The 72,089-nt window shown below is 34.8% G+C and overlaps 4 protein-coding genes across 7 annotated transcripts; 1 reads left to right on the plus strand and 3 right to left on the minus strand.

Moving 5' to 3' along the window:
- Positions 1 to 13,229: 13,229 nt before the first annotated feature.
- LOC132294916 (transcription factor BHLH089-like) lies at positions 13,230 to 17,821 on the plus strand. Its single transcript, XM_059792933.1, has 6 exons — positions 13,230 to 13,948; positions 14,599 to 14,793; positions 14,944 to 15,009; positions 16,642 to 16,710; positions 16,810 to 16,881; positions 17,320 to 17,821. Exons 1-6 carry the CDS (start codon positions 13,634 to 13,636, stop codon positions 17,458 to 17,460), a joined length of 858 nt encoding a protein of 285 aa, XP_059648916.1. The 5' UTR covers positions 13,230 to 13,633; the 3' UTR covers positions 17,461 to 17,821.
- A 1,339-nt stretch (positions 17,822 to 19,160) lies between these two features.
- On the minus strand, positions 19,161 to 23,429 carry LOC132294917 (protein SHORT HYPOCOTYL IN WHITE LIGHT 1-like). 2 transcript variants are annotated; one of them, XM_059792936.1, is made up of 4 exons: positions 23,217 to 23,429; positions 22,867 to 23,079; positions 20,348 to 20,413; positions 19,161 to 19,358 (listed from the first exon to the last, which is right to left on the minus strand). In XM_059792936.1, exons 1-4 carry the CDS (start codon positions 23,373 to 23,375, stop codon positions 19,323 to 19,325), a joined length of 474 nt encoding a protein of 157 aa, XP_059648919.1. In that variant the 5' UTR covers positions 23,376 to 23,429; the 3' UTR covers positions 19,161 to 19,322. The 2 variants fall into 2 exon arrangements, with proteins under 2 accessions (XP_059648919.1, XP_059648918.1); XM_059792935.1 differs by having other exon boundaries at positions 19,161 to 19,422; positions 23,217 to 23,427.
- Positions 23,430 to 26,467: 3,038 nt separating this feature from the next.
- Positions 26,468 to 28,981, minus strand: LOC132296203 (uncharacterized). Its single transcript, XM_059794420.1, has 5 exons — positions 28,175 to 28,981; positions 27,892 to 28,071; positions 26,730 to 27,806; positions 26,583 to 26,635; positions 26,468 to 26,501 (listed from the first exon to the last, which is right to left on the minus strand). Exons 1-5 carry the CDS (start codon positions 28,979 to 28,981, stop codon positions 26,468 to 26,470), a joined length of 2,151 nt encoding a protein of 716 aa, XP_059650403.1.
- Positions 28,982 to 36,504: 7,523 nt separating this feature from the next.
- Positions 36,505 to 49,867, minus strand: LOC132294918 (disease resistance protein RPV1-like). 3 transcript variants are annotated; one of them, XM_059792938.1, is made up of 6 exons: positions 49,307 to 49,424; positions 45,770 to 45,847; positions 44,258 to 45,356; positions 42,160 to 42,585; positions 37,474 to 39,054; positions 36,505 to 37,299 (listed from the first exon to the last, which is right to left on the minus strand). In XM_059792938.1, exons 3-6 carry the CDS (start codon positions 45,284 to 45,286, stop codon positions 36,619 to 36,621), a joined length of 3,717 nt encoding a protein of 1,238 aa, XP_059648921.1. In that variant the 5' UTR covers positions 45,287 to 45,356; positions 45,770 to 45,847; positions 49,307 to 49,424; the 3' UTR covers positions 36,505 to 36,618. The 3 variants fall into 3 exon arrangements, with proteins under 3 accessions (XP_059648921.1, XP_059648922.1, XP_059648920.1); XM_059792939.1 differs by having other exon boundaries at positions 45,770 to 45,853; positions 49,307 to 49,420; XM_059792937.1 differs by lacking the exon at positions 45,770 to 45,847 and having other exon boundaries at positions 49,307 to 49,867.
- Between the last annotated feature and the right edge of the window lie 22,222 nt (positions 49,868 to 72,089).

Below are 72,089 nucleotides of genomic sequence, written 5' to 3' on the forward strand. Positions count from 1 at the left end.
GTGCCGATGCAAGAATCTGTGTAGTAGATGATGCTAACGCATCAATAGGGAATTCATATATTATTCTCAATCTCTATAATAAGTGTGTTCACATGTGGTACATCTGGTACTCATACCAAATTCTCTAACATTATGCTACTAGGTATGTGATTCATAATATGATTCTCCTATAGATAAACAGTGAGTGAAAACAATCAACTTTTATCTTTGAGATCATAAAATAATCCATCCTAGTGACAGTTAGAGTAGCTATCAAATCTAGCATGCCTATGATCTGATTCCAACTTACTTGTCCATATCAAACGCACATGTGCAAGACTACCCCATATGTGCATATGATTCAAACTAATATTTAGTCAAAAACACAGCTCAACGGTATCCTTGAGACAGACTAAGATAGAATGCAGTTCATAATGCGCATCGATGTCATTAACGCTAAACTCTTAAATGAAGGAGATAATGTGTCATTACTGATCATAGATCTAACCATGTTAAGTGGAATTCTGTTATTCCTATTTGACACCTAAATTAATTTAGCGTCAATTGCGGAAAACTGGTACACAACACCCTCATTGACCATATAGTCTTTGCACTATCCCAAGAAATACTCAAATACTCGATCAGATCGAAGTGTCTTGATAAGTTTACCTAATCTGTGCTCCACATCAGTCTTGACCCTCTCGGAATATAACAAAAGTATAAGACTTGTGTCGCAACAGGTAAATTTATCCAAAACGTGAGTAATCTTGATTGGATGTTCATAAGACTACACGTGTACGTGTGTACCGACTCCAATTGTTCTTTATGTCTATTTCATTTGGCTGATTAAGCCCTTAGAGTTATCTATCATTCAAAACAAGATTCACAAGTTTGGTTTAGGCTCCTCTGCCTCACTAGGTAATAAACCTTCTTTAACCAATCTTTTTGATTGATTACAACCCAAAAATAGACACCAAAAATACAATGAGTCAGGAATAACAAATTTTCTCTTAACATTCAATCTAGAAGATGCAACATTAGTTTCTACATCCTGCAAATCTTAAGAGCTTGTGATTATAGTATATTAACCATCTTTCAATGCACCAGAAGCAATCACATATCTATTCAATTTTATAAAACCAGTTTTACAAAATAACGATCTAGTTTTTATAAGCCAAAAGTGAAATAAGAATGAGATTGCGTTTCACTTCTGTACATAAAGATAGTTCTCTAATACTAATATCCTCATACTCTCTAATTTCATATGTAATACTCCCACTGACTTAATTACAACCTTGGCATCAGGTCAAAAGATAAATATATATCATCAAGGCTTCTGGATTCCTGAAATCCTTACAATAAATTGCAAACATGTTTAGTGGCTCCAGAATCTATCCATCAGGAATCAATAGATACAACCACATAACATGGCTCAATGATTAAATATATATTTTCCTATGCCACGTCATTGCTTAAACAGTTTGTCCTTTAGTGTCTTAGTTAACGGCAAAAGAAACAGTTTCATTCGCCCTCAACATACACTGCCTTATTCCCTTTAACCTTTTAGATACCTATGTTTTGTGCTAGCCTAGTCCTATTATCATCCTTCTTCTTTGCTTTGCCCGTCCACTTGGGCCTAGAAGAAGATGGTATAGACTAGGTTAGATTGATAGGAACGCCCATACTCTTGATTATCCCTTCATCTGTTACCAATTCTATAAGAATATCAACGAGTGTGAACTCAAACTGATTCCTTATTTAGTTCACTATAACAGAATCGAACGAGTTTGGTAACAAGACAATAATCATGTCAACTTGAAACTTACCACCCAAGTCAGCCCTATTGATCTCCAGCTAATTTTAAATAATAAACAATCATTTTCCAAAATTTGATTTCAAACTGGAGTTCATGAGGCTATCTTGATGGTATTTAAATTTGACACAGTACTTAGGCATATGCTCTATCTAATCTCACCAAAATATCTCATTGACATTTAATATAATGCTTAAAGAAAATAAAATAATACAAATGTTAGCTTTGGAGTATATTCGAGCTAAACTCTAGAATATTGCACCAAGTCATATCATTTGCCTTATCTAATTTATTAAAAGCATTAATGTCAAATTTGGTATCTCAAAGTAAAAGAGATAGGTATAGGAGTAATAAACACATTTTGTACCCTTACGTTGTGAATAAAATATCTAAGTTCATTTTCCAGTCATTATAAATAAGGTCCAATATCATAGAATATGTAAGCAAGTAGATAAACTGGATTAGACATAATTAATCTGAATATAAATGCATTCATACAATATGCAAGGTGAACTATTAATAATGTCATGCATATTTAAAATTAAAATGAGCTTGTTAACCACATAATACAATAAATCTCAATCGAACAAGAGATCATTATCATTATTGGTGAACAATCCTTTTTAATTAATGCGGGTCCCTCAACTTTGTAGCATAATAAATCAACCAACCAATATGTCAATAACTTATCCTGTTGGAGGAGTTCATTATTACTATTGTTGAGATTCATTTACTATTAGGTGAGCACTTCCATTAAAATAGTATGTGGGTCCCTTAACCACTGCATGAAAAATCGGATAACCAATACACCAATAACTTATTCGGTTGGCGAAGTTCATTATTGTTATTGGCGGGCAAATCCCATCATCTCCATATCTCTTAAGACAATGCCTTGTCTATCTATATGAAATGATTCCCGATTATGTTTAGCATTTCTAAAATCACCTAGTGTAGACCACTCCGTTGGGGAGCTAACACTATTGATTTTAGATTGAGTGTATAACATTATTAATGCTCTAATGAAAAATAAAACATTAAATATGTTGTCATTATAATCTAGACTCTTTAAATCATGCGTAGGGCATTATTTTTAAAGATCTAATTACAATGAACATTTAATATTTTTATTTTCATAAAACAACCATTCTTGTAATATTAAGACTCTTCAAATCATGCGTGGGGCCTTATTTTTGAAGATCTAATTACAATGGTTTTAATAACGAAGGCCATGTGGTAATGTATAAAAATCCCCGCTCCCACTCAATTTTTAGTCATTCATAATTAGGGTTTTCATTTTATTCATTTACATGATATAATGCATGCAAAACGTCTTGATTTTAATCCCATTAAATTTAGAAAATATTTGGACTTTAAATGATTCACTAATATTTAATTTGAAGCACACTTTAAAAATAATTTACAAAAATAATTTTTCGTTTCCCAATAAGTGCCCTCAAATTAATTAGTAATCAAATCCAATTAATTTTCATAATTTAACTAATATAAATCAAGCCATTTAAATAAATATCATGGATCCAATGCATGAATAATAATTAATTAACAATTATATATTCCATGCATTTCATACATCGCATAAATAAATAAATAACAGATAAAACAAATAAAACGGCCAATGGAATCAGCTTTTAACATTTAATTGCTCTAATCACTGCACGAAGATCTTCCATCAGCTTGCAAACACCTACAGGAAGCTGGTAGGCATCTGGAAAAGCAAAACAGTGCTTGGAACGCGCCCGGAGAGTGTCCAGCATGTCCCCACGCGCTCCCACGCGCTAGGGGAATGGACAAGAATTCTCCACGCGCTACTGGAAAGTTCCAGCGCGTGCCACGCGCTCCCACGCGCCTGCACGCGCTGGAGGGATGATACAGCGCGTGCCACGCGCCGGTACGCGCGCGTGTGATGTACTTGCTTGGCCTGGCGCGTGCTCCTCATGCGCCAGCAAGCAGCTGATCTGGCGCATGTGGAACACGCGCCAGTTACATGTAAGGTGCGCTGCACCTGATTCCTCTCTCCAATCCAACCGTTATGGATCCGTGCGCACGATACTAAGGTGTACCTTACCTCACTTGATCCTCCTCAATCCCTCCGGCTCTACAGTCATTGCCGACGACGCTCCGGTCGCCGGGAAGTTGCCGGAAAACCGCCAAAAATAATAAAAAAATTCCAGAAAAATTAAATTTAAGCCCAAAAAATTTCAGAAAAATTCCAAAAAATTCCAGAAAATTCCTGAAGCCTAATTTAATCCTCTTGAACCTTCTTAAAGTTTCATAACATCCTTTGATGAAAATTACATGGCTTTAAAAATATTTACAATTTGAAATACAACGAAAAAAATTAAATTACATCATTGAACTTTCAAACGGCTAAATCAAAACCTTAATTACATTCATCCAAAGATAAAATTACATTCAATATTCCTATAAACTTCATCCATGGCCCATACATACATCATCATTCATTCACAATTATTCATACATCATCATGTATCAATATATATCAACATATTAAATCATACATCAACTTACATTAATAAAAATATATATGAATATAATTTTGGATCCACGAATGATGGTTTTCATAAAATCATGATCTCTAGTAATGAATCAAACTATACTCTGATACCACTGTTAGGAAACGTGCTAGTTTTAAAAAAAAACTTTTCGAGGGATTTAAATTCATAGATCTTGATTCATTACATAGAGACAAGTTTCATGCAAAAATAAAAATATGATGTATCATTCAATTAATGGATTGAATACTTACATCAAAGGTCTGAGTAAACCTTTAAAACTTTCCTCTAAAGTGAATGTTCTCACTTATTGTAGATCCCTTAGCAAGATGCCTTCTCCTTGGATCTCCATCTTCTTGGTAATTATTTTGCCTTTAGGAATCACTCATAAGCCTCCATGAATTACCTTGGAAAACTAGGCTTGTGGGAGCCTCTATTAGATGAGAACATAAACCCTAATTTTCTAGAGAGAGAAAAGTTATTCCTATTTTCTTCTCATCAAAATCACCCCTAAAATATACATAGACCATGTATATTTATAGGCAACATAAAGGTAAAGAAAAGGAAACAACTAATCCTTCTCAATCTCTAATTCACATGTCTCAAATCTAATATGATTCCAATATCAAGTTGGGCTATGAGTGAGAATCCATTGGGCCTATTATTTTATTGGCTACAATGAATTAATAATTGGCCCGGTCCATGGACCCAATTCAATTAATTCATAAATTAATTTCTACTCCACTAAAAGAAATTAATTGAACTCCAATTAAATAATAAATAACCTCTAAGTCAATATTGCACTTTGACCCCTCTATGCATAATTAGTTATCGGATAAATAAAGCCATCAATCCGACTACTTAATTAATATATCTATTTTGGTACCTCTGATTATTTCTGGCTCGATCACAATAAAACATTTGTTTGACAAAAATAATAATTTAATAAATAAATATATAATAAATCATTTTGTCTAAAATCATACGAAGGCCTTCGAATTTACTTTGTCATCAACCATAATCAATACAAAATAAATACAAGTAGCAATAATGCAAATATTGAAAATATAACCCTCTAACTATTAATTACATAACTACCCGAAGTGTCGGTCTAAGGATCCCGAAAAATCCGCCGAACAAATCAAAGTAATTATTAATTAATAAAAGAGTCTATACTTTTCTCATGCTTAAGAGTCAAATGCCATGACGGTGATATGGAGTAATTGCATACGACGGCTCTCGCAATCTATCTCAACCTAACGCGGATCCAGTTCAAGTCTTAATTAATTATGAGTCTATCCATAATTACCGACTATCAACAATTTATAATTACTATTTATATATCATGCATTGATTGCCATCACATACATATATATAAATATTTCTTGTAATTACATGGACACTATCAATTTCATAGTGAATCGAAATATAATACATTGAATTCACCAATTGTATAAAACATAAATATTTCAGAAATGTCAGGAACATATGTCAATTAATCCAAACAGAAATTTGCTATGCCAGGGCATATAAATCCCAACAGTTCGGATACAGCTTGATCTGAATTCATGTTGTTTCCTTACCTATTTGTTTTCCATCATTGCAGTTTGATAGGCTGTTAATTTTATGTGAGTGGAGAATGACGTCATTAACATATAAAAGTCGGATGTATCCGACTCACTGACTACTTATCATTCTTCTTCGTCAACAAAGCATGCTCCTTTAAGTTTGAAGCATTAAGAATGGAGTTAAGTCCTAATAGTTTTGAGTATACAAAGTCCTAAAGTCATGACCCATCTGACTATATTTATGTGAGTGGAGAGTTAACCAATATATAAAAGTCGGATGTGTCCTATTTACTGACTACTTATCGTTCTTCATCGTCAACAAAGCATACTCATTTTTAAGTGTAAAGCATTCAGAATGAAGTTAAGTCTAAATAATTTTGAGTATACAAAGTCTTAAAGTCTGACACATCTGACTATATTTATGTGAGTAGACAGTGACGTCATCAATATATATAAGTCGGATGTGTTCGACTCATTGACTGCTTATCAATCTTCTTCATCAATAAAACATGCTCCTTTTTAAATTTGAAGCATTAAGAGTGGCGTTAAGTCCAAATAATTTCTGTCACCAAACTCTTTTTATTTGCAACTATGGCTTTGTAATTTTATCTCCTTGACTCATATTTGTTTAGAAAAAATCTAGACCTCTTTTTGAGAAGTAAAGATTCTGTTACGACTCTGCTTGAGAAAGTGCACTTGCCTATGGTACTTGTTGAAATACATGTGTCTATGTTTTTCTATGCTTAACCAACTGATGTAATAGACAACTCATTGCCCCAGAGAGATGGAACCATTCTAAGATGCTAAAAGTAATGAGATTTTTTTTTTTTCCCCTTAATAATTTTTTGGGTAATTTGCACTCACACATTCTCAGATTAGTAATAAAGACAGATAGATACAACTTAGGAAGAGTGTAATAACCCTCCTTCCCCCCCCCCCCCCCCCCCCCCCCCCAAAAAAAAAAAAAAATTTACAAACTCGAATAACACACCCCAACCATGATAAGAGTATGTAATTGTCCTTTAACTTCTGAATTAACCTATTTAAATTATTAAAATACAATATTAACCTTTATAAGTCTTTTTATTTGACCAAAATGACCCTTAGTAAAAAAAAAAAAAAAACAAACAAACTCCACCACTGTAGCCACCAACGCCATATGCATACAAATAGGGGCAAAGTTAGAAATTTTTAATTAGGGGACCCAAACGAGTAATGTAAACATAAAATTTTAAAATAATATAAAATCATTATAATAATTTTTTATTTTTATTTTTTTGGTGCATGTTTAATGCCCTCGCTGAAATAGATGGATTAGTTAATTTCTGACTTTCCATCTCAAAAAGTAAGAAATATGGTTTTTAAATATTTTTTTATTATTCCATAGTAATATATTAAATATTAATAGACCATTTTTAATATTCAAATATTAAATATCACATTCAAGTAATCACACACAAGTTAATCTTTTTATTTCTTAACGTTTATTGAAACATTACTTACACAACATGTCACATTTTTCTTCTACAAAAAAAAATAAAAATAAAAATAACATGTGACAATAAAATCACATTTGTTTTTTTTTCATTCTTGAGGATCATTTTAGTCAATTAATAGGAGGTTATAAAAGTAATTTAATGATTCACATGGGTCAATTCAGAAGTCAAAGAGCAAGTACGTACTTTTATTATAGTTAGGATGTCTTTGCTCATTTTATCAAATCTGAAAAGTGTCATTCAAAAAGTGTTTAAGTTATAGACGATTGTCTTTAACTCGAAGACTATCATTGCAATTTACCCTAACATTTTTTTTTGGTTTGTGAAAATCAAAAGGAAAGCTAAACATGTACAGGTGGATGGTTCTCACCTCTCCCCTTCTGCCTACATGAGAATGAACTGCCTACCACTAATTGTTGATCATCTGAGTAAGTTGGTCCAACAGTAATGTGATCACAAAATTATTTTTATGATGCGACTTCCTTTGCCCCCATTTCTTTCTTTTCTCTCTCTCTTTCTTTTTTTTTTTTAAAAAAAAAGGTGTCCAAAACTCATTCATATATATAGAAAAAACAAAGACTTGACAGCACAAACATTTGACATGAAATATGAGATCAGTTAAGTGACATTTTGAACCCAACTTCATACCTCAGAAAACGGCTAACTCATTACCATTTCAGGTAATCTAGCTCCCACTTGACATGTTAGGCATCCATATACTTCAACTGAAATATGCACAACTTAAATGTTTTTCACGTGTCGGTGGGTGACGATGACATTATAATATTTTAAAAAAACACGTTTTTCTTTCGTTATGAAACAGTTCTTAGGTACTTCAGAATACTCGTAATATAATATACGATCAATAATAACACGTCATTTCTTATTATTAAGAAAAATGAGGAGTCTTCGTGGTTAGGGCATGAGGAGTCTTCATTAGGGCGTGGTACTACATATATAATAGGTAATCAGGGTATTAAAAAAGAATTTGTTGTAATGATTCACTGAGACATACTTTATAAAAAATGATTCTCAGACCTATCTGTTAAGCATATTTTTCAAAATAAAGCTATTAATTTCTTAAAGTAGTGCTTAAAATAGGTCATATTTCAGACCATCAATGACCTTAATTATTTTATTATAAAAAGTAGACCTAACAAGTGAGTTTGAATATCATTACTCTTTAAACTTTATTCTTTGTGTTGTATTAATGACATAATATTATTAACTGATTAAATACTAACATAACCGTAAGTTTCACATAAAATCTTTTTACTTATATAAAAATATTTAATTGGTTGTTGACAGTGATAAGTAGGATTATGACTGCTATAATAAAGTTCAATCTCTAATTTATCAACACATTAACAGGTGCTCCAGGTTAAAGAAAAGTTGTCCAAACACAACAGGCTACAAAGCTGAACTTCCTTAGCTTTGATTTGCCATTATTGATGGCATTGATTGGATTTTTATCAAACGGTTCACAATCACTATCGAGTGATGAATTATATATCAGTCCAGTGGCTTTAATTTGAATTATGGTAGTGTCCTAACTCCTAAGTAAGTAGGTACTAGTACTAGTCTTTATGGTGATAATGCATGCCTAACTAAATTAGAGGTGTGAAATAGGAGAATTTTGAGATGATCTGTGTTTGTCATCCCCATCACTTTGACAAGGTTGTACTTGTACTTATCACGGTCACCAAACAGAAAATTAGGTCCATGACAGGAGCTTCCGATGATCAATTTGATGCCAGTTGTCCATACTCAACATCATTATTGAAGAAGACCTGACAATATGAAAGACTTATACTAGTCTGCTTTTTTAAGGTCCCAATAGCTTTACTATATCAGCACTTGGTCAAGAACTAGTTTGATTCTGCGCAATATTAGTTACCACCAGGATTTCTACCATATATATGTATATAAAAGAAAAAGGGTTTCCTCCTTTTTTTTATTTTTTTATTTTTACTTCCAAATTTATATTTATATTTTTAAAAGTTCAAGCAAATACGTACAAACTCACAATGTTACTTCTAACAAGATTTCAACATTTGGACATTCCTTTAGAACCAGAGATAATATCATCATGATTAATGCCCACTGATCTCGAAAACTAATTTCCCACTTCACCAATTTTTTTGTGGAAAACCTCGATGCCCATATGTATATTTGAGAGAGAAGAATGAAACCACTTCAATAAAAGGTAAAATGTTTTTGTATGCGTGGAGTGAAAATTTCCTGCCAATAAAACCAAGCCACCTGCACTACAGGATGACAAATGGGAGAGTGACACCCGACAATCTCCACATCAGCAATTAACCACATGTGTGACAAGTTAAATGCTGACCAAGTGAAATTCATAACACAACCATGGACTTACTTGGTTTGTAATTATGGAAATAGTTTTTTGTTCTCGAAAAATTAAAAACATAAAATTGTACAAAAAATACTTGGTTCAATTTTTTGAAAACTGTTTTGTGAAAACTCAATTATAAAAAGTCCTATTTTTAGATAACAATCTTTTATAGTTCTCTAAAAACTGTTCTTTATTTTCTGAGTTTCGGATAACTGTTTTCAAAATTACAAATCAAGCATGCCGCAAATCTCACAATACTTGCACCAACGGGAGGAATATCGGCAAGTCTCATCCCGCACAATCAGCAATTAGAATTCCAAATCCCGTGTAATATCGAGGAGGAAAATATAGTTTATCAGTTGAAAAATTGATGTATAAATATATGAAGAAGCAATATGAAAAAGATAAACAAAAACAGGGAGAGAAATCCTCATCGGAACTACATTCGACTTGATTCCCACACACTTCATGTAATCGAGATACGTAGGCAATCCTATGTTCGATCACACCATCTAGACATTCATAATTTTTGCTTTATTTTTTAGTGTAATTAGTGTAAGATTGTTATGTTCTTGCACATGCAAAATTTTGCAACTGTACACTATTTCTAATAACTTCAGCTAACTTTTACAAGAATATGATGATTAGTATGATACTATAGTAGGCAAGGTTATGAGCTCAAAAATCACCATCACCGTGTAATTACAATTGAAATAATAACATTAACATATTGAGCTAGAAGGAAAATAATGTAAAAAATTATATATATTAGTTATGAGAGAAAAATTTAGGCCGTTGTCTAAGGTCCCAATTTTTTTTTCCTTTTATATATTATAACCTTCCTTCAAAAATTTATTTCTTTCTATTAATAGACCTCAATCAATAGACAAATTTAATAGAATTTCTATCATAGAATTTCAATCCTTATTTCACCTTCTATCTTTTTTTCTTTTCTCTCTCTCTCCTTCTTATTACACCACTAAGTAATATATATATATATATATATATATATATATATATATATATATATATATATCACCATCACCGTGTAATTACAATTGAAATAATAACATTAACATATTGAGCTAGAAGGAAAATAATGTTAAAAATTATATATATTAGTTATGAGAGAAAAAGTCTTAGGCCCTTGTCTAGGGTCCCAATTTTTTTTTCCTTTTATATATTATAACCTTCCTTAAAAAATTTATTTCCTTCTACTAATAGACCTCAATCAATAGACAAATTTAATAGAATTTCTATCATAGAATTTCAATCCTTATTTCACCTTCTATCTTTTTTTCTTTTCTCTCTCTCTCCTTCTTATTACACCACTAAGTAATATTCAATATATATATATATATATATATATATATATATATTTCTTCTCATGATCATTACATTAGCCATAATTATTAAATATATAATTTTTCTTCTGATACTCCTATTGACTTTTATCCTCTCGTTTTTTTCTTATCCCTCATATATGTTCTAGAATTAAAAAAATTAAAATAAATTTTACAAATATAAATAAACACTCTAATTGAAATGTTAATTACATAAAAGGACTAACTTCTTTAGCAAATGCATGGATTACTTACAAGATACCATTGACAAAACATGTAATTATTGTTGTAGTCGAAATAATTTTTTCAAAATTAAAGTTGATAATATCAAATTTAAAATCAACTATGTCACAAGAAAGATTAATTGGATTGATTATATTATCCATAAAAAAAGTTATTTTATGAAAACTTGAATACAAGAATTTGTATCTCAAAAAGTAATAATGATAATTTTTAAACAAAAGTTATATTAACTATTTGATATTAATTTATTACATCCTAAAAGATTACTTTTATTTTTTATTTTTACTTAAGACTTCAAATTATATTGAGTGTCTTTAATTGTCCTTTTTCCAAACGACGTATACATAACTGCCATCAATTTTCTCCGTTTGGGAGTTCACATGAACTCGTCATATCTTGCAACCATTGAAATTTAATTGTCAATATTTTGTATTCTCTACATTTAAAAATTAAAAATAAAACAGTATCAAGAAACTCTCTCAATCGAATAAATAGAAATGATATGCTAATAAACTGTTCTCATTACTATTTTCTTTTTGCCAATAAAAAAATAAAAAGATGATTCACCCAAGTCGATGCAAATTATTATTATTTTTTGGCTGGCACCGGAACTCACCTAGGCAGGGTCCCTTCAGAACTCACCCCAGGCTATAAACCGGGGATGCTGTCGACAGACCCATACCTCAGTAATTGTTTCAGTCGAGGGTTATAATGACGATGAACGGATTCGAACTTGAAACCAGTCAAGTCCCGTCGATGCAAATGAATTTTAATGCTTCCTATACAAGTGAAATTTTGTTTGGTGAAAGAAAGTAAATAAAGACTAAATCTGACCAATTTTCGAAACATGTGGATATTATTTGGCATTGTTTAAGTTGAACAATAACAAGTAACGCCCGCTGACGCGTTAGACATTAAACATTCAAATCCTCTGCTACACTACCGTATATCATGTTCTACACTTTAATCTTATTAAACTTATAAATAATAAAATATGGATTAAGTTTTAATATTTAGACCGACTGGTTAATTATATTATCAAAGTGAAATAATTATGAGCGACTTACTAATTAGACCTGAATATCATTTTTCATTTTACAATGTTTATTCATGTTAATATTTTGAAATCTAGCGTATAAGATTTTCCAACTCCACCACTTACTCGTGCAAAGATACTTAACTAGCGTCATTTTTTAATTTTAAAATGTCTATCTACGTCAATATTTCGAAACGATACCAATTAATTTAGCGTATAAGATTTTCTAACTCTACCACTGACCCGTGCAACGGTACAACTTGGGATAATTTTATGTGTTATGTTAAATCCCAAGCACAAGTACCTTTATTCAATTCATTTTTTCAAATGTTAAATATTCTTTACATATTTGTTTACAATATTTGAACATCTCACATACGAGAAGGCTTATGAACTTTTAAATGCGTACCTATTCAGTTAAGCAACTTACACACAACTTTTCCCAATGTCGGCCAAATACTATAATTGTAACAAACGTATTTTTTTTCTTAACGATCATTAATTAATGAAGCTATTAAGAGTAGATCATTTGTTTATCAACTAACCCTAAAAAATTGGAGTAAGCATACAAGTATTAATAATAATCTATGCATGTATATGTATATGTATAGTCTGTATATGTAGATGGAAAATATCGAGGAACTAGAAAATCTCTCTCATTTGCAGTAGAACTAGTACAATGAATATGTCCCTAAGCGAGACCCATCAGCAATAAAGACAATAAATGTCACTGGTCCCCACACTGATTTGACCACCCAGAGTTCCCCAACCGTCGATCACATATAAACTTTCGTATCCAACGGTCGAAGATCGAGGATGACACACTCCTGAGAAGGAGAGATTTAAAGACTCCGCATGAAGCGCTAGACACTCCGAGAATACCTCACTCAAAGTCACTTCTTCTCAACTACCGAGGTGTTTCTCTCTCTCTATATTTCTCTCTCTACAGTCGAAGGAGATCACTACAGCTTTAGCTCTGCTGTTCTTGCCCCCACTCTGTCCCTCCCTCTTTCTCTCTCTAACTCTCTCTATCTACAGTTTTGTCTATACTTTACGGCTCTCGCTTTCGGAGTACTATACTACTATCTCTCTCATCCAATGTGATTTAATTCGACTATCGATCTTCAAATGCGGAGTCTTTGATCATAGTGAGTAGCGAATTGGGTGGAGCTAGGGTTTGTGAGCTCTTGAAATCGACTTGGATTTTGAAATGAGGAATTTGGGTACGGGTTGGAATTTGGATTGGGATCGGGTCGGGTGTTGAGATGGATCCGCCGGCGCTGATCAACGAGGGTGCGTTTCAGTTTGCGAGTTTGGCGGAGATCTGGCCGTTTCCGATCAACGGCGGCGGTGCCGGTGGTGGTGGATCCGGAGGAGGTTTGGACTTGAGAAGCGTTGAGTTTGGGCGGATTTTGGGTCAGCTTGCGGATGATTTGAATTCGATTCGAGACGGTTCTTCTGGTGATGATCCGATGGTTTTGGACCAGAGAGGGGCTTATGATGCCGGTGTGACGAAGCGGCGTGATGAGGATGAGTCGGTCAAGGTTGTCTCGACGAGCAATGGCAATGGCAGTGGCGTGGTACTATATCTGTTATACGTGTGTGTGTGTGTATATATATACATATACGTGTTTTTACATATATACTTGTGTATGTGTATGTCTAGAATCAGAACACCTTCTATTTTGCTCCTGTTGATCTTTGATTTTCAACTTATTAGTTCTGCAATGTTGTTCCATGAAGATATATATATATATATATATATATATATAGAAGATATGAATTTTACCTAGCCATTTATCTGAGGTGCTATGTTATATTTGAACTCGAATTTTCCCGGGTAACGATATTGGTTGTTTCATGCTGTTGGTGAATTTCACCTCTATAATAGTGAAATTTAATATATTCATATTCACTTATTTATGAAATTTCATTGTTATAGTGGGGAAATTCACCATTGAAAGCCGCGAAATTCACAACTGCGCAGAATAGCAGAGAATTTTACCGGAGAGAAATTTGATTCATTATGTTTTTGGGAATGTTTTGGGCAATTGTGATCTACTATTTAACTGTCTATTCAGAAATGTTGAACGAGAGTCTATGATTTGAAATAATTAAACTGAATTTTGATATGAGATTCTGGATTGGTTATTGGAGTGAGTTCGAATTGATTTTACATACTATCTAGAATGTTAAGAATTCTCACAATTTTCGTTAATTGATTGAGCAGAACGATTGTGATGGTAAGCGTCTTAAGAGCGCACGATGCAGAGACAATAATTGTGATACAAAAGCTGAAATGGAAGCAAATTCAAGCAAGCAATCAGAGCAAGATGCGAAACTGCCCGAGCCTCCAAAGCAAGATTACATCCATGTACGAGCACGAAGGGGTCAAGCAACCGATAGTCACAGCTTAGCAGAAAGAGTAATATCCTCAATCCTCTTCAGATTGTAATTAAGGAACAATTTTCAAAGTACCCAACTGTAGTAACCATGATTTTTGTTAATAGCCAAATAGTTTTTAAAGACTATAATTTTAAATAGAATTTGCTCATGAAAAGTGTGTGGTGGACAGGCTAGGAGAGAGAAGATAAGTGAGAGGATGAGAATTCTCCAAGATCTGGTCCCTGGTTGTAATAAGGTGAGTATTTCCATTTCTCATACTTTATCTTTGTATCGTTACCTATATATATGTAGGTTTCTTAATAAGTAGGAGCTTTTTTCAATTTTGCAATCTCTTCTCTGTTTGTTGTTGTGATCTGGTGAGACATAAGTTTGAATAAATGATCGAAACCAACCAAGCTCCTTTAACATATTGATTGTTGAATAACACAATTGGAGAGAACAACCCGCCACCAGCCCGTCTCACCACTGGAGAGATCCTTGGCAAGTACAAAAGATGGATTAGATCGGTTTGTGCCTGCACGCATACAACCACTTTGTCCCTATGTAAACTTAAACCCTCAACCCTCCATTTTGAGAGGTAGAAAAAATACCACTCTTTGGTTTTTGAAAATCAGAATTTTCTGAGTATATAATTGGCCCTATGGTTTTGTTTCACTTTCCTTCCTTGAGGTGAACACCAGTCGGGGTGGGTAAAGAATTTACAAATACCAGGAAGTACGAGTTCTAGTCACATCTGTCGTCGACTATAATTATCTTCATTCTGCTCTTTCCCATATCTAAAAAGCCCTTCCTTCTCAATTCACTCTCTGGTCAAATTACATGTGAATTGAGGTTTCTATATCATCCTAGCTAGTTGTAAAATCTAGTACAAGAATTTCTTATTTTCTTGAACTGGAACTCCTCTTTGTGATCACCAATCATGTATTTATTGTTATTCACCCTGTTTGAGGTGCTTGATGGGTCATCAAGGAAAAAAAAAACCAACAACTAGGATCAAGAGTGATCCTAGTTACTGGTTTTGGATAATGCAATTGAGGTCCCTTTGTCGGTTTTTTTTTCTTGATGATGAGAGTTTCCCTTTCATCATCGTGCATTTTCGATCTACTTGGCTCTGATATCTTCCTTATCATCATTTATTGCCACCAAATCGAAACAACAACTTCTTCGCGGAAACAGAAGAAACTAAAAGCAAATAGCAAAGGAACCATTCATATGCATAACAGATAAGATTAAATCGAGACTTCGATAAAAGATACATCTAGCAAAATAAATGGAAAGTAACGGATTGGAATCTGATTGGAGACCTCAGAGAGGATCTTTGGTTGGAAGATTCATTCCTGTGATTCTTGTGTAGAACTTTTCTTACCTTCGGCAACTCTAATTACAGTAAGATTCATGCCTAAACGACAGTACAAAAAAGAAAACTGCATTTGACACGTAGAAAGAAGATGAGTGAAGTTGCGGACTTGTCAGCAAGAGGAACTTATATGACCCGACACATAATAATTTCTTACCAAGTCACCCTAGTTTGTTTTTGAGAAGCAATTCATAAAATATAGTTTTCTGCATGCATGTTCTATTACTTTTGTTTGCTCCGGTAGCTGTAACTCCAATTGTTTGTCTTCCTCCACATTCGATGGGATCAAACTGGTTACAGTTGCTTCTCTCCAACTGTCTTACTATCAATCTTGTTGAAAGCCAATCGATTGGTTTCGGTCAGTTTATGTGACAACTGTAGGTTGTGTAAAAGTGAGAAGGAGCCATTTGTTGGTTTCTCTGATTTTTTTCGGACTTGTGGCTGTATACCCCTTAACCTACTTTTTATTTTTTGAAGTACTGGTTCTTACAGAGTTTTGTTTGAATTCAGGTCATTGGCAAAGCACTGGTTCTAGATGAGATCATTAATTACATACAATCACTACAGCGTCAGGTTGAGGTATACATCTTTTGATTATATGTTGTTGCACTTGTGTTGTTTGAGATCGTTCACTCTTGCTCATGGACCTGAGACATGCAAATTTACTGGGTATTACAGTTCTTGTCGATGAAGCTTGAAGCGGTTAATTCGAGAATGAACCCCAGCATTGAAGGACGTCCAGCGAAAGATGTAAGTCCCAAAACACCATTTCAAACAAGCTTTGCAAAAAATTGTCAACCATAGTTTCACTCTCTTTTGGTCCTTATTCAACTGGCTACTGCTGGCATTTTTTTGGTGCAGTCTTTTTTGTTTAAAAAAAATAAAAAATAAAAAAAAAATTTGCATTTCAACATCTTCAAAATCTAGTTAATAGTTGTCATAAGTTCTTCAATATTTGGTTCATGGAGAAAATTGTTATTAGGCAACTTTTGACATAAAAACATATGCTCAAGAATTCTCATGGAAAACGAGCCATTTGCCAAGAAGGTTGGGTGGACGCCTAGCCTTTGAATGCTTGTGGACTAATGAAGGTGTAAAAAAGTAGATAGATTGTTTGGAGATTCCTATCCTCCCTTTTCGTTCGACTTCTGTCTTCTGCATAAATAATATGGTAAGTTGTTGTTTCAGTTCGGTCAACAAACATTTGACACGGCTGGTCTGGCATATGGTTCACAAGCTACAAGGAACTACAGAAGGAGTTCATCGCCAGAATGGTTGCATATGCAGATTGGCGGCGGCAGCGGCGGCGGCTTTGAAAGAACAACGTAATTTATGCCAAAAAGTATACACCACTAATAAGAACATAAAATACACCTGCTACCTCCTTCAGCGACTGCCAAAAAGTATACCCGCTATCTTGAATCAGAAGACCTCAGTATCGTTTTCTGCATTACGCATGGAGCTGCAATATGCTTCTAAGAGAGGTGAAATTAATATCTAAACAACTCCATTCCTTTCGGGCAGAAAATGAATCTGTTTAGCTCCTTGTAATTCATAGCAGGCTTCATGTTCTACGTCCCAAAAGCTACTGTTCTTGTAAAATTCAGAATGTTTAAAGCATAATTCAGAATGTACTGAGAAGCTGAAGGTTTTGTTCAATAAGCAGTTTAAGGCTTTGTTTGGCAGTTAATATGGTTGTCGATCATGGTATGAAACCTTGATTTGCACATCAGCTTTCTGGTTTTTTAAATTGTTTTCTTCATTGATATACTCCTGTTAGAAGTTGAACAGTTTGTCTTGGGTATTCGTTAAAAAATGGTAGATATATAGTTTGTTTTTTCACCTCAGCTTTTTAGAGGACTGAGCTCCTCGTAGCTCCGAAATCCACTGGGTGGGTCTGTCAATCATAATTATCCATGACTGTTCACTGCTTGATGAAATGTGGCTTCTCTTTGGCTAGTTGGTACTGTAACCGGTATTCTTGTGATTGGTTTAATAGGTATCTTTCTTTTAAGGTTCATATTCGTGATTGGGTTCATCCATGTAATAATTGGATGAATATTATAGACATGAAAGCGTAAGAACTCGGTGAACAATGCCTAGGTTAGGGGTGGGAACACTACACGGAGACGAACAGAAATATAAACAGTAAAGCAAACTCAAGTTCCAAAGTTCCTGTTAGTCTCATCAAGGCACCTAGATAGACCAAGGTTGAGATGACGATCACGCTTTCAACCATCGGTAAATCTCAAAGAGAACAGCGTTACCGCCATCCGGACAAATGCCCAGAAGAATGCAAGACCTACAAGCTTGAATTTTCTGTTACTATAAGCAAGATGAACAATGATAATACCCTCTCATGAATTTATGAGAATAGACATTTTTGCATATGAGAGACAAGCTCATTATTGCCTGCCACTTTACTTCCCAGAGATGACTAGAAGATCAAAAGTGTCGATCTGGAAGCAGTGTGTTATTGGAACTCAGTGAATGGTTCGATCCAACTAATGTGAGGCTATTCCTCCAACTATATGAAAAAGTAAAAGGGACCAATTCAACCAAAATCCAAGTCTCAACGCCAGGTGCCACACACCAACATAACATCAAATTCGTATCCTCAACCATCAAAATATAAACTCACACTTAAATTCAGTGAAATGATTAAACATCAACACCATACCTAATCATTTCTCCAAGAAGCAACACACGGGTATTACTTAAAGGAATCACATTCGTGGCTGAATTTCATGATACTTGATTAACCATAGCCGAAAAAGTAGAAGTAGAACAAGAAGAAAGTTGTAGCACCATCACGTTGTTTTGGCATTAATTTCAATTTAAGAAAGCAATTCAATTCTCATGAGAAAGTGGAACCATACAGCGATACCATCAACTAACATGTCACACAACACTAAGGGTTGTAGCTTAGTGATATCTTTTTTACCATCCAAAGTGGAAGGATGAGGATTCAAGTTAGGGGCAAAGTGGGTGTGGGTGTGGGTGTGCGCGCTATTTGCCAAGACCAAAGATGAGAGGGAAAAATTAAGTATGTTAACACAAAGAATGTCCTAATACATTACATTAAAAGTTAATATTGTGCCTTTACAGTACTAAAAAAAAATGGAGGATTCTTCAGATAGTAGCACATTACGTGACCGGCTGTGTTCTACCATAAGAGGTTCCACTCTGGTTCAAATCATTCCCATTTGACTGAAAGTGGGATAAGGCTGCCCAAATCAAACGTAATAAAAGAATTACCACAAATACCGTGCCTCCAAGAGTGCACACCACCTACATGCAACATTTATCACCATATATTAGTGTAATTGTCAGATTTCTTTTTGTCCAAACGTAACTTATTCTGAAAGCTGAAGGTTTAAGGATGCTAAAAGTGGTAGCAGCTCCATCACTTTCAGCACTATTTATTGTTAGCTACTCTGAAAACTATTTACTTTGAATGGATTAAAGGTTTTGAGATCATATTTTCAGTTAGCTTTAAGCCTTTCAAAGAAAATAAAAAATAAAAAAATAAAAAAAAGATGAAAGGCTCTGAGACAAGTCACTTTCCCCAAAGAAACTGAGGGATGTGAGGGAAGGAGGTGACAAACTTATTATCTCTTTGTTTTTTGTTTGATTGGTATTCCATCTATGCGACCCGCATTTAGTTTGATCAATTTGCCTACTCTTATCTTTAAATGGGTCTGCGAGGGAGGGGAACTTGCAAAAGCTATTAGTAAACTCCTAATCCCTGGTGATACCATTAGTTTTATAGGATTAATAATTTATTATTAATTAAAATAGAATAACACTAAATAATGCTAGATTTTTTTCTTTTTCTTTTTCTTTTTTAAAGCAAAGAGAAAATAATAATGTTAGATTAGCTATACAAAAAAATAGCATAATATAAATCTGGTCTCTTGTATCCTGTATTCTTTATTGTTCTCAAATTCATCATTTTCTTTGTATCAACCAATTAACTTCTACCGTACTAAATAATTTAGGTATCTGGGCAGTGGGCAATTGTAATTCATGACAAGGCCTTCATAACACTCGATGTCTTGTAAAAGTTGTTGTATGTAAAATTATATATCTTAATCTATGAATAACTATATAATGGAGTCCTTAATGGTACTTGTGATGGCAATATCTCAACTTGTATTTAAGATTATAAAACAATATCTACACTACTAACATATATGTACCAGCAAAATAGTACCTCAAGAAGTGCTTTCACAATAGAAAGAGAGGCTAAAAGGCAAACCCCATCAACGGCAAAGGAAACCTGCATTCCCCATGTTGGGGAGGAGAGAGAGGGAGAACAATTAGCAACTAATTGGAAAATTAAGTGAGCAACAAGAAACAAATTATGGTTGTGTGTTTACTAGAAGCAGCAAAAAAAAAAAAAAAAAAACGCTTGTCATAACATGCAGAATCACAGCATAAAAATTCATCTTAAACAAAGAATCATCATGAAAGCTGGTGTAATCTCAACAAAACTTCCCAATTCATTGCAGAATTAAAGTACAATCATGATTCCTCGTGGAATAGGATTATAGGACCTTCATAAAAAAAAATGAAAAAATTGCTATTACATCATTCTCCCCGTGTGGGAAGAAAACTAGACCTCATGTTTCATGCTTGTACTACAGTTTGTGAGTCCACTGAAGAAAATACTAAAATAACTTAAAAGCCTTCAACTTCTTTTTGCGATCAACCTACTTCCTGAATTACAATTTTGATTCCTAGCATGGATCTAATGCAACAAATTGCTATTATGTTGTAAGTGCTCCAGATGAACCTCTTCTTTCAAAGTAAAGGCTCCTCATTTGGTTCTTTGAGATGGAAAGAATACGGGAAAATGCAAGGATTTCATCTATAAAGATAGCGGATCCAAGATAAAGGCTGTCAAGATCGGGATCCTACAAGTACATTGGATTAAAAGGGGTTCCATAGGGCTGGATCGTACGATCACATCAGAAATCATAAGATTCTACTATATATTATATTGTTTTTGTGTGCGCGCACATGCATGTGTGTGTGGGAGGGTACAATATGTAATGTATAAACAAAAAATTCTTTAAAAAGACAAGAAAAGACCTAAAACACAAGAATAAGACTTATTACAAACAAAACATATGTAATATGTACGTTTGCACAGGCTCACCAAGTAATTGAGAATGTAGAAGGTAGAGCCATCAGCCCAGCACACCACATTGCAATATACAAGTTGTGAGGTTATGGATTGGAAACAGAGAAGAGGACAGAAAGAGATGGATTTAGATAATGTTCCAAAAGAATAAGACACTGTATATGAAAAAAGAAGAAAGATTAACTCAATATTCTTAAAGAAAAAGAGAGAAACAAGACACTCTTTATGAGGAGAAAAAAACACTAAATTGAAAGATGTAGCAAGAACACAATGTTCATGAATAGGAAAACAGGATGTTCTTCATGAGCAAAGAGAAAAATAAGAGGAACTCATTAATGATTAGAAAGAGAGAAACTAAAAGAAATAAGACCAACAGAAAAAAAAAAAAAAAAAAAAAAAAAAAAAGTGGGAAATGGGACACTATTCAAGATGAAGAAGAAGAAGAAATTCGTGAATTTATTTCATAAAACCAACACAAATAATTTTTATAAATCAACCCCTAAAAATAAATAAACATACAAATAGAAATTCAAAGCACTGCCTGAATTTAGTCTAGAAGTCAATGCATAAACGTTCAGCGATGAAACTCCTCTGAAATTTTAAGTTGCATGAGGCAAAAGCTATTATGACGGCGAACAATTTTTAAATTGCTAATAGCTAAAACTATGGGTTCCATACATCAACATCCTGTCTAGAGAGTCATATATACATACTCCCACAAAGGGGGGAAAAAGAAAAGAAAAATCATTTGATGCTCTCTTGACCTATGTTACGTGGACTAAAAAGTATGTGAAGTATCCATGTCGAACACGATACTTAGACATGGGTGCGAGATATATATCTGAAACTTCTGGTTGGACATACACATCAAAAGCAAATCCAATAATTCAATTCTATTACATCATTACTTCAAAATGAGTGAAACAAATATGTTGAATGCTATGTCATACAAATTTTTTGTTTGGAGTTTGATACGTCCAACGCATAGGCACCCACACCCTATACACATACGGTCATACCTGAGTCCAAGTAACATAGCTCTCGAGCACAGTTACAGTTTAAGAGTGAATATTCCATGGCAGAAGAAAAAAAATTACCAATTTCTTCTTCTTGAAAATTAGGAACAAAGTGGTTTTGCCTTTTACTCTGATTTTGAAAAGATGGTCCATTCCATCAGCTTTTATATCAATGAAAGCAAATCTACTCATTCAACACAAACCCATATTCATAAGGTTTGCCTAATAACAAATTTTGCACCCATTTGAGACCTTGGAACCCAAATTGACATTCCAGGTACAAATACCACTATTTGTTTCCTTCATAGTTCATATACTATTTAATTTGAACTTCGTCCCAATTTCAAGAAACCCAAATCCACAAAACCAACCCCACAATGAAAGCAATATATTTAACTTCAACATAATTAGGAATCTAAAATTGCATCCTATATCATACACAGCCGACCAACACCCTGTTATTCCAAAAGAAAAATTAAACAACCAAGTTCAATTATGTGACTGCTCATACATATACAAACAAACTAAATCACAAATACACAGACATCACACAGATATAAGATTAGTTACCAGCTGAGGCGAAATGACGGAGGGTAAGATGGACCGAGAGGCTCTCTTGGCACGCTTGGAGACTTTCTTAAACATGCTTTGAAGGAATCTAAAGAGCAAGTCGAGACTGCTTTCGGTCTCGTCCTCGTCGCTCTCGTCCTCGTCGTCCATCAAATCATCACCGTCAAACAAAACTCCATTAACCACCTCCTCTGCTTCTTCAACCATGTTCGGCTAAGAAAAAATGAAACCCCAATCACTTGTGTGTTAAATCGCAATTTTCAATCTATTGATTTCATCAACAAATACCCCAATTGAATCTGAGCTTTTCAACATCGAAGTATAGAGTGAGAACTGAGAAGGGAAGTTACCTTGGCATGGCATGTGATGGGTCTAGGGTTTGCGTTGTGGGTGATTGCGTAATGGTGGTGATTTAAGGAGTAGGGTTTTGGAAATGGAGAGAGTGAAGAGCGAAGAAGGTTTGTAGATGAGAGAGTGATGAGCTGATTTACAGTCGCAGCTATTGCCATCTATCCAGAATTTGCTAAAATCTATGTGGGATTCTATACGATGCTTATATATTACCACTAAATATGAAAAAGAAGCACCTTCCGAAAAAAAAGAAAAAAAAAAATTTATGAAAAAGAAAAGGAAAAAAAGATGAAAAGTTTCAATGGACTGTGATAGAAAAATAGAAGACTCAAATCTAGAAATTAAACGCTTTATATGTCACTGGATTTGGCTTAATTGTTTTTGGCTCGTAATTAGGTCATATTTAAATTGCATCGCTATTTAAACTTGATGTGTCATTTTAAAATTAAAAATTAATTTTTTAATTAAAATATTTGTCATGTTATACCGATTGTGAGTCACGGTGTCACTTTTTCCATGATAAAATTTATTGGCACATAATAATTGTGTTGCATTCATATCAACTTATATGATAGAATATTCATGACATGACGGAGGAAAGGTAAGAATGATAAAACAATTTATTTTTGATCTGAAAAAGAAAATGAGGAGAAAGATGGGTGAGTCATCTTTCTTTCCTTACAAATTTTAATCTCTTTAAATATACAAGTTTAAATTATAATATTATACTTTATAAATTACAATAATATAAATAGTGATATGTATAATGGTAAAATATATATATATATATATATTAAAACTCCCTCTACTTTCCCTCTTAACAAACACAAAAATTATTTATTTTTTAAAATGTGTCATTCATATCTTATCTTCTTTTTATCTAAATTTTTTTTTCTTCTTACTAAATCAAGCAATAGTCAATGTGCTCTGACCAATCAAGAGTGGCTTAGCCTAGTGCCAAGCACAAAACTAAATTGTTTTATCATTCTTACCTTTATGCCTCATTGTCTAATGGACTAAGAGCCTAATGGACTAAGACCTCATAATGTGTGTGCACCCTATGTATGCCCGAAGGGGACACGTCTCCTTGGCGTGGCCTCGCCTATTGTAATATATGTATTTTTTTCTTTATAAAGAGTAAAGTGCAATAAACCCCCTTGAACTATACCCCAATGAGCACAAAACTCCCTTGAATTTTTAAAGTAGCATTTAACCCCCCTCAACTTAGGAGTTTGGTGGCAATTTACCCAATCCGACCACCGGAAAAAAATTTCGCCGTTAAATTGAGTCCCTGAATACTATAGTTAAATTAAATGACCATTTAACCCTTATCATACAAAAATACCATACTACCCTTATATTATACATATTGTTACCCATTCAACCCAAAATCCCAAAATCCCTAATTCTTCTCTATCCTCTTCAGTCTTCACCAAATTTTCTCTCTCTTCTCTATCTCCATTAAAGACCAAAAGCAGAGCTGTTCGTATTGCCAATCAAAATAAAGGAGTAATAAAGAACAGTCTAAAAGTGAATTTCAAAGATTGAAGATTTGGGTGTATTTTGTAATCCCTTCATGTTGTGAATTGGCACAACAGGAGAAAGCAGAAACAGCAAGTGAAAGATTACCGAACGGCGGGTTAATGGTTGCATGCCCAACTTCTCGAACGGATCTCTCTAAACATCTTGGTTCTTTCCATTTCCCCTCCACCAAACGAGAGCGGCGTGTACACCAAACCGAGAGCGGCGTCCGCACCATGAACTTCTACGACGGCCTTGATCGGAACACCACGGCGATTTTTGTGTTGCTGTGACAGAATATGAGCAGGTCGTTTTTGTGACCTGGTTCTCGCCGTGAATGGTAGTGACCTTTGGGTTGCTACATGTTAGAGGATGGGGTCGCTAGTACTGTAGTGACCCAGCAAGCTATGGAGGACATGGGTTCCTCTGTATTATATCTCTCTGTGTGTCCATCTCTCTCTATATTATATACACATATACAATATTGATATTTTGTATTTTTTTTTTACAGTATGAGTTCCTCTATATCTTCTTATATATGTATACATAGTTTAATTTTGGTTGTGTATGTGGCGCGCGCACACATATATATATATACTGATGTGTAGTATTTTCTTTTACAAAGACTGAGTTTTATTGGTGAATCATCTTTGAGTATTCGAAAGGGTCCTTTCAAGAACTGGAGATGTTTTGTCGTGAAAAGGTAGCCATGTACATTTCTGATTCCAAAAACAATACAGGTTTTTCCCTTTTTTAAGTGCAGTGCGGGTACTTGCAAGTTTTGGGAATGGTGGGTTGCTTCCTTGCACTATGTTATCAGTTTAGACTGTTAGCATATCCCCGAGTTAATTTCAATCTGTTAGGACTTTGAACATTTAGCATATCCCTGGGTTACTTTCAATCTGTTTGCTATTGGTGACGCTATACAGGAATAAATCAATGCCCAGGCAAAAAAAGAAAGTGAAATTTAGCCTCAAATCAAATTAATAAAGGTGATCGGTTGAAGATTTGCGCATTGTTTCTATTTGAAGCTTTACGCTTTACAATTCATGATGCTGTTTTAACTGCCAATTATGGCAATTTGATTCTTCATCACATATCATACATGTCCTTAACTTGATGGAGTGGGGATTTGAACTTGGGCTATCACACCGCATCCAGCTATTGTGTTGATCATGGCAATTGACCAAAAATGAGAATTTGACCTAATTGAGTAATTGACCTGCTGCACATAGCACCTAACCAAAACTGGTATTTTGACCTAATAGAACAATTTACATGCACTTAGCTACTACACATATATTCTGCATATAACACCTGCACATATATACACCAAGTAACTACTGCACTAATCTACTACTCATATATCCTATATTTAGTACACTTTATTGCACATATCATTCATCAAATTCACTTACCACCTGCATATGATACACACAAATATTAAGTCACAATACTAATTCGCATAGTGCACTAGCAAACATAAAATTTAACAACACAAACATTAAGTAACAGTCTTCAAAGATACTGAACTTTTATTACATAACCAAATTAATCTTAATGTTTCCATATCCCAGTCATCAGTACTTAATTAACAAAACATTAATATTTGGTCATTCTTCTTGTCAACATAAACAATAAGACAAAAAAATGATTTAAAGGTCATTCATGTTAACAAAAGCCATTAGTTCAGTACCATCAACCACCCAAAAAACTGTAACCATCTTCACTACCAACAAGCATAGTCATTGTCCATCATTGACCTGTGAAAGCATAAATTACACATGTTCAGTATTTAAACAAGTTTCAGTAGCTACCTAAATAAGCAAAATAATGAAACACACCTAGAAGATGAAGCCTGTGTTGATGCCAGTTGAGAAAATGTTATGTTTTGAACCTATTATGAACATGCACATGTGAGAAGATTTGGAAAACACCAGCAAAGAACTATGTTTACCGGAAAAAGAAAAAAAAAATTAATTAAAGTATACCTCCTGACTCTGATTTGAAGGTACTGTAGTAGGAATTTCAGTTCTAGCAACTCTTCCTCTTTCACCCCTCCTTCCCCTTCCTCTCACTGGTTGTCCTTTTCCTCTGCCAATAATTGGTGGTCTACCTCCCTTTTTTGGTGGAGGTTTCTCAATGACCAAAGGTGCAGAAAGTTTACAAGTCCTTGAGTTATGACCTTTAACCTGGCACTTTGAACATTTCAGCTGTTGCTTTGACCTGCTAAGCTTAGTTGAAGTACTGGGCTCATCATTTTTCTTGCTTCTAGCCTTCTTTGGTCTTCTAGTGGGTTTACTAAAGGTTGGTGGAAGCAATGGGTTGGAGGGTTGTGCTTTCAACAACTGTCTCATAGAGAAAGGATGTATTAAACTATAATAGGCCTTCAAGTATGTTTCCCTATAATAATATGGATCAACATATGACTCAGGCAGGTCCTTCCTTAAAAATATGCATGCTACAACATGCCTACAAGGTATACCAGTCAAATTCCATATTTTGCAACTGCAAGTTTTCTTCTCAAGATCAACTGCCTCGCCAATGCCAAAGTATTCAACATCATACTTGTTATAACCAGCATAAAGAACCTTGCACATCCTTGCTTGCCTTTTCACTTTGTTCAAATTCTTTTGAATTTCTGGGCACAATAAACCATCCTTTGATTCCATCCATTCTCTTTTCTTTTGGAACCTCAACATTAAATGTCTTCTGATCCACTCCAACATGTATATAATTGGTTTATCCCTTGCTTGAAGGATGACAGCATTCCAACTCTCACACATATTATTGATCACCATATCACTTTTTGATTGATATGTGAATCTTGATTTTGACCAGAATTCAGGTGGCACATTGTGAAGCCAGCCATAAGCTTCAGCATTCAACACCTTGATATTCCTCATATGTACATCAAAATCAGCTTCTGTGAAAGACCTTGCTGCTTCCCACAACTCATTTTTTAGTTGTTGCCCTTTGAACCTAAGTTTGAAGTTCTCATATAGATGCCTCACACAATATCTATGGTCTGACCCATCCATTATGTTCTCAAAAGTGTCAACCAGACCCTGCATTCACAAGAAAAATATTTCAATTCTAAACTAACAAAATTTTTAAACCACATATGAACTGAATAATGTTAAATATACTTACTTTTTGTCTATCAGATATGAATGTGATTTCTTGGTAAGGCCCCACAGCATCCATGAGCTCTGACATAAACCAACTCCAAGAATCCCTTGTCTCAGACTCAACCACAACAAAGGCAACTGGGAACATTTGTTCATTTCCATCAATAGATACAGCACTGAGAAGGTGACCCCCATATGGTCCCTTTAAGAAACAACCATCTACACCAATTAGTGGCCTACACCCTTTTTTAAAACCCTTTTCTCATTGCAGCATAACAAATAAAAACCCTCTGAAATTTTCTCACATTTTCTTCAGCTGTGGGCTCAGTTTGAATTTTAACTACACTGCCTGGGTTTGATGTAAATATCAAATGAGCGTACTCCCTCATCTTTTCATATTGTTCTACTTCATTTCCCTCAACAACATCTAAAGCTTTTCTCTTTGCTCTTCTTACTTTGTAGTCTGACACATCAATATCCAACTCACTTGCAATAGTACGCTTAAGTGTATTTGTTGGCATGCCTGGATTAATTCTCACTTGCTCTAGATACTTATTTGCTAAGTAGGTAGATGTGGCTTGTCCATTTGTATAAAACCAAAGGCAGTTATTATGCTCTGGAACATATGTCTTCACTATTAAGCAATCCTCATCGTCTGGCTTGCTTGCAAATATCTTCCAACCACAACCCCCCTTACATACTTCAGAAATCCTATCCCCATCATTTCTTTTGAACTTCAAATCAAACCTTTTCTTCACTGCTATTTCTCTAAGTGCTAGTCTGAAATCTGCAGCTGTCGCAAATTTCATGCCCACTGCTATTTCTTTTTCCCCCAAATCCTTTGAAGGAATAAATTCTTGGTGCTTAGGACCATTACCCTCATCATCATCTGATCCACATGCACTTATCAACTCATCAGTAGGAGCATAATCAGATTCAACCTGTGCAAAATCTGCTTCAACTTGTGCATAATCATCAGTTGAAGTTAAGCCCTCATTTTCTGCACTATGTGTTGAAATTGAAATTTCTTTCCCTTGCAGATTCAACATAGGTGCAACAATGTATAACTTGACCAGGTTGCCTTCCCTCTGAGCTTCATAGTCATAAAACATCCTTAGTACATCTAAATCACATCTGACCTATCTGAAGCAGTGATTACCATTTAAGAATGGTACTTTATAAAACACTTCTTTGATATCCCCATATCCCAAATTATTTGCCATCTCTTAGATATCAGTATAAGTCATGAGGTCTGGGTCTACACTTTCAATGAAGGATGTAGCTTCTCCTATGTATGTCATATGGGGTGTTTTTGAAAAAAGACCTCCATGATGAAGCTCAATACTGTAAAGGTGCATCTACAAAATTTGTACAAGACAGGCAAGTACTTTAAACACACTAAAGAAGTAAGAAGTGAAAAGAAAAAAAATAGTGACTTAAATGCAAGCACTTTAAAGGTGCATAAAGACAAACAATACCTTTGAAGTGTAGAATATGGTCAATGGTCACAAGTGCATTACAAGTGGACAGTTTCGAAAAAAAGAAAAAAAAAAAAAAATCAAACTACATTCAGCATGACCACTCAATCGCGGGGTAACAAATTCAATAGCAACTCCACACTTCAATAATTGAAAAGGACCTAAAATAAATTCACAGCAAAGACCATTCAATCACAATCCAAACATACAAATGATTTTACTAGGGACCACTAATGACCAAGTTGCTGCCTACTAAAAACATTACTGATGTCTGATGCAAAAAAGAACAAGCTTTTGGTGCAGAACTTTAAAAGTAGATGCTTTCAACACTATATAACAAAACATGGAAGAATCTAAAAGTGACAACATATGCAAATACACAATCAAATTTATGTCGCCCAAAACTTAGTAAATCACTACTCATTTTTTTTGCAATTTTTACTTAATATGTTTCAGTTGCTTAAATTTTCGAGAGAGAGAGAGAAAAAATAATAATAAAAATAAATCTTTCACAGATCATTCACAGGTGGAAAAAAAATCAAATAAAACCAAACATCTTGGATTAACATACTAAACCCTAACATAGAACAATTTTCACAAAAACTTAGTAAATCACTACTCATTTTTTTTGCAATTTTTACTTAATATATTTCAGTTGCTTAAATTTTCAGGAAAAAAAAAAAAAAAAAAATTCTTTCATAGGTGAAAAAAAAAAAAAATCAAATAAGACCAAACATCTTGGATTACCATACTAAACCCTAACATAGAACAATTTTTAGAAAAATTTAGTAAATCACTACTCATTTTTTTGCATATTAAATCAATATTAACAAACTAATGTGCTAGGGTTTAGAGCTTTACTGAGTAACCTTTGAAGATCAAGACTGAAGATCGAACGAAAGCACGAATTTGATCCTGATCAATAAAGTTTTATCTCTCTGTATTCAATATATGAAAGCCTATGTTGATATTGTACTCCGTAAATGGGGTGAATGAATGGTGGTAGGTGATAAAAGTGTTAGTTACAGTGATAAGGGTGAATGTGTGTCAATCATTAATTCACTGCCTCCATAAATAAAAATGGGTCCCACATCAATTTAACAATTTTATTACTTATATTTTTTTTTATTTGTTTTATTACTTATATTGATGTGTTTTATTGAAGGGATAAAATGGTCTTTACACATTTTCGATTATAAGATGTCACCGGCAAAACTTTCTCTGTCCTAAAACTTAACTAAACTCATAGTTTGGGGGGGGGGTTATTTGTAGTTGAGGGGGGTTTGTTGCACCTGGGGTATAATTCAGGGGGGTTTATTGCACTTTAACCTTATAAATATATGAAAATTTGTATACAATGTCTCCTAAAACTATTTTTATTTTTCAAAATTCTCTCTTTAACTTTTTCTTTTTTCCCTCATTCTCTTTAAATTCCTTTAATTTTCATACCCCCAATTGAAATCGTAACTCCACCCAGTACCCACTTGGGCTAGCCATGCACCACAAGTCCCTCACACCAATGTGTCTGCACCCAATTGGGCTAGCCATGCTTAGGCACCCACTCGGTCACTGAGTTGCCATAGCATTTAAGCGCCTTCACATGCATGCCTAGTGTCAGGCGTGCCATAGCCCAACTTTGTGCATTAAGGTTTGAAATGCGATTTTAATTAAAGACGTCAATTTAACCCATTCCGCTTGGACCTCACCCCCTCCCGCCCCTGTTAGGATCCGAATTCACCATTGAGCATGAATTTGTGTGTTGGATCATCCTTAGGAGAATGGGCCTGGAAAGAAAATTTAAAACCTCCCCCAAAAAAAATAATAATAATAATTTGTGTATAAATAAACAGTTTTTTTATTAGTTAAAATTTTTCTTTATTTTTAAAAAAAATTTAAATTTTAGCAACATTTTTGTTATTATGACAAAATTTGTTCAAATTTGAATTGTTATTTTAAAAAAGATATGTATAAAAAGAAAGAAAATTCATTGGTGAGACCAATTTGAAAGTTGAGATGACTCGAATAATTTTCTGAAGTCGTTTCTTCAAGCGTTTTCCGGACTTTCAAGTCTCCCATAATTTCAAAAATGTCACAGTGCACGTTGTCACACATTGATGGTTCACTCGTGCCCCCGTTGGCAGACCTTGTTAGAATGTTTCTCAAGTTTATTATAATACTTTAGTTAAGGTGGAGTTATGAAGAGCTTGAGGTGGAGTAATGAAGAGATTCTTGTTCGATGTGGAGCTATGGAGGAGCACGTGAAGATTAAATTTTGAGCCAAAGTAGAGATTGTTGGGTTTATGGCTCAAAATTTGTGTGCAAAAAATTAGTTTCCTTTTTCACTTTGGAAGGCTAAAATTTGTGGAGGAAATTGTATCCCATTATGTTTCTATTTTAGAGCTGTTATCATTATAGTAACTTCTTATAGGCAAGTTGAGGAATACTTTTCCAACAAGGAATTAGATTTTGAAAACTCGATAAATAAAGATAGGTGTGAGGGGTTTAGAGAGAGAAGAGAGAAAATATGTAAAGGGTTTAAGGGTGAGTGTTGTTAGAAGAGGAGTGAGTATATATAATTCCCGAGTATATACATGTAGCCTCATAAGAGATGATGAGCAAGTGAGTTAGGTTTTGATAACATGTGGTTGTATATTCTCTTCCTTGATTCATAATAGTAAAATCTCTCTCTCCCATAGACGTAACCCTAAAGTTGGGTAAACCATATAAAATATTGTGTTGTGCGTGAATGCGTGTGATTGTTATCTCCATATATGCTTGAGTTAATGTGTAATGACTCAGTCAGTTTCCTTCATTTCCTTTTCTCAGATTTTCACGGATATTTTTTTTCCGTTGATCTTTTCTTTTTTGAGTTCGACTTCTCGTCACTTAGGGTCATCTTGAGTGTTCGGGGATGATATTCGAGACTTTTTTCTTTGAATTGACGACTTTATTTAAGGACCAAGTCATTTTCATATTTTCATTTTTGTGACACTATTCACTTTTCATCTTTTTCCCGTTTGTCACTTTACTAGCACAACCTCACTTTTTGTGTTCGGATTTGATTTCAGTTTTGCATGCATCCACGATACTCGAATTTCATTCTATGTGTATTTTTACTTTTGTAGAAAAGTATGTTAGTTGCTTACTTTTACGTAAAGGACATGAATGCATAGTTTCTTCGGAAATATTCTTGATTTTCGGGGTTTAGTGTAATTATGTAAAGTAATTATTTTTCGTTTTAGGGACCATTTTGTAATTTAATTTGGAAGATATTTTCAAAAAGCACCATTTTGCAATTAAGTTTGCAAGATATTTAGAGGAAAGACCTTTATGCAAATATTTTTAGGCTACTTTGGAATTATGTTGTTAAAGAAGGGTTTTTGTGTAATTGACCAAAGTTGTGTGTGTTAACCATGGTGCTAGTTCACATAGTGAGTGGAGGATCTCTATATCCTCCACTCATATTTCATCTTCACTACTTTATCTTACCCCTCTCTTGAAAGAATCCTAGCCTCCATGGATGATACTTAAAGCCTTAAGCTTTGACTTTGATTTTTGAGAGCCTTCCATTGATTTCCAAGTTTAACCTTGGGAATATTTTTTATTCCTCTCATCCTCCTCTACATAACCATTGAAGGGTTTGCCATTTTGTGTTGATTTGCCTTTGATTCTAGAGAGACACTTCTCTAGTAAGGTAGGGGGTGTTCTAGTTTATTATTTAAGGGTTTTATTTGCTTTTGTATGAAATATAAGTTGTACGTATGTCTTTTGTTAATTTGATAAATTAATGATTTATTATAACTTGCATATAACTCATTTTAGACTTGGTATATGGCATAGCCATGACTTGATTTTTGTTATATATTAAATTGGGATGATTTAAATGAGTTTTCAAATCTAGAGATTTAATGAATTTAATTTGATTTAAATTCTATTTAATTGCATTTTGCTTGTACTCCATTTTAGACTTGATATATGGTATGACCATGACTTAGTGCTTGATATATATTAATTTGGAATCATTTGAATAACTTTTGAAATTTAGAGATTTAATTAATTTAAATTCTATGATATCTTGCTCATCTTGCACTTTTGATTTGATATATGTAATGACTATATTATGTCCTTTAACATATATTAATTTGAGTTTATTTGGAATTGATTTGAAATATAGAGAATTTAATTATTTTTTTGTTTAATTAAATTCTATCTAATTGTTTCATAGATTTAATTATATCGTAGAAGTTGTTTCTATATTTAAATCATGGATTTTAGACTTGTTATGTATTCACTTGGTTGTGTTGTAAGCATTGAATAACATTGTTGTTAAATTTATATTCATGAGAACTTGTTTCCAATATTGAATATATGATTGGCTTGTGTAATGAATTGCACACTTTGTATTTGACATTATATATGCTATTTTAGAATTGAAACTTTAAGGCATGGATTGTGTGGTTTCAACCTACTTGTGCATGGAAAGTGATTTCATGCATTATTTAAATTACGTATAAGTTGTGAACTTATTTATTTATTTTGAAGTCACTTGGGACATTGTTACAGAGACTTGGCTAGAATTTGGCTCTAGTACGGGAGGTATGAGTTCTTCCTATTTTATAGTGCACACTAAGGTGGTATTCCCAACGGGTTAGTGCCCCGAATAATCGTTTAGGTCTTGCCTTTATCCAATATTTGATGTCCAAGTCTTCCACTATTTGATTTCGCATTCAATTCCAAGTTGACAATCATGTTTAATTGTGACTTATGGTTTTGGTTATTGGCGATTTAATGTTGTTAAGTACATTTGTGCATTATGATTTTTAAGGAATCATTGTATGTTTTTAATATTGTTAAGTACATTTGTGCATTATGCTTTTTAAGGAATCATTGTATGTTTTTAATATTGTTAAGTATATTTGTGCATTATGATTTTTAAGGAATCATCGCATATTTTTAATGTTGTAAGTACATTTGTGCATTATGGTTTGTAAGGAATTATCGCACGTTTTTAATATTGTTAAGTACATTTATGCATTATGATTTCTAAGGAATAATCGCATGTATTTGATGTTATCAAGTACATTTATGTTAAAATATTCAAATGTAGCTTAGGAATGATCCTATAGATTCATTTGGAATATAGACGTTATGTGGCATGACCCACTTTTATCGTTTTCGTGTTTTAGATTTCAAGTTGATGGCTTTGAGAATCTATATCTTGTTGCTTTGTATAGCATGGCCTTATGTTGTTTGGAATTGCATGAAGGATGTGATTTATACTAGAAATGATCTAAGGTAGCTTAGGATACTCTCTGAGTATCACATTTGACATAGACGTTAGGTGGCATGATCCTTTTGAATTGTTTCATGTTAATGTAATAATCTTGTAAAAAGTTGAGTCTATGCATGCTCATTTCCTACGAGTAACTTGTTTATTCACTCCAAAGTTATCGGGTGATTTGTCGGGTACGGATGCCTTGGTTTGGGATGCAAAATATCCCTGAATCGTTTCGATGAATTGAAGTTCTTTAAGTGTATTCTTGTTCATGATTCATGCAAATGTTAGTATGAAATGCTATTTGTAGCACATATGTCAAAATGTGTATATTTGATTCTAAACATGTAATGTGTACATAAGTACACTCTTTACAATGTATTTGACATGTATGAGATGAGGCCGGAAGCCAATGACATATATCTTGTATTTTATGCATATTCACTTTCAAGGATTATTATGGAAATATTGAAAAATGTCAAGTTTTTACTTCACCATGTTTGCATCAGGTGTGGGAATTTCATTTTTGTTCTTTCATAGGATCTCATTAGTCATGCATGAAGAGTCGCCAATGGCCAAACGGTAAATTGAAACCATTTTATGATTTTAAGTTTCAAAATTTCTTTTTTATGTGCTTTTTCGCCTTTTTAGCCGTTGGGGGGTTAGATTTTTGCATCGACGGTATTTTTAAACCGTGAATCATTGTAGCATATCCCAATAGGTAAGTTACGTCTGCGTACATGGTCGTTTCTGGAAAGAACTCTTTCGTTGATGAAATGAACCTCCTATGAACTCATTTCACACTTTTCTTGCATAAATCTTGCTTAAGGGTATTTTGGGATTTTTCTTCGGGAAATAAATTTTAGTCTCAACTCTGTCACATAGAAAATGTGATTTTGGGGGGAGTTTCTTCACGCCATTTTTCCGAAAAATGTCGTCTTGGTATCGAAAACCGCGTTTCAAACTCATTTTTCTGATTTTTCTGTATTTTTACTGTTTGGGTTCAATTCTGGATGGGTTGAACCGGTTCAGAGGGGCTGAATTGGTTCAAGATGTGATTTGGGTCCAACATGGACATTTTCTCCATGTTGAACCGCTTCAAGGATGTTGAACCTGTTCAAGTCTTTCAGAACCATTTTGCAGGTTCAGCTTTGGCCTTCCAATTTTGAATTATCATAACTTTTTCGTTTAAACTCCGAATTAGTCCGTTCTTAAGTCTAAACGGACCATGTCGAAGTAAGCTTTCCAATGGTACCAATTTCAGTTTCAGATTCTTCTCCTACCTCAAGATAGCCTTGTTTTAGTGAGAGGGTGTCAGTTTTAGTTCGAACCGGGATAGGGTTCATTTGGGATTTCACTTCCTTTGACCTTGAGGCTTCACGTGAAGTTACCAAATAATGATTTTGGATATTTTTGATCTCATTTGACTTGTTGGAAGTCAAATTCCTTCTTCTTCGGGTAAAATGACCATTTTACCCTTGGTCATTCTTTTGGTGGAGTTTGATACCCTTGTCTTCGTTTTGCTTCTGTTGAGTCTCGAAACTCCTCGAAGGGCCATTCTTGTGTCTTAGGGATGACGTACATCTCTAAAGACCTTAGTTGTCTAATTTGCTTCCGCATTTCGGATACGTTACCGGATCAAATTTTGGATCATCACTGACGCACCGGGTTGTAAAACTTGGACCGTCACATAATGTGATGTGATGATGCTTCTACTCTGTGTGATGAAAAAGGAACTTAACTGTCAACAACAACCAACCGTTGAGTGGGTTGAAGGGAGTTGATTATCCCCAACAGACCTAGCCAAGACTCATAACTCTAGTACAAATATTAAGACTTGAATCCATTCCAACATTTTAACAGTTTGAATGACACAGATGGGTTAAAATAATACAAGAATTGAGCAATAACATTAATAGCAGAAATTACACAGCACACACAAGGAGGACAACCTTGTTAGCTTGAAATTTGAAAACAAAAGAGACATGTAAAAGAACTAAAAATTGAACACCAACCAACTCAACAACCCAAAGAAACAAGAAAGGACAATGAAGAGAACAACAAAGGATTTTCTGTGGTTTGCTGGTGCTAATCCTTCTCCCCTTTCCTCCTCTTGCGTTTTCCTTGCAACTTCATAACTGGTGTCCATATTATTATTATTATTCTCTTCGGAAAATCCAACGAACTTCGATAACTTCTCTGATACAGATTGCTGACTTTCATCCAGCGATTCTTCGTCTCCATCATAATCATCATCATTTTCGTACACCAGATAAATCCCACACTTCTTCAGCTCAACCCCCTTCAGAAATGGAGGGTTTCGCATTTCCACCAGTATCTCATCGCCATCTTTTAGTATAGAAACCAACGGATTGTAATCTGGAAATCGGCATATATAAACTTGATCTTCATGTGTCTTGGGAACTCCAGCTAAATACAACGCACTGGTGTATACTGGTTCATTCAGTCTGAGAATCTTCACTATAATATCTGGTATTACAGGGAGCTGCTCTCTTAAATCATTCGGTGTTTGATGGTTGACAGAGACAACAACACATATGATCACACTTTCAATCACACGGTTTTTTCGCGTTGAAAAACGCACCACTCCTTGAGTAAACCACTCTGGGATCGTGCTTCCAGGCAAGCTCAAGTTGTATAACTTCTTCAATGCAACCTGCATTCGGAAAGTTGTCAACAATAAATTACTTTTTGTTCAAAATAGTACTCAGGGAGATTATAAAATCAAGAATCATGCAAAACTATGATAATGTATGCCATCATGCATGCATGTAAAAGCAAGCTGCAAACGCGCATGCGCGCGAACAGAGAGAGAGAGAGAGAGAGAGACCTTATCAAATTTTCCCTTCACTGAAGAGCATGAACTGCAACCACTCATGTGCAACCTTCTCAAGGACTTCAAGGATTCGAGGCCTGGAATATCCACTAATTTTTCACAGTTCGTAAGGAACAGCTCTTGTAAACTCTGCAAACTTGACAGATCTGGTATTTCTTCAAGTGCTGTACAATTTGCAGCATTTATCTCCACCAAACTCGATGGAAGAGGGGGGAGAACTTTGAGCTCTTTACAGTGTGGAAGGAAAAGCTGTTTGAGAGCAGAGAGTCCCCTCAAACTAGATGGAAGACTAGAAAAATCATTGTGACCCAGATTCAAAATCTCTAATGATGACAATTTCTCAAAATCATCAGGTATTTTGCCAGATAATTTCCAAGCACGAGCATCCAACTCTATTAACCAGGAGAGATTTGAGAAAGTAGATGGAAGCGCAACAAGCTCTCTATTTTCAGCATTCTGAGGCACTTCTTGATAAGGTTTCTTTGCCATTTTCAATACCATTAAGCTCGTGAGCATCCCAAATTTTTCGGGTAGTTCTGTCACAGCAGTTTCCTCCATTCGCAAGTGGTGCAAAGACTTCAATTCCCCAATCGAAGCTGGCAGTTTAGAGAGCTGCTTACATTTGTTCAAATTTAACGTTCCAAGATTTTCCAATATTCCTATCGATTCTGGCAACTCAGTTATGGCAGCATTCACGATAATCAATGTAGTAAGAGTCACAATTCTTCCAATTGATTTTGGCAATGAGCAAAGAGATTTACAATTCCTCATCTCAAGCTTCTCAAGTGATTTCAACATGCAAATCTGATCCGGTAGATTTAGAATTGGTGTCTCATCTAGCTGAAGCTCAATAACAGAAGCCAAGCCTTCAATGGAACTAGGCAATGAACTCAAAGAAACACAGTTTCCAACTGACAAGTCCTTCAGATAAGATAATGAACCAATAGAAGCTGGCAGTTCTTTGACTGAACTACCATTAAGCCAAAATTTTGTTAATGATTTGAGATTTCCAACAGAATCAGGGATTACAGTCAGCGATCTACACCACATCAAACTTAGTATATCAAGTTTTCCCAACAAGCCAATGGAATTAGGTATTTCTTCCAATGCAGAACCATTTAGAGAAAGTTCCCTCAGAGAACTCAACTTTCCCATGCATATGGGTAGTTGTTTCAATGACTGGCAGTCGTTTAAACTAAGCCTTTCAAGCTTTGTAACGAGGAATATAGATTCAGGTAACTTCTCTATAGCAGTTCCATCAAGGAGAAGTTCTTTTAAAGAATTCATGCCGCCCATGTCCTGTGGTAGTTTTTTCAGTTTTGAGCAACCAGAGAGGATCAGGTTCTCAAGATCCTTCATCCCAGAAACATCACTTGGAAATTCAACAAGGGAGGAACAGCTTCTCAGGTTCAAATAACGTAATGTGCTCACACGCCCAATCGATTTATGAATGCTTCTCAAACTAATGCAACGCTCAAGAATCAACTTCTCCAAGGCATGATGCCCAGATAAATCTGGAATATCAGTTAGGTTATAACAACCATGGAGATTCATAACCATCAATTTCACTCCAACCTGGTGAACAAGAAATTTTCCACTTTTAATATTCTTTTTTTTTTTTTCTTCGGCTGCGGGGGAGGGGGGGGGGGGGGGGGGGGGGGGGGGGGGTGGGTTGGGAAATAATAGAATTAAACCACTGCCAAAGAAAAATATAAGCAGAACAAAACCCAAGCACTTCAGTGACTTGAGCATGACCAAGAATGAAAAATAGACACAAGGAAGCCAATTTAGAAAGTGCAGGAACAAACTCTGGACATCCCTTTTTCCATTTACCAATTACGGTTGAAAGTTTGTAGGACCTGAACCCATGGCTCTGATAGAGAATTGCATAAGGCCCATGATCTAGACCTAGAAGGGGGCGTAAATAGGTCTTGTTGGTTGGATTAGTTAAACTTATGCACTTTTTAAATTTAAACGAACAAAAAATTTAAATTTAAAATATAACTGAAAATTAGACCACTCATTCCATCATCCAAATCATGCAATCACCAAGTAAAGCAGTAAATAATGGAAACAAAGAATTTTTACATGGAACACGCAACGGGAAAAACTACGGGACCTAGTCAACATATATTCCGCCCTAGAGTAGTGTATATAGAGGCAAACGAGAGGCCTATAGAAAGTACGGTTTCTACTGTTTTAAACTGAAAAGTAAGCAGGATTTTTGCATGGCTCGATCAATCAAGGCGCTAGTCAACCGATTTACACAACTCCAGTGGCCCTCGATTAGTGACAGAGACAGGAGTTTATTTCAGGGAGGCATATTGAATTTAAGAAAAAAAAAAAAAATATTCAATCTAATAGTGCAACAGGACTATTAGATTACTAATCAATATAAATAGTACGTAATAATTCAAAAATAATTGCTGTAAAGAAAATTCAGTACATGAAATACAGACATTAAGGGTCCATCTAGCAACAGTTTCTATTTTGCATTTTCGAATTCATATGAAGCGGAAGCAATAATTATTTGTTGCGGTGTGATTTATTCTAAAACAAAAACATGTTTGGTAAATAAATTTGTTGCAAAATGTTTTATAAAAAAATGTTTGAATGATTTTTAAAAAATAGTATACATTATATTTGTTAAAAAAAAAAAAACTGTTTGTGTTAAATACCATCTACTATAAAAGCTTACGTTGTTGGAAAGGGTGTAACTTTAATATTTAAATCCTCTAACACGCCCCCTCACGTATGGCCTTCTTTTCGTCCAACACGTGTTTTTCAATTTTAATTATTAGGGTGACGATGAGGATACCATGTTGACAACCATCTACTCTAAAAGCTTAAGCCATTGGAGAGAGTGTAACTTTAATGTTTAAATCCTCTAACAAGTTGTTTAGCTATAATAGCAAAAATAAATGCAAATAACTTTGTTTTGCCTTCAGATTTGGGGCTTTTTTTCGAAACAGATGCAAGATTGTGGAAAACGTAACAAACGAGTTTTTGTGACTTGTTTATTTTTTTCATCTTACACGAAACAAAAAACTGCTTCCAAACAAGCCCCAAGTGTAAAAAATTTCAGTAATAAATTTAAAGAAGAAAAGAAAAATAAAAGAATAAGAAGAGAGAAAAGAAGTTTAATGCAGATACATCATGCATGTGCAGGAAGATGAATAAAATTTTTAAGAGAGAGAAGATCAGGGTTTGGTTGAAGGAAATAAAGAAAGAAAAGAAGAAGGAAAAGAAAGAAAGATTTAGAGAATTTTTTTTAAAAAGCATTTCTGTTTTTTGGAGGGGGGGATTTTTAAAAATTTTACAAAATTATATACATAAAGGTTTTTTTTAAAAAAAAAAAAAAACAAAAAAGCCCTGATGGATCGTTCAATTGATCAAAGTCGATTACAGTTTTATACTTATAAAAATTTAAGAAATGAAGTTTCAAAAAACACTTTTGCAAGCATATCTGATGGGAATTGATAATCAAACTAACAATGAAATCTTAGAAACCCAATACATGTATGATGAATCCTAACTAGGTGAGTGCATTAAAGCGTTAAATTACCTTTTTACCTTTGATGTTGAAGAGTCCTAACTAGGTGAGTGCATTAAAGCGTTAAATTACCTTTTTACCTAGATGAATCCTAACTTGTATGTAGCTTTAATTTCTTCTTCAACCATGAGCAATAAGTAACAACTAGCACTAACTTTTTAAATTTCTAATCTAACCTAGAAATCAAAAAACAAAAGTTACAGACTCCCAAGTCTTGTTCTGCAAAATTTGTCAACCTAAGTCCTATTGATGATGTAACAACAGTTTTTTTTTTTTTTTTTGGTGAGCGTGATTTTATTTAAGAAAAGATGCTATACAAGTTAGACAACAAGCAGCAACAAACGACCTCCAGCACAAGTAAAAATCGTTGGGACAGCAAAGCATAAAAAAGACAAAAACTAAAATTCCATAAAAAAGAACCACAGCTGAGGGTGGGCCATCTACTGCCTGACCCAAGCCGCAAATTGGCACCGAGCAAAGGCCAGAGTCACCACGGGAGACCAGACTTCAAAAAGTTGACCATACATGCTTCAAAAAGATTATTCCAATTTTTTTTTAAAAATTAAAGGTAATCTGCCACTCGAATGACAGAAATGCTCCTCCATAGTGTCCATAGTGTGATCTGGAGCACTGTGATTGATGGCTGAAACTAGATGATTAAGCAGCTGAGATGGTTGATGCCTTTAGATATTAATCCTAATTTATCAGTGACAGGAGTTCCAAATGAAGGGTTGTGACCAACAAGATTGGGATCCTGCAAATTCATCCAAGTCGGCCCCATAACCAACCATGTTTTCTAAGGTCTACAATCTCGCCTTTTGCCCTAATTTCATCCTACTTGAAGTAAGTAAAAATTCAAAATATGTCAAATAACACAAGATATTTCATAACCAAGGTCATGCCACGAGGCATGAGAAAAAAGAGAAACAAAAAAATCATGCATAGAGGTCTTGCCAATCACCAACACATTGCAACACATATTTATGGACTCTTAAGTCCTCAATAACATGGTTAAAAGAAACCATGACCAATTAACAGTAAAGAAATTTTAAGCCTCAGACTCATGTAATTTGAAATAAGCTGCAATGATCATATGATAGTTAATTCACCTGTTAAGTGCAACATACCTTATTATACCAGAACCACAGTCTCTGTCCCCAAAGTCTTTCTATCTTGCTTTCTGATAGATCAAGGACAGTAAGTTCCCGTGGACAAAAATTAGAAGGAAGAGTTTTCAGCAGACATTTTCTCCATTGTAGCCACTTCAGTTCAGCAGGTATATGTTTGAAATTTCCTTCTAGCTCTACATTACTGAATTGAAGCAGTCGTAGATTAACCATTGATTCAAATGACTTAGTGCAAAGTACCACCTGACCCTCATCCCGAGCATCATCTTGAAAGTATTCCTTGTATATCTCCTTCAAGTATGTTACTGCAGAGGTGAAATTGGGTGTTCTCCAAAGTTGGTTCCAAGAAATGCTTTTAGCAGTCTTAATCCTTGGAAAATTCTTCTTTTCGAAGTCTATAATGACCCCTTGGACGTTTTTAGTTCCCTAATGTCAATCATATGGAACTACTTAAATAAAATATAATAAATTTATAAGCTGATGCCACATAAATAAAAACAAGCAGCTAACATCAATCATATGAAACTAATCAAAATTAACAAAATTAGAAGCCAAAGTCAAGTGAAGTGACGCTAAAATTTAGAGCTTTATGGTATTTCAAGTGGGACGCTACAATAAATAATGCATGGCCAAATATTTTGACTGGAGGAAATACAACTGACACTCACTTTCCGGAAAATTTACTGAATAGTCCTACTTTTCAATTGAAAGGACCATTAAGTCCTATGAAATGTTATTAAGATAATTAAGTACTAGTTTTAATTAATATTTTTAACTAAGTTTAGAATTCCATTGGCAATAAAAAAAAGTTCTAATGTTGCCCTTTCTTAATTTTTTTTTTAACACAATGTTCTTTATTATTAAAATAAATTTTACAGAAAAATTCATAATACCTTGATGCATTTCTTATATAACTTATTCTCAAATTTACATAAATTTACATTTAGGAATTGAAATTACTTGTTCTATAAAATCTGAAGCAGAAAAAATATGAAAAAAAATTAGATGATTCATTGTTTATTCATTAATATACAGCATAAAAAAGTTATCGAATTTTTAAAACATGTAACAATAAGTTTCACCAAAAATAGTGAAATATAAAAAAATTGTAAGATAAAATTTTAAAATTTTCTATTTTTGGTGGCAATCAAAACTATATGCTTTCGTTCCTATTCTAAATTGATACTGTTTAAAAATTTAGATGTAAAAATTAGTATTCCTATAATGAAAGAATATTAAAAGTACTTCAATATGAAAGGGGAATAGTTTAACACAAAATTTGTTAATAGAATTTTGAAATTTGTTGGAAAAATTTATTAAAAGTATTATCCTAATAAATTTCATAGGAATTATTGGTCTTTGCAATTGAAAAATAGGAGTATAAGACTAATCATTATTTATCTTTTTTATTTCTTCATGTGATTCTTTTGAGCCAACCCCATCTAGTTGTGACAAGGCTTTGTTGCACAATTTTCCCTATTGGTTAATCATGTGCACTGCCAGCGCTATTTGCGCATGGCAAAGAGTTCTACCATTTTTACACCTTTTTCTTTTTTTAATTTTTTTTGGGGTGGCAGCAGGATTTTATTATATTATATGGACTTCGGTACGTATGTCGGGTGCGGGTTTGTATTTACATGCCGGACATATCAAAACCCCAAATAGGACACATGTACACTGCTAAATATTCATATTATTTCTATTTTGTTTTCTAGAGTGAATTAATGTATTTTTGTAACATAGAGTCCAATATAGACATTTCACTCATTTTGAAGCAATAATATAATAAAAATTGAATTACATAATATGATTTTTAATTGCATGTCCAACCAAAAGTGTCAAACACATATCTCATACCCACATCCGAGTATTGTGTCCGACACGGGTACTTCAACCACTTTGAAGAGTAAATGTAACATTGTGTGTAGGGGAAAAAAAAAATTAAACAGATGAAGGTGTCTCGTAAAAAAAACTGTGAGACCTATGTGTGTCACTTTACAGAACTGGAAGTTGGCTCAGAAAGCTGGTCAATGCTCAATCTAAGAGTTGCTTAAAATATATTTAAAGAAAAGATGAGGTTTTGAGCTAAGTACCATACCTTCTCATTTTTCAAGACGGTCAAAATTTCGCCATGAACCCACAATCTACTGCGCATACCAGGATCAAGGTTTTCTTCCTGCACAATTTGTCTTCCCATGTCTCTAATCTGATCATGCATCCACAAAGTATTGTCCTCATCAATCCTAATGAGAGATTTTGCTACGAGGAAATTGATTGCATTCTCTGCCTTAAAACCACAGCCTTTGAATATGTCAACCGCATCATTTCTTTCCATTCCCAGATTTAGAAATAAACACGCAATGTCGAGGAATATACACTTCATCTCGTCATCCAGCCAATCAAAACTTATCTTCAAGATACCTTGAAGATCGTGTGGACGATTCTGCTTCAGCTTTTGTAGAGCATCTTCCCATTCTTTTACTCTCCTTTTATCAAACAGAAAAGAACCAAACACTTCCAGAGCCAAAGGTAGTCCTCCAGTAAGAGACACAATTTGCAGGGACAGACTCAAAAATGTTTCCGTGGGATTCTCTCTTCTGAATGCATGATAACTGAATAGATTTAGTGACTCAGAAGAACCCAAGCTTTTCACCTCATATACCTCACTCACATGGTCAATAAGCAAGACATCTCTATCTCTTGTTGTGATAATGATTCTACTTCCTTCACAAAGCCATTCTCTCTTGCCAATTAAAGCATTAACTTGGCTTACATTATCTACATCATCTAAAACAACTAGAACACGCTTCTCATTCAATATCCGTTTGATTGCAATCTGAGCAGCATAATCATTATTTACAGAAGGCACTTGGGAAAGATCACTAAGAAGTTTGTTTTGAAGAGATATTTTACCATTTTTTTGTGAAGAAGTGTCTCTAACATTTGAAATGAAACTACGACGTTCAAAGTGACTGAAAAGTTTATTATAAAGTGCCTTGGCAAGGGTAGTCTTACCAATCCCACCTGTTCCATGAAGCCCCAAAACTCTGATGCCGTTGGATTTAACATCTAAGATTCTCATCAGTTCCTCTAAACGAAAATCAAGTCCCACAATATATGGAGCCATACCCACAGGATTATTGCTCAATTCACTCAAAACCTTTTTGACTAAAGATTGAATCAACTGTCGTTCTTCCCTGCCAATAAACATGATCATAAGTCCATAATAAATACAAAAAGGAGACATGTATAAGAAACTTTGACAATCAAATGCAGAGGGAGGACCAAGGTATGATGTGTATGTCAACATGAATGATAGTAATAATTATACTTAACGTGACCAAAATAACTCCACAACACATAGCAAATTTAGCAATTATGCAATCTTTAGGATTGAAGTTGGAATTTCTTAATGCTATGAGAGAACCACATGTGAAGAACGTACATCAAAACAATGTACACTTGTAATAGAAAATAGAAGTTCCATGTGAACAACACCATCTACATGTTTTTTCAATGTATACCAAGAAAAAGAAAGCATGCCTTTATATGGAGTCAATATTCTCATAACCGAGTAAATAATTTTTAAGTAAAACATATAGCAACTTACCAATTTGGACCTCCGTTCCTTTTCAACAATGTCTTGAACTATAATTAACCAAATTCTCTTTGGCTATATTTCACTAATCTATACCTTGCAACAAAAATAGCAAGGTATTAAACATTTTTCTATGATCTGCTTCAAATTTCTATGGAAAAATATGTGCATATGTGTGCTAGGAAAAAGCACCATGTGTTGGCATATTTTGTGAGCACAAGTGGTGCCATGGTCAATATTTGATGTCACTTCAGTGGAAGGTTTGCTTGAAGCTGTGATTGTAGATTGAAGACTGAGCCAAGGATCTTATCAACAAATTACTTCAACCTTCATCTATCACAATATAAAGAAGGTAAGTGACCTAAGAGACCATAGGATTCAGAGTAAATTAGGAAACTTGAAATAACTTGGAGTTAATTTAAAACTAATTAATTAGTTTTAATAGAATTATAAATTTAAAGGTTACTATTATTTCATTGGGAGTGAATTTGGATACTTTAACGTTGGATAGAAAACTTAGATTTCGAGTTTAATTTTAATATATATATATTAAAGTTGATTTTGGCAAGGATTTCAATTTGTAACAATGGACTGTGTGTCCTCAAACTATCATTCAAAATAAAATAAATAGAATATCGTGATAAATTAGACTCCATAAACTTTCCAACAATACATTATACGCCTAATTTCGAGTCTCTTTGACCCATCAATAAAGCATCCAGAGTCAGGCTATGTGCAGTAAATAAGCATTTGGGTTTGATAAATCATAGCTATCTTAAAAATAATTGTTTTGGCAGAACTATTCTTGAGTCTCCTAAGAAAAGGAAAAAAAAAGAAAAAAGAATCCAATTTAAAAGATAATATGAATTTCTCCCTGCCATGGAACTCATGAATCTCACTGCTTTTGTTGATGAAACAACCTGTTCTAAGAGTAAATCATCAAAACCCCTTGTTAGACTCTTTGAGCTCAAATTCTAGTGAATCATTATCTCTTAATGATGAATGTAGAGTGATTCAGAACCTGATAATGGTGAGATACAATATATATATATATATATATGGAACTTGAATGTGATTTCCTTAAGATTGATTTAGAAAAGTCTCAAGTCTTAGTTAGAGAGTTGAAAACTGAAAGAAAATCCCTCAAAGATATGGTCAAATCTTTAGAAATTGAAAGATGTCTCTCATAGATAAAGTGAATTTAATTGAGTTGTAAATGCCAAAAAATATCTTGAGTGCAAATTGCAAAAATCAAAAGAGACCATTCAACACTTCACAGGTGGGACAAAAAAAAATTAAACACACTTCTAGGGATAGGTAAACCTTTTGGAGATAAGAGTAGTTTGGGATTTGTTGGTAATTCTAACACACATTTTAAGACTTTACATTATTGTGGTAAAAAGGGTCACATAAAATATCAGTGTCATAACTGTTTTATCTTCGAGAAGAAAATTTCTAAATGCCGCAAGAAAGAAAAGAATCTACCAAAAAAAAAAAAAATGAGAGTCTTGGTTGATATTGTAAAGACCTAGGTGATGAAAATCTGAACTTAAATCAACTTAAAAGGCTTTAATAGGGGTACAAATACTGAAAGATGGAATAAATTTAAATCTTATAACAAATTCAATACTATGGCTCAATCTTGGGGGAGAACAGAAAATCTAAAGAATTCCAAAACTGTCAACTAGCATTTGAAATCTAACGCACCTTTAAAAAAGGTAAATAACAAGTTAGAAACTAATGCTACGTTTGGTATGTAGGAATGGAATGGAATGGAATGCCCATTCCAACCATTTATTTGTTTGGTATGCAACTTAAAATGGGAATAGCCATTCCATTGGAATGAAAATCCATTCCACAACTAAACCAATGGAATGGCAATTCCATTCCCAAGTAATTTATTTTAAAAAATCAACTTCCCAAAACACCCTCATAATCCAAGTCCAAAAACTACCATTACCTTCCACCACAATCATCTCGCATTTCACCACCACCACCACTACCACTGCCTTCCACCACCACCGACTTTCACCATCGCCCATTACTTTCCACCACCACCACCACCTTTCACCACCGCTACCGCCACCACCTTCCACCACCACCAATGCCATTGCCTTTCACCACCTTCCACCACTACCGCCGCCATCGCCTTTCACCACTGCCACCACCTTCCACCACCACCACTGCTACCGCCTTTCACTATCACCACCACCATCCACCGCCACAGCCCTATACCACCGTCACCGCCTTCCACCACCGCCAACGCCACCTTTTACCACCACCGCCGCCAACGCCGCCTTCAACAACCGCCAACGCCACAGTCATCGCCTTCCACCACCTTCTACCACCTTCCATCACCACCACCACCACCACCACCTTTCACCACCGCCACCGCCTTCCACCGCCACCGCTACCACCACCGCCGCCGCCTTCCACCACCACCACCATCGTCACCACCTTCCACCACCACCGCCACCACTGCCAATTCCACTGCCTTCCACCACCACCATAGTCACACCACTATCTCCTTCCACCACAACCACCACATCACTGCCACCACCTTCCACCAACACTGCTGCCACCTTCCACCACCACTGCTGCCACCAATTTCCACCATTTCCACCACCACCGCCTTCCAACACCACCACCTACATTACTACCGCTTTCCACCATCCACAACCACCGCTGCCACCATTTATTTTTAAAAAATTATTAGAGAATATCATTTTGTTAATTTAATTTATTTGTTTCTAGGAGGGATATTTTGGAGAATTCAATTAGAAATTTATTCCATTCTAAATTTTAAATTGATCCAATCAAACACTAGAATGGTTATTATCATTCCATTCCTACACATTTCACATTTCTAACCAAACAATAGAATGAGAATGACCATTCCATTCCATTCCCATTCTCATTCCATTCGCACTTGCATTTCATTCCATTCCTGCACACCAAACGTATCACCAAAAGAACCTTCTTTAAACTAAAAGACTCCACAACTACGATTAAAAAATTGCAGATTGCATTGGGACCTGTTTAAAGATTCCAATACATCACCTTATACAATACATAATATCAGAAATCCAAATTGAATTTTCATTCCACATTAATAATTTAATATACTAAACATCCAATGAAATGCACAAATCAAGAAATGGTCCAAAATTTTTAATTATCAATATATATATATATATACACACACACTAAAAATGTTACACACTTTTCAACCAAAATATAAAAGTGGGTCTAATTAACTTCTATAATCAGATGTCAACTGTAGAAGTCCACTCTCGTTCTCTACAACTCACAACAAACCTTTCAAATCACATATGATCCTATGCAGTTAAAAATATAGGATTGTCCATTTCCTTCTATAAATTTAACTTGAATTTCATGTATCAAAAGGACATAAAAGTGCAAAAATCGAATTTACCCAATTTAATCATATTCTTCTCTGTAGAATGATGAATAAAGGTTATTAGGGTTTTAATTAGGGTTTCTCTCTCTAGAAAACTGAAACGAATAGAGCAGAGGAAGTGTTGTTACCTGTCTTGCAGAACAAAACCGGCGATTCCACCGACCTTCCCCATATCTTTTCTCCATCTCGCAACCTTCTCGTGTCCGTACTGTTCTTCGAGACTTCTAAAGTCATCTTCGAACCGTCGCCCCTTCTGTCCCCGGACGTTCGACGGGTCGACTCGGCAGAACACGGGAAGAACAAGTCGCCGGAGCTCGCAGATGTCGGCAAGCTGCTCGAGGCACCGCCCGGAGGAGGCGTAGTTGGGGGAGAAGATGATGATTGAAACGGCCGAGTCTCCGATCGGACTCGGAGGGACGTCGTCCCCCTGAATCAACTCGTCGTTGCCTCGGAAAACTCGGACGCCTTTTCTGTCGAGTTCTGTGTAGAGTTGATCCGCGAAACTGTGTGTGTCTTCGTCGTCTATGAAGCTCAGAAACACGTCCCACCTGAGTCTGAACGCCTGAGTTGAACCGGAGATGGTATTGTTGTCCGCCATTTTCACTGCTAGTAGTTAGGTGAAGTTGCTATGTCTCAAAGCAACTTGTTGCATATATATATTTATACGTCGTACATACATTTGGTGCGAGACTTTAATTTTGTTGTTGCGTTGAACCCGAGGTCAAGCAACGAAGCACTTGTTTTACGGTTTTAAACTTTTAATATTTTGAAAATCAATTCGTTGCTGATTTGACACTTAACCTGCCACAAAAATTATTATTACTCATATTATAAATATTTATTCCGTTTTTTACTCACATCTTAATAGTTACATGCAAAATTGACACTATATAAATTAACTAAAATGATTAAATCTAAAATATCATTTGACTTTGTTAAAGAAATTCTTTAACTTACAAAATTAAATTAAAAGATTAAATTATCATTTTATACTTTACAATTTACAATTATAGTTGATTTGGACCAACGACTTCAGGAAGATCTTCCTTTCTGTAATTCGACGAAATCGAATGGCGAGAAGGAGGACAAGAAACATGATAAAGAAGATGACTTCCTTTAGATGATATAGATCGAGGTAGATCTAATGATTTTCTGAAATTCAGAAAAACATCACCATCTTGGTCCTGAATAACACAGTCTCAGAATCAAATTCCAAGAGGAGTTTACGAGAAAGCACCAATAGGCATGTCTCGTCGCCAATTTGGAATTGAATTCAGCCCAACTCCATCTGAAATGGGAATCGGAAATGAATCTGTCAAGGATCAATTTGATGATCCTGCAGACATAAATGACCCTCATGAATATTAGTTTTAATGGATTTTGTCCCAGATAGAATTGCCATTAATACTGAATTTCAACAGGATCAATATAAAGAATTCAGAAATTGGTATTTTAAAGCTTTTAATCAAAATCAACTACAGCTTTTTAAAACTCAATTTTATGACTTTCTCCAAGAACGCAAAATAGTTATACCTTTTGTTTCTTGGTTTTATATGACCAATCATTCCCTTGTTAATATAAACATATTGGATGATTTTTTCAAACCATGGACCACAACTGAAGATAAGGTTTATCACTATGTCCATCCTCCCACTGAACATCTAATTCTGAAAAGGATAGACCCTGACAGTGGTATCAAAGTGGAAACCAAGGCTTATAGCCAACCTAAAATAATTGATCCATCCTGTAATGCTACTAAGAAAGAAATTTCTCATGTTTACAGGCAGAACAATTATACTAATGTTTGCTTGCAAACGATAGGGTCCCAGCTTGGGAGAATTGAAACAGAAATCGACACGGTATTAAATACAATTAATACTAAGTGTATTACTGTTAAACCTTCTCCTCCAGAAGCTTCCTTATCCAAAGCATTGGTGAAACCTGCAATTGAAGTTCAAGGCTTCAATCTTACACATCCTAAGAAGAATGAAGAATTTCTTACTCTTCTTACTCAGAAAATTCAAGGACTTAAAATTCAGACTTTATCCCATGATGAATCTGAAATAGGTTCTGATTCTGATAATGTGTTTCCTCATATTGAGGTTTTCCAAACCGATTTTCCTCAGATGCCTGAGTTAAATAGGATTGTCTATGATAAGAATATCCACTCCAATACAGCCCCTGCTCCGAGTAGATATTATTATCCTAGACCCACACCTCAAGATATCTTGTATGAAGAAGATTATTTTCATACACAGAAATCTTTTCATGGCAAGACCATTTATGAATGGAACATAGATGGCAAATCTGATTATCAGATTTACGAGGTTATTCATCAAATGTTGATGTATAGTCAAGTTTGTAAAATCAACAACAACACTGACCCAACCATTGCTAAGTTTGTCGTTGCTGGTTTTACAGGAATCCTTAAAGGATGGTGGGATAATGTTCTCACTGAAGTTCAGAAAGCTGAAATCTTTTCTGCTACCAAGCTTGTTAAAGATGAAGCTACTCAACAAGCAGGACCTGCTCCTGATGCGGTTTACACCCTCATCACCACTATTATCCAACATTTTGTTGGCCCTGAAGGTGCTAATAGTGAACGGAGTCGTGAGCTTCTACAGAATCTAAGATGTCCATCTTTAACTCATTTTCGGTGGTATAAAGATGTCTTCTTGGCAAAGGTTCTCCAACTCAATGATGCAAATCATGAACATTGGAAAGCAAAATTTGTGGATGGTTTACCAACCTTTTTTGCTGAAAGAATCAGGAAAAAACTTAGAGATATGAATAATGGTATCTCTATCCCTTACAGAAACTATACCTATGGTGGATTAGTCAACATTGTAATCCAGGAAGGTCTAGCTCTCTGTAATGATCTGAAGTTACAATCCCAGTTAAAAGCACAAAGATTAACTGGTAGAAAGGAAGTAGGTGAATTTTGTGATCAATTTGCCTACCAAACTCCTTTATCTTATCCTAAACCTAGGAAAAGAAATAAGGTTGAAAAACCTTATAAAAGGAAGTATTCCAAAAGAAAGAATTGTTTAAAGGAAAAGGATAATTCTAGACAGTATACTAAGCCTAAAAGGAAATATATTCCTAAAGCAAAGGGTAAAGGAAAGCCCAAAGCTAAGGCTAAATGTTTCAAATGTGGACGTATCGGCCACTATGCAAACAAGTGCAGAACTAAGGAGAAACTCAGTAGTCTTCACATCGAAGATGAACTAAGACTTCAATTAAGTAAATTATTACTTAATACCAGTTCTTCTGAATCTGAATCATCAGATGATTATGGGGATGTTGTTATGGAATTACATTCTTCTTCTTCCTCTGAAGCAGAAATTGAAAATCCTAGATGTTCTTGTAATCCTTCTCATGATGATTATTATAAGGCCATTGTTGAGATGAATGGGTTAAGCTTAAATGTTTTGACTTCGACTCAACAATCCTTATTGGATCTTATAGATCATATCCAGGATCCTCAAATCAAGATGAAAGTCTTTGAAATAGGTTCTGCTCTGGCACGATCTAATGAGGATTCGGATAATCCAGATTTTCTGAGAGCAGAAAATCATTACAGCATGAAAGAAGTTCTAAGCAGATTAGAACACCAAGGACAAAGTTCACGTCCTGCTAATCTCCCTAATCTCAGAATGGAGATTAATCTTTTAAAAGAAGAAATTCGTCAATTAAAGTCTCGTCAGACTAAGATGGATTTGGAAATTACTCTTTTAAAAGCAAAATCTGCAATTACACCTTCATCATCCCAGGATGAAATCCCTCAATCAGAAGGTACTAATTATCTTCAACTCTTGAATCAAGTTACTTACCAAAAATGGTATATATCTATCAATTTGGTAATTAATCAGGAGTACACAATCACTAATGCAATTGCCTTAGTTGATAGTGGTGCAGACATGAACTGCATACAGGAAGGATTGGTTCCTACTCAATATTTTGAGAAAACCACTCAAGGTCTTACCAGTGCAAGTGGAGGTAAGATGCAGATTAAGTATAAACTTAATCTGCATCTTCATTTGTAAAGAAGGTATTTGTTTACCATCTACTTTCTTACTCATCAGAAATATGGCACAACAAGTTATTTTGGGTACTCCCTTTTTAGCTTTAATCATGCCAATTGAGAAAATTGATTCTCATGGAATATGCTCTAATTTACATGGCCAGTCAATTACTTTCCAGTTCTTGACCCCACCAGTAAATAAGCATATCAATGCTCTTAAAGATAACATTATCTTTAAGGAAAAGCAACTGAATTATTTGCAAAAGGAGGTATCCTCCTTAGCAATTAATCAAAGATTGGTACAACCCACTGAGCAACAGAAAATTGAGTCACTACGACAAAATTTTCTAAATGAAATCTGTAGTGAGATTCCTAATGCTTTTTGGGCCAGAAAGAAGCATATTGTTTCTTTACCCTATGAAAAGGGATTTACCGATCGCATGATTCCTTCTAAAGCTAGTCCCAGCCACATGAAAGCTGACTACTTGGAATTATGTAAAACTGAAATCAGCTCTTTAATGGCAAAGAAGCTTGTCACTACTAGCTACTCCCCCTGGAGTTGCAGAGCTTTTTATGTCAATAAAAATGCTGAAAAAGAACGAGGAATTCCTCGATTGGTTATTGATTATCGGCCACTCAATCTTGCTTTGAGTTGGATCCGATACCCAATTCCCAACATCAAAGATCTTTTAGATAGGTTACAATCTGCTGTAATCTTTTCTAAATTTGATCTTAAATCTGGATATTACCAGGTACAGATTGCAGAAGAAGACAGGTACAAAACAGTTTTTTGCGTACCTTTTGGACAGTATGAATGGACAGTGATGCCATTTGGATTAAAAAATGCCCCTTCAGAATTTCAACATATTTTGAATGACATATTTAATCCTTTTACTGAATTTTCTATAGTTTATATTGATGATATTCTCATATTTTCCAAATCAATCGATCAGCATTATAAACACTTGAAAATTTTCAAACATGTTATTTACCGAAGTGGTTTAGTAATTTCTGCTCCTAAACTAAAACTGTTTTTAACTAAGGTCAGATTTCTTGGTCATGAAATTTGTGATGGGAAAATTAGACCTATTAATCACAGTATTGAGTTTGCTTTTAAATTTCCAGATGAAATTAAGGATAAAACTCAGCTTCAAAGGTTTCTGGGTAGTTTGAATTATATTCGAAATCACTACAGAGATCTTGCACAGGATACAGCAATTTTGTACACCAGGTTAAGGAAATCTCCTTCCCCATGGACTTTGGAACACACCAAGGCAGTCCAGAAGATTAAACTCAGAGCAAAACAAATTCCTTGTTTAGCCCTAGCTAATTCTTCATGGTTCAAATTTGTGGAAACAGATGCATCCAATATTGGATATGGTGGTATTCTTAAACAAAAGAATCCAAATACAGGAACAGAGGAGCTTGTTCGCTTCACTTCAGGAACTTGGAAAAATGCACAATTAAATTATTCAACCATCAAAAAGGAAATTCTTTCTTTGGTTAAATGCATTTATAAATTCCAAGATAATTTAATCAATCAGAAATTCTTGTTACGCATTGATTGTAGTGCTGCTAAACAAGTACTGGAAAAAGATGTAAAGAATTTAGTTTCCAAACAGATATTTGCTGGTTGGCAAGCTGATTTATCTGCTTTTGATTTTTCTATTGAATATATTAAAGGCAGTTCTAATTCTTTACCTGATTTTCTCACTCGGGAATTTTTGCAGGGTTCATGAATCCGCTCCCTCATGGGCAGGGCCGGGGTAATACTCCAAAGGCTCGTGGCAAAAACAAGGCTAAGGCCAAAGTGGTTCTACCACTTAATGATGATCAATTTCCATATTTGGAACATGTTGCCGATCTGCTCAACACACCTTCTAAAGGAAGTAGCAGTACACAACAGAAACCAACCATGAAAGAGGTTCTTGAACAAGAAACTCCATGGATACCTAATCAGAGGTATATTCAAACAGTATTGGTACTGGATTCTCAAGATGAGTAATGGATGCCAGATCCTTGGGAAGTAAAATCCAGATATTTCCAAACTCAACAATATGCTGCACCAGATGGTCGCCATAGATATATCTATGAAGCTATTTTTACTGAAACTTCCTCTGTGGAGATCAACCACACGAAGCAATTTTCGAATTCCAAAGATAGTCCTTTTACTTATAGTAAAGCTATCTTTAAGAGGCTTATACGGCCTAGTGACTGGGGATTAAATCCCAATTTGCCAAGGAAAATATCCTATGGTCACAGTTACAATTATTGGGATTATATCTCAGCTTGGACATATTCGTTCTTTTATCAAAATCCGAAGCATAAGCATTCTTGGTTCTTCAAGATATGCCCTCAATCAGTTAAGGCTGATTTCCCAAACTGGGTTATACCCTGGTGGGCTATATTTGGCCCTGATCTGGATATGTTGCCCGAATCAGTCAGACAATTATACTTGCCATGGCAACAATTTCATCCTCAATTACGGGGACAGGATAATGTTCCTGTAGGGAAATCCACCCTATTGTTCTTTACTGAATTTGGAATCCCTTGGATTTGGAAATGGGATTTCCAATGTGGTTATACCACTGACAAGTTACCAGTCCTTCAGAGGATCTTTTATTACCGATGGTGGTCAGGCATGACTCAAGATCCTATCCAAGCCCTCCTCCATCAGATCAGAAAGAAAACACTGGAATACATGGATAAGATTCCAAAGTTAACTATTCCAGAATCCGAAATCTTTAACCCATTTGAACTTGTTAAAGATATGATCAGAAAACAACAACCATTAATTACCGAAGCTGATTTAATGGTTAAATGCATGGATTTTATGAGGACCAAATTTGTTAAATCTTTTGATTCCTCCACACCTACAGTACGAGATGATGCATCCATGGTGTCAGTCTCTAGCCAGATCAGTCAAGAAGGTAATCAGTTTTCCTGTCTAGCTGGTTATGCACAAGATCCCAATGAAGATCTTATTTCTGAAGATGAGCCTACAGTAGCCGACTATTGGGACTCTCTCACCAGTCACTTGATGGACAAGATGAATCCACCTAAAAAGTAAAAGATTCCTCTTATCCTGCCGACAGAAGAAGCCAAAGAACTTTTCCCAAAAGTCTTTGGTTCTACAGTATTTCCTTCATCAGATATCCACTTTCCATCCGATAAGGAGACAGAACTTAGTGGTGGGCCGACCGACTGCATTATTCCAGCACATGATCCCATGCACTATGCGGACTTCAAAATGATAATTTCAAGTCCATTTTATGTATAAATAGAGGGCAAAGTTTCCCTTCAATGTATCTTTCAATTTCCTTTTCTTCCTTCTGTAATATTTCTCTGTATTAGCTTGAAAATTCAATAAAGAAAGTTTTCTGTAAGTCTGTATAAATTTCTTATTCTTATAATATTATTGTTTAATTGTTTAATCGATCCTCCTCACTTATTTGGTATCAGAGCCATGATGGCTTAACTCTTTATTGTTAATGCTTTTAGGTACTGGTAGCATGATTATTATCGTAATTATGTCATGAACAATATGAATATTATTCTGTCTAACTTATGTTTAAACCTGATTCAATTATGGGTCGTCCAAAAGTCGCGTTGGAATGTTTAACTCGTTTTTGCATTAGATTGCTGCACAGGGTACTGTTTCCAGTAAATCTCTCTTAAGCAGAACGACGACAGAATAGTAACTTACTGTTCATTATATAATATTATAATATTTATACTATATAGACCTTAAAGCATTAACAATATTTAACATATTGTTTATATATATATTATATATATATATAAATGAGAAAAGAATTGTATAAAAATACCCTTACTAAAATCTGCCACCTCATAAAAATTTTAGGTATTTATGTAATTATAAAATCCAAACCACTTCTCTCACACACATTTCTCTTTTTACTTCAATCAAAACCCCTGAACCACACCGGCGGTGGAGGCCATTATTCGTTTACATATTCATTGTATGCACTCACCATCTGATCTATTTCTGTTTCATATTTTATCTGATATTTTTCACTCAAATTATTGGGCAACATCCCGTGAACATAGTTGTCAGATCCTTGGAATTGGCGAATGAATCGATGGTCAAGAGTTTTTGTTGGTGCAGTCGCAGGGAACTCTGACCGTCCCCTTCTGTCTGGCAGCGTGTTTCCCGACCTTATTCGTCCCAATTTCCCGAACGCAAAATATTAGTTGTTCCCCTTCCCACCTTAATTGGGTCAGTCAAACAACTGCGGCTAGAGAAGAGGTGGTGGAGATCAGATGAACCCAATTGCGAATTTATAACCCAAAAAAAAACCAAATAAGAAATTTTCTCAAACACAACCCAATCAATCACAAACTAATTCAAGAAAAGAAGAAATTGAGACCATTCATGAACAAAAATGAAATCATAGCAAACCTTGATGGTCCAGAGCCTATCGCTTCCTTGTCGTCGATGCGTCTGAAACTTCACTCCGACAAGAGATTCACTTGGCCGTGTATAGAGAGAGATAACACAAGCTGGAATGGATTGGATTGGGGGAGGGAATAAGATATGGTTAGCTAGAGAGAAACAGAAAGGAGAGAAAAAGAGAGATGCGTGAGAAAGCGTGGGGATGAGTGAGCGGTGTGCACGTACGCAAAGATGCTAGCGAAGAGCATCCGTGTAACTACCGCCGGACTGAACTTCGCTGCCCACTCGCCTTCACGCGCGTATGCGGGTAGATCTAACGCGTCTTTCACGCACACACGCGCCCCCTTCTTCTCTGGCGACTGCAATTCTGCCCTCAACATCAACTCTTGGCCGTCATCTAGCACCAGACCCGAAACTGCTCCGGCCTTCGTTCCTCTCCTCAACACAAAAGTTACAGCTCGATCTCCTCTTCCAATCTGCGCCTTCTTCCTCCTCCTCCAATCTGCAGTACCCTACATCGCCGAAACCCTATACTCTCTCTCCGATCTCCCAGGAAAAATGCCACCGCCACTCTCCTCAAACCTTTTAATCTCCAGCCGCGACGTCCTCTCCCACGTCCTCCACTACCCCACGTCCCCTTTCCCGCCCAGTCCACCTCCGCCCATCTCATCCGCAACCACCTCGCCACTACCCAATCGCAGATTAGAAGAGATATGAGAAGGAAAATAAAAAATAATAATAATAATAATAAAAAGAAATAGAAAAAATGGGTTAAACCCGAAATCTATGGACAATGCCCATTTTAATTTTATATTATTTTGAGACACGTGTCACAATTTGATTGGACCACGTCACTAGGTTAATTAAATTTCATTCAACCTGAGTTAGATCCAAGTACTGTCCCTTTAAAAATGATTATTGGGTCAAAGTGTTTCACCAGCTCAAACACTTTAGCCGAGCACAATGCATATGTTCCCATGCATTGTTGTAGGACCACAATACATCAAACGGCAACAGGACCATATTGCATCCAATGGTAGGTCGAAGTGTTCAGTTGAACAATTTTGCCCAAATAGCATGATTCTTTACAGAAATAGGCTTTATTGTTTTCTTCCAATTAGCTAGTGTCAAATGAGTGGGATCCACAATAGTATACTACTAATTATTGAACGAGTTTTTATATTCATTGCCAATGTCGACTTCACCAATTTGCTCACATCACTTTTGTTGGCCCACCCACCATAGTTGTTAGGACCCTAAAAGGGTTTTATGAGTAGCGGGTGAGTTGACACTAACAAAGAATATAATTTTCTGTTGACTATATGTGTGTGTGTATATATATATATATATATATAATACAGAAATATTGCTACTTAAATATTATACTCAATTTTAAAATATAATTATAAATCAGTATAATAATAATAAACTAATAATGAACTTGTTAATAGTCAGATGCTAGAATTTGATTCTATTTTCTTAAATAGATTCGTTCCGCTATGGTGCTGATGAATGATGTAGCGTTTGTCTCCTAGGATACAATGATTTTTTTTTCTTCGGTGGAAGCACTTCAAACCGGAGGAATAGGCGAACCAGCTCGGTATAGTACTCTTTCTTTTAGACCGAACTCAAACACACTGTAGAACTATATGTATGCAAAGAATAGAGGTAGAGAGAAAGAGAGTTTAGAAATCTGTATTAGGATTCTGAATTGTGCACCTTCCAATTGAACCCAGGGGGTATTTATAAGCAACTAGGTACCTTTTCGGGTGACCCGAACCATCATCGAATGCAATGGTTCAATCCAAACCATTACCAAAACACCTGTTCACATTTGTATGCACTGGTTCACACCAGACGCGTCTTTTTGAATGAACATGATGCATGTTTGAATGGGTATTGTGCACTGGTTCGAACAAGATGCACCTATTCAAATAATCCAAGCCTAGTTAAAATTTGTTTAAAAAGAAATAATTAGATTTACAATTAAGTCCAAACCCGGACCACCGGTGCACGTGTGGTGAATGGTTTGAACCTAAGCTAGCCTAGGTCCTCATCCTCTTAAAAACTTGGGTGCCCTTAGGCCCAAACCGAAATGTCAAACTTAGCTATATTTGCTCTAATAAGTTTCACTTTCTATTCAATGTGGAACAACCACTTCCCACATATATATACCCTTTACTTATTTTTAAAAGCTTATCAAAACACCTAACTTTGGAGAAAGTAAATATACTACGTTCATCTTCTTGCAGAGAGAAATGCGTTTGTCTATAGACCCGTAATAATTTTTTAGTAGGACCTATTCTAAACTTTGCCCAAAGTTTCTATTTTGTATGCTTCGTTTCCAACAATTTCCTTATTGAACATGTCAACTTTCTTATGAATTATTGTCCGTTCAACTTTAGAACGACAATAAGAATGCACATAGAGGTAAAAAGTCGAGCAAATCTCAAGCCAACAAGAAATCGCTAATATCGCCACCAACTTAGTCTCTATTTTAGCAGCCTAATGTTGGTGAAAATCAAGTTTGCTAACCCCCATCTTTCATATTTTGGCAAAGATTGAAAAATTGCACAAATTGGAGTTCCAATTGATTGGGCTACTTCAAACCCCAATCTAAAATACTTGTGGATCAATAGTCTCTGCCTTTATTTAAAATCATATCCAAAAAATTTATTCAAGTCAAATGAAGAGTAAACAAAGTACATTGTAAAGATGAAACATAATTTATGTGCATAAATATATGCATAAAGAGATAAGTGGGGTGTGGGTCAGAGAGTGATTTTGACCAAAAAATCAGAGTTTGAAGATTGTAGAGAGAAGACCAACGGTTGTAGCCTAGTGGTACTAACCCGCCTTCCAAAACAGAAGGTCAAGGGTTCAAATCCCCATAGAGACATGTGGGGGTGTGAGTAAATTTATTGGTTCTGAATAAATAAAAAAAAAATTGATTGTAGAGAGAAAAAAGAGAATAAGTTGCTACAATAGAGGTTGAATATGGTGAGTTAAGTGAGCTTTGAGATGAGTGGAGATAGATAGACCATTGTTCAACTCATTTAAGAGGCAATTGATGTTATATTGCTAAAATGGGTGACGTGAGATAGAAATCAATGGTTGGAGGGGAAGCATAACTAAAGTCCAAGGTAAGATAATTGATGGTTTGATTGAGTATTTGAAGACCTGAAGGGCTCATATTCTGAAGTGAGATTAATGATGGTGGTAAATATGAAATAAAGGTAGAGAATAAAATAACAAGCAAAAGTTGAGATGGCTTGACTTTATGACATGGCTATCCATGTTTCCTTTGATTTATTAAATTAGTGTATTTAATGATCGTGTATATCATTCTTCTTCCTACTTCTTTTTAAATGGATTATCCTCTTTTCTCTTATAGCCTTGTAGGTTTATTTGGTATTTTTTTGTAGGTGTATCAGAGTTATACGTGGACACAAAATGTGAATCACCAACATAGACGAGTAAATAACTTAGAGGGTCATTTAAGCTCAACCCAAGTTCAACTCAGCCTTTAACCCAAGGCTTTTTACATGTTTGCACCCAAATTGGGAATTTGGTCCAACTAAGCACAACAACAGCACAAATAAGGGTTTAGGTTAGTAAAAATGAATATAAAGAGTGGTTGGGTCCACTTCAAGCCACGTCAGCCTTACCAAGAACGAGCGTAACACTTGTAAATAAAATGCACTCATAGATATACGTGCCACTAGTTAGGGACAAACGAGACATGAAACAAGCACGAACGGCACTACATGTTTCTATCTCATCCACACACAAAAAATATGAGCGACGAGAGATGGACAGAACAACAATCGAGCATATACAACCCAATAAGCACCTATAAGTTATCACATAAAGTATGGGTGAGCCTAAACTGTCACATCCATCTCAATCCAAGAGTGACTTGTTATGTATAGTAATTGTCTTTATTAAGCGATCCATCCCTACTGTCCACGTGGCAAGCATATAACCATGAACCCGATTTCTCACACATTACAAATAGAACTCATTTATGAATAGAAAGAGGTATTGCGCTGTAATGTCTCAGATTTTTTTTTTTTTAATAATTTTTTTGGTATTTTATTTTATTTTACTTTATTTTTTGTGCATCGTTTTACGCACCATATGGGACCCAATTATTTTATTGCATGTGTTTATTTATTTGGGATATTAATGTGTTGTATTTATATATATATGTGTGCAAGGGCGGATTCATGATTTCTGAATGGGGTGGGCTAATTTTGGATTGGGCTAATTTTGGGGTGGGCTAATTTTACTAGATATATAAATATATTTTTTTTGGGGGGGTAGGCTCATGTATGTGTGTGCATATTTATGTAGTTGGTTAGAAGGAGAAATATTTATATGGCATGTAGGTATTTGTTTAAAGGAATGAGGTTAGTTTGGTAATTGGGTAAGTCAAAGTAGAAGACTTATTTTGGGTCACATGTTTTTTAATGCTAAGAATAAGCATTTGTGATACCCTTCGATTCTAGAGTCACGGGTGATCAAGTCCGAGCATAGATCCGAGAGATATCAGACAATTAATTTATAAATGAACACGGAATACAAAAAGAATTAAGAAATAAATAAATAAAGGCTGAAAAGAATTCTAATTATTAAATCCTCAAAAGTTATAAATGAATAAAATCCAAACTTTCCAAAACCTCCAATACGTACAACTCGGGAATCCATCTAGTGGACCCCTAATAAAATCCCATTATAAAGTAAAGTACGGAAATAAAATTCAAAACTAAAACATGAAAGGAAATCATACGTAGTCGGACGAGTGAGTGACTGTCTCTGCTCAGCACGATCAAGCTCTACGCCTGGAACTGACGAACACCTGAAAAAAATATAAGAGTGGGTCAGGCCCACTAGCAAGTTCTACTCTATTACAATTCATGCAGAGACCTGATACGCAGATACATCCTAGATATCTCAGCAATAACTAAAGTAGTCCATATATGTATAAGTACACACTATAGGACGCTCACTAGCCCATAAATCTGTCTCAGCCTAAGTAGAAATAACATGCAAATCGCACATAACGTGGGCATGTGTACCTAGACCTACCAGGGAATAGCAACTATGTTCAGTTATCCATCCTAGGCGATATACGCACCCTAACCATGATCCTGAGACTAAAGCTTATATCACGGCACCATAATCATATATATATAATCCATCTAAATCTAAAACAAAGTTTGTCATTCAACTGTTTATTGACCTGACATATATTTAAGTAGGACTTAACTTCTATAGCTAATCCATTTCTTATTTCAGAATAGCTAGGATTTAGTATTTTGAAATAATCCATCCCTAGTATGCCACCGTCCCATACCGGTGCATACAATTCACAAATTAAATAGTTGATGCAGTAAATGATAAATTTAATCATCAACCATACTCTACAATAAGCATAAACAAAGTCTAATATGTATATGACCATATTATGCATCCATTACAAGATTTACAAAACATGTTCCAGTCTTTTAAATTGTTAAAATAAGATTAAACATTTAAATCCTTCCAATAGTCCAACAATTGATACAATATACAATAAATTAAAACATCAATTAATCCAATCTAAGCATAGTTATTTTCAGATAATCAACTACACTTATAACACTGCTGAAACATGATTAACACTATTAAACCATGTAGAAAAGATTTGTTAAATACAAGTAAGAAGTTAAATTAATCATTTAATACTCAACATGCAAGCTTTCTATTTAACTTCATGTTGTTCCACTTCTAAGCATATTAACATAACCTTGCTTCTAAGTATTTTTAAATGTCTAAAACAATTATTTAGACCATTTACTACAATTTAAAACAATTCCAGAATACTCCAATCGACCAAACAAAGCTCAAACCATGAAAAACCAAAAAACTGGAGAAGGAGCCGCCTCCCAAAACAAGGGAGCTAGCTCTCCCCTTGGTGGAGCCGGCTCTCCCCCATGGGGATCCGGCTCTACCCCTTGTGGAGCCGGCTCCACCCTTGTGAGAGCTGGCTCTCTCATCCCTAGAGCCGGCTCCATCCTTTGGAGGGCCGGCTCTCTCCATCTAAGAGGCGTAACCTAATTTATGATCCTCTTCCTCGTCTCCGGTGGTGTTTAAACCCTTCTTTAATATCTTATTACGATTTCTAGATGTTCAATCTATGTCCCAAAGATCTCAGAAACTCATAAAAATCTAATACACATCGTTAACAAGAAATAAAACAATTAACAAAAACAATCTGTTCAATAAATCAGTTTCAATTTATCAATTTATAACATAGATTAAAGTCTAACTTAACATGCATAACAAATCCGTTTTAAAGTCTGATTTAGTCCTAGAGACTATCTAGGCATGCACAGAACACATGTCTAAGAGAAGGAGTTAGAATATGAACTTGCCTTCAGTTTCAGTTTTGAAACCTTAAACCACCGTCTCTGAGTTTTCCGACAAATTCCTAGACTGCCGTTCAACACCTCCATTGCTCTTAGTTCAACCCAGAAGCAATCCCTTCATTCCTCCTTAAGCCTCTCTGTTTCACTCTGAAGTTTCTCTCTATTTTCCTCTCAAGTCTCTCTCTGTTCTTTCTCTCTGCCTCCTCAGTTACGAAAAAGGGTTCTAAAACCCTTACAGACACATAACGATATATATATATATAAGTTTCTCTAAAACCTGATTCTAATTCCAACCCACTTATAAGTCAGCTAACTCCTACAACGTGATAACCTAAACGAATACAAAACCCTAACTAAACACTTAATGAACAAACAATTAAATTCTATAAAACAATTAATTGAATATCCACACAAGCACACATAAATCAATTAAATAATTAGACAAAACAATTACACAAATAAACACATAAATCAATTAAATAATTAAATAAAACAATTACACAAATAAACATAAATCAAATAAATAATTAAACAAATAAAACAAATACGCAAATAATTCCATAAATCAAATAAAAATGTAACAAAACCATTAATTAAAATGCCAAGACTATCCTTTTAAAATTAGGGGTATTACAGCCTTGGATTACTTTTCCACCAACCACCATCACCCCAGCACTCTCTCTCTCTCTCGGTACACACACACAATCTCTTTTTCGCTCAATTTTTCTTTTCCTTTCCTTCTCCCACCTTCTCTCTAAGATTTCTCCATGAAGGAGAAAGATTCGTGAGAAGCCATAGTTAGAGAAAGTGTAGATCTCAGCAAGGGGAACATTTTAACAACGGTCTTGCATCATTTTAATGGACTTCGAGTTTGGATCTTGTACTTGGGTTACTTGATTTGAGGTAAGGAAGTCCAAACTACAAGGTATTTAATCTTTGTGAGTCTTCTATTATGTGTATTTGATGAAAAACATGATGTATATATGAAGGTGTTATTATTTGTAAATTAATGTTCTTGGGATGACTATTACCTTACATGATTCATGCTACTTGTATATGTGATGATATATTTTATTTGGGTAAAAGCATGTTATAATGATAGTGATGATGGCTTGTGTATAGACTTCTTGATAAATGCATTGAAATGATGTACAACATGTATATTATGGACATTAGTTGGGTCATGGGTTAGAAATGATGTTTTAAATGGTTTCCAATGGTTTTATAAAATTGATTTTGAAAGCTTTGAAAGGTTTTGAAAATGGTTTGTAAAAAAAAAAAAAAAGGATGCCTTGGAATCGTCATGTGGTCTGGGGTTAACCAATCTAGAAGGGGGCATGAGATGGTTTGAACATGCGTAGTTGAACTACCTAGGCCCTAAATGACACTAGGCAGACGCCCTAGGTCAGGGATAGCTAGTCAATTCCCTTCGTGGCGCCTAGGGTTTAGTTGTGTTAACATTTTCGATGTGGGTTGTGTTATAACGAAAATGGCTTTGGAAATAGGGAGAGTGCATTTCATAGCATTCATTTCATAACTGAAAGGTTTGGAATTTTATGTTTGATGTATGATATCTTTCCCTATTACATGATCCCTCTCTCTTGTTATTCTATGATTTGGGTGTAATTCACGAGATTGTAAGAGATGTATTTTAGGATATCTCTATTAAACCGTTATGCTTACCTTATATTTTATCATTTTCAGGAAATGGCAAGGATATCGTAGATGAAGAACCCCCACAAGCTTAGTTGTAGCATGATGATTATTTTGCTACCTTTTTGTAAAGGCATTCTTTTGGATATTTGATAACATGTAATGACCTTATTCTTTTGCCGGTCGCAAGAGAAGTCGTTATATTTGTGGCCACAGAGGCCTTGAATTGTAATTGTATTCTTTTGGATCTAATTTTATCATTCAAGGATGTATGAATGTTTACACCGAGATTCAATGATTAATGATGAATACTAGATATTATTTTGGTGATTCAATGCAATGATGGTATGTAATTACATCGGAATAAGCTCGGGAAGTGATCTAAACGATCACATGGCTTTGGGGGCATGATCTAAACGGTTAAATGGGTCTAACAGTGGGTGATTTTGGCCAAATCCCTCATCTATGCGCACAGATCCTCTAAAGTGTGCGCACAAATGGGCATCTGTTTGCACAGATCATCCCATGTGTTCGTACAGATGGGCAAATCATAGATCCCTTCATATGTGCGCACAGATGGCCTCTACAGTTTGTTGTCTTTATTGGAATGTTGATCTAAACGATAGAATGACCCAAGTGTGCGCACAGATGGTCCAGTATTTCATTTTGACTTCAGACTTTAGTATAATTACATATTTACCCCTGAACATATTCCTAATCATTGAATGACCCTAGTAAATGACAGTTTTACCCCTTTTGAGCCCCAAACCATATATGACCTTGCCAAATGACTATTTTACCCTTGGGGACTCTAGAATCACTATATTAATGGAAAATGACCATAGTACCCTTATGTGGCCTCGAGTTCAGGTAAGGACCTAGGTAGCGATCCAGATCCCCAAATTTAGGCCGTTACATGCGCCAACACGTCTGCTTTTATTGCTGGTGTATTTGGCCCTGTGCCATCTATACTTTGGATTTTTTTTTTTTTTTTTGTATAACCTAAGTTTGCACTTCAACACACTTACATGTTTTCCATAATGTAACTTGTAATCTTAGGTTTACATCTATGCTCTTTCATAATGTAACTTACATACTAGGTGACATTTTAAAGCTTATAACACTTAGTCAATAGTTCAACTAGTGACCTCTTTACTTATTTAGGCTACAATTAGGAGCTTCTCCAACATACTATTTAAGAATATGTAATTGATCCTTATTGTACAGCATTAAGTTAATGAAGAAAATGTTATATTTTTCTTAATTTGTGATACCCCTCGACTCCGAGACATGGGTTGATTAGGCCCAAGCCCAAACCCGAGGGAATATCAAACAATTAAAGTATTTAATAAGCACTGAGTACAAAACGAAATAAGAATAAATAAATAAGCGAAAAGAAAACTAAATAATAACTCCTTAAATAAATAATTAAATAATCCTCCAAATGAAATATCCAAAACCTCCAATATCATTACAACTCGAGAATCTATCTAGTGGACTCTTAATAATATCCCAACTGAAATAACTGAAATGAAATATAATCCGAAACTAGAACATGAAGAAGAATCCTACATAGTCGGAAGAGTGAATGATGTCTCTGCTCAACACAAACAAGCTTTAAGACCGAAATTGACAAACAACTAAAAAAGTCAGGCCCAAAAATAAGTTCTACTCTACTACAATCTAAGCAGAGATTCGATACACATATACATCCTAGTCAATTCAATAATAGCTAAATAGTCCATACATATACACACACACACACACACACACACACACACACACACACACACTATAGGATGTTCACTGGACTAAAGGTCTGCCTCAACCTGAATAGAAGGCAACACGCAAATCGCACATAAAGTGGGTATGAGTACCTAGACCTACCAGGGCATATATATGTCTACTATATCCAGTTATCCATCCTAAGTAATATACGCACCTTAACTATGATCCTGAGACTCAAGCTCATATCACGACGTATAACTATATATATAAAATCTATCATATCCAAACATAAAGGTAAATATCCAATATGTCATCCAATTAATTCAGTGGCCTGACATGAAAATAAGTAGGATTTAACTCTCTAGTTAATCTATTCCTTTATAAATCCGAATAGGTAGAATTAAGTGATATGATAATCTGTCCTTAGAATGCCACCATCCCATACTGGTGCATTAAACTATACAGTCTAACAAATGATGCACAGATAATATAGTACATCAAATAATCCGGTGATAACATGACACATATCATACAAATATTCTTTGCATTTACTTAAGCAAGTACAACAATTTAAATAGCATGTAGTTAACTTACAACCCAAATAATTAACCTACATCTCAGATAAATTATACAAGGTTCATAATTATTATTTAATAATTACTTAAGCATTAATTTACATTGTTTAGACAATTAAATTAATCCATTTATCCAATGAAACATATAGGATATCTAACACCAAAATTAATCATATCCTTAGCATATATATGTATTTTATGCATTCTGGAACTTCCCCAAGTCCATTTAAACCCATTAATATTAATTAAAATAGATTTAAACACATTCTAGACATTAAAAACCAAAAACCCAGGTTGTTGCCCAACCGAGTCGGCTCGATTGCCAATTGAGTCGACTCGGTTACCAACCGAGTCAGCTCTATTCGTCCCGAGGCCCCAACTCAGTCGACTCGACTTCCAACCGAGTCGGCTGGGTTAGCAACTAAGTTGGCTTGGTTCGCCTGGACTTCATCTTCTTCGTTGGTTCAGCTTCTGTAAACCCTAAAAACTCCATAGTTAAGGGTTCTAAGCTCCACTCTAAATCTCATACATCCATACTAAATTATTTAAGTGTTTTAATACGCAAAGATTCAACTTAGACAACAGTTCATGCATCAAAAATTTCAGAATAAAGAAATCAAGAACATGTGAATAAGTTATAAAAATCCCCTATTCTAATCCGATTCAGACATGCATAATTGATCAATTTTATTGTTTAAGCCCACTGGAATTTCCTAGGCATGTATAGAAACACAGATCAAAAGGAGAGAGTAAGAGAAGAACTTGCCTCTAAGGTTTTTGGTTTAAAACCTCAAACTCATTCTTCTCTAATTTTTCAACGATGTAGTTGCCATCAAACCTCTCCCTTGCTCAGTCCTAGCCCACGCACAGAGCCTCATTTCTTCTCTCGTTGGGTTCGGCCTTGAACCCTTGGCCAAAACCTCCTTTTTTCTCTCTCACGTTCTCTCTCTCAAAAACTCTCTGCTCTCTAAATATATGATATATCACGTATATATTTTACAGCCTCCTCCCATAGACTTTAAGTTATTATATATATATATATATAATCACGTTAGTTCTATAATAAATATATGTGTATTATTTATTTTATTTTATTTTATTTTCCTTTTATTAGACTTGGAATAAAATTAGGATTAGGGTTAAAATATATTTTCCTTTTATTAGACTTGGAATGGAATTAGGATTAGGGTTAAAATATATTGCCTATATATATATATATATTACAAACTATATATATATATGTATATGTATACTGGCTAATAAAATAATATCATTATTATTAACTATTTAACAATAATAATAATACTAATAAACTATTCTTATATACATATATATCCATGTATATATGTATAATTATTCATGGGTAATAACCCGTACCCACTAATACTCCTATCCAAATAGTCCATGCGACCCAATAGTTAGTCCATGACTACTATCCAAATACAACTCCTTTATATATAAAACATAAAATAAAATATTTTAATTTAACAATTAATTACACATCATCATATAAGCAAACAAATCAGTTTAATTACACAAAATACGTATCATCATATAAGCAAACAAATCAGTTAAATCATTTAAATTCAAATTAATTAAATAAGCACACAATTTACATTTAAACACTTAATTAAATTAAACAAATAAACAAATAGCCAATTAATCTATTAAATAATTTTAAAATGTAAATAAAACAAATAAATAAATACCGAGACTATCCTTTTAAAATTAAGGGTATTACATAATTGGTCTATTGTTTTATATGTGCGGTTCAGGCCCATAACTCCCATCAAACTCACTTGCAATTTAACATAGTCGTTTTGTTAGGATCAAAGTGAAATGAACCTTTGAGATGGTCATTCTTGCTTTACACAATCGTTTGTCAAATAACCTTCACTACACCCACACACACTAATGATCCTCAATGGCCACAAGACAATCAAGATTATTTGCTTGACTCTTTGGCCGCAAGTATGAATCTAACAATGAATTATGGTATGCTCATTGTAATGACCCGAGTTTTTATTTAACCCGGTGCGTCAGTGATGACCCGAAAGCTGACCTGGTAACAGATCTAAAATGCGGAAGCAAAAGATAAAACAACGGTTTCTAGAGATACAATGCATCTCTAAGACACCAATGTGACACTCAATGAGGTCACGGAACTCAAAGGAAACAAATGCGGAAGCGGTGTTTCAAAAAGGGACAAAAATGAACCTACGGGCAAAATGGTTATTTCCAACATAAAAGTAGGTGCCACCGAGCACACCATTGGAAAGACAACGAAAAATTAATCAAGTTCAAAACAAAAGTTCACTTGATTTGGAATCCGGATGAAGAAGATATGGCTAACGGAAGAGGAAGGGGCAAAAAGGTCAAAATGAGCCAACCCTAGAACATCTAACCGGTTACCACACCTTTCTAACCGGTTAGAAGGCCAAAAATCACGTCCATAACACTGCCCAAGCACATCTAACCATTTAGATGACCCCATCTAACCGGTTAGATAACAAAAAAATAGTATGCTCAACCCAAAAACCTGGCAACAGGGGTTTTTTGGGGAAAAAATGGGTTTTTAAGGCCCTAGATGACATTTTCTGGAAAAATACAAAGAAGAAACCCCCCTCAAAATTGAGTTTTCTATAAAACTCGTAAAAGAATTAAAAAAAACTCAATATAAAATGTCCAAAATGCCCCTCCATGAAATCAGGTCATGAAAGTCTAAAAAGGTACTATATTGAAAAACAGAAAGCTGAACTTTGCGATCGATTTCCGATACCAAGATGACATTTTCTGGGAAAAAACAACCCCCCCCCTAAAATCACATTTTCTAAGTCACTATGTCAAAAGAAGAAAATAAAACCACTGTGAAAAGTCTAGAATGCCCCTAAATCAGATTATGCAATAAAAACGCAAAATGAGTTCATATAGGGCTCAAATCACAAAGGATGAGGTTTTGCTCGGAAACGACAATGCACACAAACGTAACTTACCTATTTGAAAGCGCTACAATAGTCCATGACTTAAAAATATAGCCGATGCAAAATCCGACCCCCCAACGGCCAAAATGACAAAAATGGAACTTGGAATGAAAACTCGGAATTCAAAACTATGAAATGGTTTCAAAATACCATTTGGCCCTTTGCCACACTTCATACATGGTTAGTGAGACCCTATAGAAGAATCAAAATGGAATTCTCACACCCAATGCAAACATGGCGAAGCAATAACTCAATATTTTTCAATATTTTCATAATATTCCATGAAGTCAAAAATCACATAGGATGTAATTACATGTCATTGGCCTCCGGCCTCATCTCATACATGTCAAATACATTGCATAGAGTGTATTTATGTACACGTTACATTAATGGAATCAAATATATATATTTTGACATAGAAGGCTATAAGTGGCATTTTAAGCCAACCTTTACAAAAACTAAGACCTTCAAATCTACAATCATCCAAGCAATGATGAATATCACAAACCAAGTCTTCGTACCTGAAACAGCCCCCCAGTAACTTCGGGGTGAGTAAACAAGTTTACTCGTAGAGAATGAGCATGCAAGACTCGATTTCTTACAGATTTTTAGACGAACATGAAACAGTTCAAAAGAATCATGCCACCTAACGTCTATGTCAAAAATTAGACTCAGGGATCATCCTAAGCAACTCATTCAATTGCAATGAACTACGTCATACAAGTATACATGCTCCAGTATACAAAACAATGTCAAAACATGTTATACGACATTTAAGCATACATTTCAAGTATACTAAACCATATTAAAACAAACTATGCAACGTCCAAGCATATCTACTCCAGTATACATTTAATATGGAAAACTCGTAAATCAAGTACACAAACACAAGTATACTAAGCCAAACAAGATACGCATAAGACAAGTATACATGACACAAGTATACTAAATGCAATCTAAACTCATAGAACAAGTATACAAGTTCAAGTATACTAAATAGGATTCAAATACCCAAAGTAAGCATCAATACTCAAGCTACTAGTAACCCATGACTAACAACTTGAAATTAAATGCGAAAAACAAATAGTGGAAAGACTAGGACATGCGGTCGCTAGACCAA

Source organism: Cornus florida, unplaced genomic scaffold (assembly GCF_030987335.1).
Source record: "Cornus florida cultivar Cherokee Brave unplaced genomic scaffold, ASM3098733v1 CherokeeBrave_3.0.0_Hap2_Chr02, whole genome shotgun sequence".
NCBI classification, from domain to species: domain Eukaryota; kingdom Viridiplantae; phylum Streptophyta; class Magnoliopsida; order Cornales; family Cornaceae; genus Cornus; species Cornus florida.

Bases quoted from the DNA above. Each gene is read 5' to 3' on its own strand.
- LOC132294917 (XM_059792935.1), bottom strand. From the start codon at position 23,375: ATGGCAATAGCTGCGACTGTAAATCAGCTCATCACTCTCTCATCTACA. The intron at 23,080-23,216 runs GTAACTTCCCTT...ATTTTTTCTTAG, and splicing joins CCATCACATGCCATGCCAAG to CCGAACATGGTTGAAGAAGC. The intron at 20,414-22,866 runs GTAACTAATCTT...TGGGGAATGCAG, and splicing joins CCGTCATTTCGCCTCAGCTG to GTTTCCTTTGCCGTTGATGG.
- LOC132294916 (XM_059792933.1), top strand. From the start codon at position 13,634: ATGGATCCGCCGGCGCTGATCAACGAGGGTGCGTTTCAGTTTGCGAGT. The intron at 15,010-16,641 runs GTGAGTATTTCC...GTTTGAATTCAG, and splicing joins TGGTCCCTGGTTGTAATAAG to GTCATTGGCAAAGCACTGGT. The intron at 16,882-17,319 runs GTAAGTCCCAAA...TTGTTGTTTCAG, and splicing joins AAGGACGTCCAGCGAAAGAT to TTCGGTCAACAAACATTTGA.
- LOC132294918 (XM_059792937.1), bottom strand. From the start codon at position 49,776: ATGGCGGACAACAATACCATCTCCGGTTCAACTCAGGCGTTCAGACTC. The intron at 45,357-49,306 runs GTAACAACACTT...GTTTATTGGCAG, and splicing joins GGTTTTGTTCTGCAAGACAG to GGAAGAACGACAGTTGATTC. The intron at 42,586-44,257 runs GTATGGTACTTA...GATTGACATTAG, and splicing joins CCGTCTTGAAAAATGAGAAG to GGAACTAAAAACGTCCAAGG.
- LOC132296203 (XM_059794420.1), bottom strand. From the start codon at position 28,981: ATGTTTTATGACTATGAAGCTCAGAGGGAAGGCAACCTGGTCAAGTTA. The intron at 27,807-27,891 runs GTAAGTATATTT...TTGTGAATGCAG, and splicing joins TCATATCTGATAGACAAAAA to GGTCTGGTTGACACTTTTGA. The intron at 26,636-26,729 runs GTATACTTTAAT...TGTTCATAATAG, and splicing joins CTTCAAATCAGAGTCAGGAG to GTTCAAAACATAACATTTTC.